General features: G+C 46.7%; 2 protein-coding genes across 3 annotated transcripts in view; both read left to right on the top strand.

Annotated features, from left to right (window-relative positions):
• The window catches only part of LOC116957492 (transmembrane protease serine 9-like), a 53,528-nt gene extending 52,683 nt beyond the window's left edge, over positions 1 to 845 (top strand). For both annotated transcript variants that reach the window (XM_032979671.2, XM_032979672.2), the window contains exon 11: positions 1 to 845. This exon is cut by the window's left edge and continues 1,952 nt beyond it. The gene's annotated coding sequence lies outside the window, so the exon portion shown is untranslated.
• Positions 846 to 19,139: 18,294 nt separating this feature from the next.
• LOC142907192 (uncharacterized) lies at positions 19,140 to 35,148 on the top strand. Its single transcript, XM_076056449.1, has 3 exons — positions 19,140 to 19,175; positions 28,120 to 29,145; positions 35,060 to 35,148. The coding sequence occupies exons 1-2, from the start codon at positions 19,140 to 19,142 to the stop codon at positions 29,089 to 29,091; spliced, it is 1,008 nt and encodes a 335-aa protein (XP_075912564.1). The 3' UTR covers positions 29,092 to 29,145; positions 35,060 to 35,148.
• Positions 35,149 to 72,089: the final 36,941 nt, after the last annotated feature.

The following is a 72,089-nucleotide window of genomic DNA, read 5'->3' as shown; positions in this document are numbered from 1 at the left end:
GTTCTTCACGTTCTGCAGATGTAGATGCCGCTGGTTCTTCACATTCTGCAGATGTAGATGCCACTGGTTCTTCACGTTCTGTAGATGTAGATGCAACTGATCCTTAATGTTTTGCAGATATAGATGACACTGTTTCTTCACGTTCTGCAGATGTAGATGCCACTGGTTCTTCATGTTTTGCAGATATAGATGACACTGTTTCTTAACGTTCTGCAGATGTAGATGACACTGTTTCTTCATGTTCTGCAGATGTAGATGCCACTGGTTCTTCACGTTCTGTAGATGTAGATGCCACTGGTTCTTCATGTTTTGCAGATGTAGATGCCACTGGTCTCTTCACGTTCTGCAGATGTAAATGACACTACCGCCATCTATTGCGTGGTGGTTGAACTTATGACTCTCGGTCCGAATGGGAAACTGGGTTGGTTCGTATCTCTGAAAGTTCATAAGTGGAATGTGCGTAAGTAGAAGAGTCCCTAGGCTGTGGCGTTAAACTGATCGAGTGGCGGGTTGTACCAAAAAAGCCTTTTGACAAAATTGCATGCAACGTGGGTTTTCACGGGCCACTTGCGTATATTTTTCCAATTCCCGTAGCCCGCATTGGGACCTCATCGGTGTCGGTTCTAGCTGCAACCGGAAACCCAGTGATCGGAATGCGTCGAGAGGAGTGAAGAAGTCTGAAATTTGAAAGTAAAATCGACCGTTTCTATTGTGTGTACTGATTACAGGTATATATATACTGTATGTGTGTGAGTTTACCGCATATAATGTGATTACAATATGATTGCACGGCAATGTGTATACGTATGTTGCAGATATTAAAAGTGTAAAGGTGTTTGGGGGAACGGTGGGTGTCCATGTGTGCGTTATGTTGGAGGCCTCTACGCAGTTGTGGTACTCAGTCGATCGTCGATTAGATTATCATCACGGTGGCTAGGAGATGTTATACTGTGGTGCCAGGGCTTCGGAGTCACTCTGCAAGCGCTGTGACCCCCCCCCCCCCGCTGCCCCCACACTGAATACTCACACGCAGCGCACACACGTGGTGTCCTGGAATGGGATTGCTTGGCACAACGGGTTTTAATCCGAAGGGTCCCTATAAGGAAAGTTCCACGGTTTCCCGGTGCAAGGGGATTGGCCGACCCTTGCAGGACAATTACATCGCGGTGCCCCTGAATTGGCTCAGTAGTGTATGGGCACAAAAAGGGTTACCGGGCCAGCCGCGATGAAGTCATTCGCGATCATGGGGAGAAGCCGGGGCGGAAAAAGCGAGAAAGACAGACGGTGAGATCAGGGGAGCACAGCAGCACGACCCACAACCCCCTGTATACCAGGCGAGGGAGTTAACACCTCCTCGAAAATCCACGACCTCCTGTACACCAGGAAAAAGAGTTAACATCATACATAATCCACGTCTTCCTGTTTACCAGGTGTGGTAGTTAACATCTATCCCCCCCCCCCCCCCGCCCGCTGGCTCGCCACACAACGGACACCTGGGGAGGTTCTAAATGTGATAAACAAAACAACAAAAAACCCGGTGAAAAAAGGGGGGGGCGGGGGGGGGGCTAATGAGATTCTGCGGTAAATTCCAAAAAATGACATCGAGGCAAATGCCATTAAGAGAACAACACGTACACCGGACAAACAGAAGGGGTCACGGATCTCACCGGACGGCGAGAACTAGCCAGGGGCAGTGAGTCGTTGCGGAACTGCCTGGGGTTTTAAAATACAACACAAGGTTCGAAGCTTAGCTATGTCTCAACATCAGAAAGTCAAAATATAACTAACTTGAGTGTAAGAAGCACAGATCCCTGCCGGCGACACAGATGGGGAACAGAGGGCAATAAGACCCTCGGAATACCCTCGGTAACAACTACGGTATACCACAAATCGTGGTTAAGCATACACCAAATAATTATCATCGAAGCATTAGACCGAGGGTCATTCAGAAGAGATACAATTGCGAAATATGTCAATCACACTTGACCAATATGTATTCCACGGGATCAGAGCCTCGCCAACCGCCTATCTCTTCCGGCAGCTAACACAGCACATGGTAGCAGTAGATAATTATGCAGGGGGGGGAGGGGGGGGGCTCTCCCCATAATATATCAAATACCACGCAAATATGTGAGTGCTGTAAACACTGCTCACAACGTCCTTCGAGTCACTTGCAGAGTCGAAACTGCGTAAGGTGGCGCGGTACCAAGCTATAAGAGGTGCAAAATAAGAATTTCCTTCTCTTAACTATTCCGTGACGAGTGAAAGGAAAAAAAACATGGCAACCGCAGGCACGCACGTGCACAAGCGGCCAACGAATTCAATGGCCACAGCGCTGGCGACAGCGCCGGGTGCCCGACACACACACACACACATCGACGCAGACAGAACCGAGGCAAGTGTGAGGAGTGGCGACCGGCGGACGAGCTGCGATCACAACAACCGCCATTCGCCACTAAGTGGCGGTGACGTCACCACGACGCTTGTGCCAGGCCATGTGCACCTTGAGGCCAAAGTGAAGTTGTCGAACGCCCGCTGGCAGGAGGTCACGGGGCAGACCCAGCAGGTGCCACGGGTCGATTGACTGAGATGACTGCTGGCTGATGCACCACCTGTGCCCCCTACTGTGCCAACCCGCTGTGCTTTAGCCACCCGCCATTCCGCTCGTTGTTGTGAGCGTCGCTCCTCCGCCCTCCGTTGTTGTTGCTGGGCGACTGCCTCCAACTGCCCAATAGCGTCCTTCACGAGCCTCCTCCACAGAGGCCGATCTTGACACCGCTGGTACCGGTCATCGGCAAGTCCACTCAGCTCCACGTCCTCCTGTACCACATCACTCCATCTCTTCTCTAGCCCCGTGCCGCGCCCGTTTAGCCCCCTCGATCCGGCCGAACAAAAGCTGTTTCGGCATGCGGTGGCTGGGCATGCAGGCTACATGACCAGCCATCGCAGCCTTAAAATGACCACGAAACTACGACTTAAATATGTGTTCAACACACACACACACACACGCCATCCCAGTGGCCCTGCTGGGAACCTGAGGCATTGTCGGTACAAGGAACGCTGTACCGCGTAAGCCGCTAATTCAACAAGTGCCAAGATTATTCTTGGTTCTCTCGGTAAAGTCACCACCACGTAGAAGGGAAACAATAAAATAATAAAAATATAAAACAATAAAATTATCACGACGTTTCGACTGCAACACAAGCAGTAATCATCATCAGGTGTGAAAACCACGGCAAGAAAATTTTAAAAAAGTGGCGTTTTTTTTAAACGTCAGCACCACGTGGTGCTAACGTTTAAAAATAAATAAATAAAACGCCACTTTTTTCAAATTTTCTTGCCGTGGTTTTCACACCTGATGATGATTGCTGCTTGTGTCGCAGTCGCAACGTCGTGAGAATTGTATTGTTTTATATTTGTATTATTTTATTGTTTCCCTTCTACGTGACTTTACCGAAAGAACCAAGAATATGAATCCCTGCAGTCACGAAAGCTTTAAATCAAAATTTCAGTGCCAAGATTGTTATTAGTCCCGAGGGTAGAGCCAGGCCACGCTGGGGGGCATGAAAGGGAAGTCCCGAGGCTGAATCAGGGCTGTCGTTTGGAATGGAACCCGTTGTGCTACTGTACGTCTTCGTCTTCATCTCCTCGGCATCGTGGGTCAGGCAGCGTGCCGGCTGTCCTGACCTGTTTTTAGTTATCCCGCGTGTGAACAGACGTGTCGAATGTAGAATAAACGAATGTGTCTCCTACTATTAGTGTGTCTCTGAAGTGAACTACTACGCTCGTAACTAATCGGGGCATTGTTGACACGACATACCTTACTGGCTGTGCCGGATGGTGGAGGGCTACGGCACAACATTTCAGTGACGCGCGGTGAGTTCAATGGCTGGGGAGGCACTGGCTAGTGTCAGAGCCAGATTCACACACTGAGGGGGGGGGGGGCGTGGCCTCACGGAGGGGGGGGGCGTGGCCTCGCCGAGGGGGGCGTGGCCTCACTGAGGTGGGCGTGTTAGACACGTCCCCCTCAGTGAGGCACGTGCGATAGCTGCCTCCCCTGGTGCTTTTTCATTGCAATTTCATGACAAGACCTGCGAGCCTGAATATTTTTATACACGTACTTGAAATAAGTTTACTGGCGTATAGAAGGCGAGGACATGAAATGAAGGGGTCTACAAACATCACATTGGTGACGTACTGAGATAGTAACAGGCACGTGCTTATTGCCGCGCTCCATCCAGTTACTGAGGGGTTGCGCAATCGGAGGGGAGGCTGAGCGCGTCGCTGCCTCACCTCTCGTCCCTTCCTGCAGTATTTGTAGCGGGGCTCCGCGAATTTGGCGACTTTGACTATAAAAATGATTGGAATCGTTACAGAAATGACATTCATGACACGGGCCAGTGGGAAAATGTTGAAATGTATCTTATTTTATTATTCTTTATTTTTGATTTTTCGTAACAGCTATTTTCATTGGGGCACGACAGGTGAGGCTCTGCTTGGCCCTGCCTCCCCTGACCGCACGTCCCTGCAACATTTATACTTTACGCGATCTAATCTGAAAAAAAAACACCTTTATTACGAGTCTTATTTAACTCGGCTCTTAAACGGTGGTTCGGTGTCGCAAGCCCCCGGTTTGGGATCTAATTTAATTTCTCGTTTGTCTGTGTGCGAGAAAATGCGCACGCGAGAGACACAACAACAACAACGACAACTACAAAAAACAGTGGAAATTATAAACCCGGCCTCGAAGATCAGTGCCCACTGCAGTTTTAAAGAACCAGAATTGAGATGCAGTCGATCGTCGGTTATCTGGCACGGGGCAATTCTTATTCTTGTCTAAGAATATGAATTACTGCAGTCACGAAAACTTTAAATCAAAATTTAGGGCAATTCTTGTTTCCGGCTGCTTTCCAACAACATTATCCGGCGGTTCCCGGTGGCGATGCGACAAAGCCGGCGACACCGGTGATCGGCGCCGTGCGTGCGTGAATGGCCTCTCCCTTGGCCGACTCAGCCTCAAATGAGTACCTGGTGCGGTTGTGTGTCGTGAACATCGCCACTTGGGAGACAAAGGCGGTCGGGCGTGGTGCTGGCCACCCACCGCCCCTGTGCGTGCCGCAGTTGCCGGCCTTCACAGGTGCTGCTGCTCGCTACTACTAACAGCACTTGCCCCTACAGCCCTGCTAGAGGCTACACGGGGGATCTTTGTCTGTGTGTAGGTGCTGCTACTCGCTACTACTGACAGCACTTGCCCCTACAGCCTGCTAGAGGCTACACGGGGGATCTTTGTCTGTGTGTAGGTGCTGCTACTCGCTACTACTAACAGCACTTGTCCCTACAGCCTGCTAGAGGCTACACGGGGGATCTTTGTCTGTGTATAGGCGCTGCTACTCGCTACTACTAACAGCACTTGCCCCTACAGCCTGCTAGAGGCTACACGGGGGATCTTTGTCTGTGTATAGGCGCTGCTACTCGCTACTACTAACAGCACTTGCCCCTACAGCCTGCTAGAGGCTACACGGGGATCTTTGTCTGTGTATAGGTGCTGCTACTCGCTACTACTAACAGCACTTGCCCCTACAGCCTGCTAGAGGCTACACGGGGGATCTTTGTCTGTGTATAGGTGCTGTTACTCGCTATTACTAACAGCACTTGCCCCTGCAGCCTGCTAGAGGCTACACGGGGGATCTTTGTCTGTGTATAGGGGCTGCTATTTGCTACTACTAATAGCACTTGCCCCAACAATCCATTGAGGCTATACTGGGGGGGGATTTTTGTCTTTGAAGACGTGCTTGATTCCAGATGTCATAATTTAAATGTTGCCACACATTATACACTGCGACATTGACAATAAAAAAAACTCCAAATATACAGCAGGCGTCAGTATCGGGATCGAAGCCACGACCTCCCGTATACCAGGCGTTGTAGTTAACATCTCATAGCCACTGTGGTGATGATGAGAGAGAGAGAGACACCGCAAACTCCAAATATACAGTATGTGTCAGGATTGGGAGTCTACGGGTCTCTGTGTAAATGAGTCTGTGTGAGTCTACGTCTCTCTGTGTGATGTGTGAGTCTGTGTGTGAGTCTACGTCTCTGTGTGTGTGTGAGTCTGTGTGAGTCTACGTCTCTCTGTGTGAGTCTGTGTGAGTCTAGGTCTCTGTGTGTGTGTGTGAGTCTACGTCTATCTGTGTGAGTCTACGTCTCTCTGTGTGTGTGTGAGTCTGTGTGAGTCTACGTCTCTCTGTGTGAGTCTACGTCTCTCTGTGTGAGTCTACGTCTGTGTGTGTGTGTCTACGTCTCTCTGTGAGAGTCTGTGTGAGTCTACGTCTCTCTGTGTGAGTCTGTGTGAGTCTAGGTCTCTGTGTGTGTGTGTGAGTCTACGTCTATCTGTGTGAGTCTACGTCTCTCTGTGTGTGTGTGAGTCTGTGTGAGTCTACGTCTCTCTGTGTGAGTCTACGTCTCTCTGTGTGAGTCTACGTCTGTGTGTGTGTGTCTACGTCTCTCTGTGAGAGTCTGTGTGAGTCTACGTCTCTCTGTGTGTGTGAGTCTGTGTGAGTCTACGTCTCTCTGTGTGAGTGAGTCTGTGTGAGTCTACGTCTCTCTGTGTGAGTCTACGTCTCTCTGTGTGAGTGTGAGTCTAACGTCTCTCTTCCCCCCCCCCCTCTTTCTCTCCCCGTTTATCAAACTCCATCAGATTCGCCAGGACACCCGCAGCTGAGAAGCGCTTCGAGTCCGGTTGGCAGGTGAGGGGGTGGAATTTTTTTTTAGTCAAGGATTTGAAAGGGAAATAAAGCAAACTGGTTTTCGCGACTCAGGCATAGCTGCCAACCCCTTATCAGTTCATAATCTTATCACAGACCAATTCAGACCTTTCTAGATTTGAAGCTTTTGCGACTGCAAGTATCCATACTCTTTGGTTCTATATTCGGTACAAGTCACGTAGGTAAAAAAATTAAATAAAACAATAAAATTATAAATCACGACGTTTCGGCCACAACACAAGTGGCCTTCATCAGGTGAAGGGACCGGACCTCTGGACAGTCCGGTCCGGTCCCTTCACCTGATGGAGGCCACTTGTGTTTTGGCCGAAACGTCGTGATTTTTTATTGTTTTTTTACCTACGTGACTTTACCGAATTCAGACCTTATTGGTCACTCCGGGCCCTTATAAATCTCAACGGTCATCCTACAAAGTCTTATCACAAGGGAGAAACCACAAGCAAATAGACACTCACCACTATTACGCTCACCACTATTAAACTCACCACTACACTCACCACTACACTCACCACTACACTCACCACTACACTCACCACTACACTCACCACGACATAGCTGCCAACCCCTTAACAGTGCCTACCTTATTACGGACCAATCCAAGCCTTATTGGTCATCCTACAAAGTCCCATCACAAGGGAGAAACCACAAGCAAATAGACACTCACCACTATTACACTCACCACTATTACACTCACCACTACACTCACAACTACACTCACCACTACACTCACCACGACATAGCTGCCAACCCCTTAACAGTGCCTACCTTATTACGGACCAATCCAAGCCTTATTGGTCATCCTACAAAGTCCCATCACAAGGGAGAAACCACAAGCAAATAGACACTCACCACTATTACACTCACCACTATTACACTCACCGCTACACTCACCACGACACTCACCACGACATAGCTGCCAACCCCTTATCAATGCCTACCTTATTACGGACCAATTAAAGCCTTATTGGTCATCCTACAAAGTCCCATCACAAGGGAGAAACCACAAGCAAATAGACAATTATTATTATAATAATTTTATTGCTTGCCATGTATTGCAGCGGCCGTGCCCCGCATTGACCTGCAAACTCAATTTCCCTGTACAAGAATGCGGGGTAAACCACATGGGTTGCGACAGGAATGGTCCTCACCGATGCGCCTCGCACGTGGCACGCAAGCCATCGAGCGACGTTAATTCACAAAGGGCCATCAAAACGCGCGCGTCCAATCGCGGATGGGGGTTAGCGGGAGGGGTCAGGTCTGTGAAGCTGCCACGAGTAGGGAGTTCGTAATAAAGCGCCCCGGGGTTTAGAAGCGACGGGGTTGGTGGGGTGGGGCGGGCAGATAATGCGGGCAGGCAAATCTCGCGTTCGCATTCTGCAAAGACGCTTGGCACCCGAGGCAGGTGAGTGAGCGAGTCTGTGAGTACGTGAGTGAGCGAATGTGAGTGAGTGCGTGTGAGTGTGTGTTTGCGTGCGTTAGTGATTTGTGTGAGTGTGTGTGTGTGAGTTAGTGAGTGAGTGAGTCTGTGAGTGAGTCTGTGAGTGTGTGTGTGTGAGTCTGTGTGTGAGTGAGTCTGTGAGTGAGTTAGTGATTGTGTGAGTCAGTGTGTGTGTGAGTGTGTGGCACCTGGGTCTGCCCCGTGACCTCCTGCCAGCGGGCGTTCGACACTTCACGTGGCCTCAGGGTGCACATAGCCTGGCACAAGCGTCGTGGTGACGTCACCGCCACTTAGTGGCGAATGGCGGTTGTTGTTGTTTGTGTGCGTTAGTGATTGTGTGAGTGAGTGTGTGAGTTAGTGAGTGAGTCTGTGAGTGAGTCTGTGAGTATGTGAGTGCGTGTGTGTAATTGTGTGAGTAAGTCTGTGAGTGTGTGAGTGTGTGAGCGAGTGTGTGAGTGTGTGTTTGAGTGAGTTAGTGATTGTGTGAGTGTGTGATTGTGTGAGTGAGTGTGTGAGTTAGTGATTGTGTGAGTGAGTGTGTGATTATGTGAGTGAGGGTGTGATTGTGTGAGTGTGTGTGTGAGTTAGTGATTGTGTGAGTGAGTGTGTGATTGTGTGAGTGTGTGATTGTGTGATTGAGTGTGTGAGTGCGTGTGTGTGAGAGTGTGTGATTGTGTGAGAGAGTGTGTGAGTGTGTGTTTGAGTGAGTGTTATTGAGTGAGTGAGTGTGAGTGTGTGAGTGTGTGTGTGTGAGTTAGTGAGTGTGTGAGTGAGTGTGTGATTGTGTGAGTGAGTGTGTGAGTGAGTGAGTGTGTGAGTTAGTGAGTGTGTGAGTGAGTGTGTGAGTGAGTGAGTGTGTGAGTGAGTGAGTGTGTGAGTGTGTGATTGTGTGAGTGAGTGTGTGATTATGTGAGTGTGTGAGTGTGTGAGTGTGTGAGTCAGTGTGTGAGTTAGTGATTGTGTGAGTGAGTCTTTGGGTGTGTGAGTATGTGAGTGAGTGTGTGAGTTAGTGATTGTGTGAGTGAGTGTGTGAGTGAGTGTGTGTGATTGTGTGAGTGAGTGTGTGAGTGAGTGTTTGAGTGTGTGTGAGTGAGTGTGTGATTGTGTGAGTGAGTGTGTGAGTTACTGATTGTGTGATTGTGTGAGTGAGTTAGTGATTGTGTGTGATTGTGTGATTGTGTGTGTGAGAGTGTGCGTTAGTGATTGTGTGCGATTGTGTGATTGTGTGAGTGTGTGTGATTGTGTGAGAGTGTGAGTTAGTGATTGAGTGTGATTGTGTGTTTGTGTGTGATTGTATGAGTGTGTGAGTTAATTATTATGAGTGAGTTAGTGATTGTGTGAGTAATTGTGAGTTAGTGATTGTGTGATTGTTGTGCTGGACGGGCAACGCTGTCGTGGGCAGTGCTGGGGGTGGGGGGGGCAATTCCGATTGGCCTTTCCCCTGATGACATTTGTATCCATCACAGCGGCCAAATGGGGGCTCTGGATGGGTGCGAGGGGCTGGTAACCCATCCACCTTAAATTAATTACCACTAAGCCACGACGAAAAAATTTAATGAATAAGCTTGTCCCGGAGGCCCTGGGGGGACAGGCGTCTATGACGTCTCCTGGCCAAACCCCATTTGGCGGAGCAAGGAGACTGAATCATTACCCTCGAGGATGGCCCTGGTGGTCCCCCTCTTTAAGAAGGGGGACCGCACAGACTGAAACAACGACAGGGGCATCTCACTCCTCAGTGTGCCGGGAAAGGTCCTGGCAAGGATTTGTTCAACATCGCCTTGCCAGGCACGCTGAGGAGAGGCTTGCGGAGCCCCAATGTAGTTTCAGGAAAGGGCGGTCCTGCACAGATGCCATATTTTCTGTCAGTCTGCTACAGCAGAGGTGTAGGGAATTCCAACAAGACTTACATCTCTGCTTTATTGACCTGGTCAAGGCCTATGATACCATCCGTAGGCCTGGGCTCTGGGTTGTTCTTCGTGCTTTCGGAGTCCCTAACCCTCTGCTCACGATCATTAAGAACCTTCATGATGGTAAAACGGCCCTGGTAAACTACGTGGCTGGGAGTCGGAGCCATTCCCTGTTCACCTTGGGGTGCAACAGGGATGTCCTCTGGCTCCCACATTATTTCACATCTTTTTCGACCACGTAGTTCGTGAAGCCTTCAATAGCTGTACCGGGGGAATCTCCATCTGGTACAGATATAATGGGAGGCTGATCGATGCCCGAGAGTGGTCACGGGATGGCTCCCTATTGCTCAACTACGTTATGTATGCTGATGATCTGTTAATTGCTGCTCACTCAGAGGAGGAGTTGGAGGCGCTGCTGCTGAACCTGGAGCTTGCCACTAAGAGGTGGGGACTTACCATCAGCCCCACCAAAACTAAGCACCTGCCTGGGTATTTTGTACCATTGGATACTCCACCCCCACAACTCCCAATTGGTGATAGGGCAGTTGTGGAGAGAGTGGAGAGTTTCCCATACCTGGGCAGTGTGCTCATGACCGGCTCCAGTTTAAAAGCAGAGGTCTCACTCCGAATGAGTCGAGCGGCAATATCTTTTCATCGGTTGCGTAACGCTGTGTGGAAGCTACCTTGTCTGTCGCTCCGCACTAAGCTTCAGGTCTTCTCGGCCACAGTCATTCCTTCCCTTCTCTACGCCTGCGAAACGTGGACCCCCCTAATGGAACATCTTCGCCGGTTAGAAATATTTAGGCTGGCCTGCCTATGAACCATCCTGGGTTTAACCAGAGTGGATTGTGTGAGGAGCTCAAAAATCCTTGAAAGATCTGGGCAAGGTCCCATCGGTGAGCTCCTCCTTCAGGCAAGGCTGCGTTGGCTGGGCCATGTAGCACGCATGCCCAGTCATTGAATGTCTAAACAGCTTTTGTTCAGCCGGATAAAGGGGGCTAAATGAGCACAGCACGGGCTAGAGAAGAGATGGAGTGATGCGATACAGGAGGATGTGGAGCTGAGTGGATTTGCCGATAACCAGCGGTGTCAAGATCGGCCTCTGTGGAAGAGGCTCGTGAAGAACGCTACTGGGCAGTTGGAGGCAGTCACCATCCAACAACAATGGAGGGCAGAGGAGCGACGCTCACAACAACGATCGGAGCGCCAGGCGGCTAAAGCACAACAGGTTGGCACAGTAGGGGGCACAGGTGGTGCATCAGCCAGTCATCTCAGTCAGTGGACCCATGGCACTTGGGTCTGCCCCGTGACCTCCTGCCAGCGGGCGTTCGACACTTCACGTGGCCTCAACGTGCACATGGCCTGGCACGAGCGCTGTTGGCGACGTCACCGCCACTTATTGGCGAATGGCGGTTGCTGTCGAGTGTATGAGTTAGTGAGTGCGTGCGTGAGTGCGTGCGTGCGTATGTGAGTGAGTGAGTGTGTGAGTGTGAGCTTCGTGCGTGTGTAGTGTAGTATGTAGCGGCGAGCGGTAGTGCAGCGGTTAGCGCTGCACTGCACTACAAAACCCTGCGACCCGGGTTCGATTCTCGCTCACGGCCAACACCAGTGGGGAACATCTGAACCGGTCTTGGGCCTCCACTAGGTCGACTCAGCCTCAAATGAGTACCTGGCGCGTGTGCGTAATAACATCGCCATTGGGGGAGACAAAGGCGGCCGGGTCGTAGTGGTGCTGGCCACCTACTCCCTCTGCGTGTGCCAGAGCGCCGGACTTCTTAGGTACTCGCTAACAGCACTTGCCCCAACAGTCTGTTACAGGCTACACGGGGGATCTTTGCCTTTGTAGCGTCGTGGTCAGCGACGCTGCGCTGGAAACCCGGTTTTACCCGAGTTCGATTCCCAACACCGTTGACAGCGATGCCTCCTCCCCCCTTAGGTCGACTCAGCCTCAAATGAGTGGCGGTGGTGTTGCAGTGAACATCGCCACTGGGGATACAAAGGCGGCCGGGCGGGCGCGGTTCTAAGCCACAGCCTTCTCGATGGCATTTGACTTCCTTTGGTGTAGGCCACTCAGTTGCATGCATTGCTATTGTCATTATCAGAGCCATCCGTGATATAGGTGTTAAACTATCGGAGATATGTTTGTGTGCACGTTTGTTTTTCTTGTTGTTTTGCCACGGGTCTCTACCGTGTATGCTGGTTAATGCGGGAACTTGACACTTTACAAAAAAGATGTGATCATCTTTGTGGTGTTTGACAGGCGTTAACAGCTATTCGTATAATTTGTCTGATACCGGCAGAGAGATTATCCCATAGGCAGCGTGCATCTTTTGAGAGTGCTTCAAAACATGTTAACACTTATATTCTTGGTTCTTTCGGTAAAGTCGCGTAGAAGGGAATCAATGAAATAATCAAAATATGAAACAATAAAATTATCACGACGTTTTGACTGCAACACAACAAGCAATCATCATCAGGTGTGAAAACCACAGCAATACAATTTTTTTTTCAAATTATCTTGCTGTGGTTTTCACACCTGATGATTATTGCTGCTTGTGTTGCAGTCGAAACGTCGTGAGAATTTTATTGTTTTATATTTTTATTCTATTATTGTTTCCCTTCTACGTGGCGGTGACTTTACCGAAAGAACCAGGAATATGAATCCCTGCAGTCACAAAAGCTTTAAATAAAAATGTACATGAACACTTCTGAGAATCTTGATTTGAAGCTTTCGTGACTGCAGGAATCGATACTCTTAGGTTATTTTTGGCAAATGCACGCTTTCCCACCTGATGATGGACGCTTGTGTTGCGCCCGAAACGTCGCGATTCATTTTAATTTATACCTACGTGACTTTACTTCTGAAAATGTGCAACAACACGGCGATAAATGTGCTGATGCCTCCAGCCTCTGGAGACCACCTGTAGACGACATCAGGCAACGCGTTGACATCGATGGCGAACAAGTGGGACACTCTTGACTTCTTGAAGCTATTAACATTACACTTGTTATCATTTTTTTTCGATTTTAAGCTTTTCGTGACTGCAGGGATTAATGACATTGGTGCTTTCGGTGAAGTCACCACCACCACGTAGAAGGGAAACATTAAAATAATAAAAATATAAAGCAATAAAATTATTGTAAAACAATAAAATTACTATTGTTGGTTCTTTCGGTAAAGTCACCACCACGTAGAAGGGAAACATTAAAATAATAAAAATATAAAACAATATAATTATTGTAAAACAATTAAATTATTGTTCTTGGTTCTTTCGGTAAAGTCACCACCACGTATAAGGGAAACATTAAAATAATAAAAATATAAAACAATAAAATTATTGTAAAACAATAAAATTCTTATTCTTGGTTCTTTCGCTAAAGTCACCACCACGTAGAAGGGAAACATTAAAATAATAAAAATATAAACAATAAAATTATTGTAAAACAATTAAATTATTGTTCTTGGTTCTTTCGGTAAAGTCACCGCCACGTAGAAGGGAAACAATAAAATAATAAAAATATAAAGCAATAAAATTATTGTTAAACAATAAAATTATTATTCTTGGTTCTTTCGGTAAAGTCACCACCACGTAGAAGGGAAACATTAAAATAATAAAAATAGAAAACAATAAAATTATTGTAAAACAATACTAATTTTTTTCTTGGTTCTTTCGGTAAAGTCACCACCACGTAGAAGGGAAACATTAAAATAATAAAAATAGAAAACAATAAAATTATTGTAAAACAATTAAATTATTATTCTTGGTTCTTTCGGTAAAGTCACCACCACGTATAAGGGAAACATTAAAATAATAAAAATATAAAGCAATAAAATTATTGTAAAACAATACAATTATTATTCTTGGTTATTTCGGTAAAGTCACCACCACGTAGAAGGGAAACATTAAAATAATAAAAAAATAAAAAAAAATTGTAAAACCATAAAATTATTATTCTTGGCTCTTTTGGTAAAGTCACCACCACGTAGAAGGGAAACATTAAAATAATAAAAATATAAAACAATAATTTTTTTGTAAAACAATAAAATTATTATTCTTGGTTCTTTCGGTAAAGTCACCACCACGTAGAAGGGAAACATTAAAATAATACAAAAATATAAAACAATAAAATTATTGTAAAAAATTAAATTATTATTCTTGGTTCTTTCGGTAAAGTCACGACCACGTAGAAGGGAAAAATTAAAATAAAAAAATATTAAACAATAAAATTATTGTATAACAATAAAATTATTATTCTTGGTTCTTTCGCTAAAGTCACAACCACGTAGAAGGGAAACATTAAAATAATAGTATAAAACAATAAAATTATTGTAAAACCATAAAATTATTATTCTTGGTTCTTTCGGTAAAGTCACCACCACGTAGAAGGGAAACATTAAAATAATAAAAATATAAAACAATAAAATTTTTGTAAAACAATAAAATTATTATTCTTGGTTCTTTCGGTAAAGTCACCACCACGTAGAAGGGAAACATTAAAATAATAAAAAAATATATAAAACAATAAAATTATTGTAAAACAATAAAATTATTATTCTTGGTTCTTTCGGTAAAGTCACCACCACGTAGAAGGGAAACATTAAAATAATAAAACAATATAAAACAATAAAATTATTGTAAAACAATAAAATTATTATTCTTGGTTCTTTCGGTAAAGTCACCACCACGTAGAAGGGAAACATTAAAATAATAAAAATATAAAACAATAAAATTATTGTAAAGCAATAAAATTATTGTAAAACAATTAAATTATTATTCTTGGTTCTTTCGGTAAAGTCACCACCACGTAGAAGGGAAACATTAAAATAATACAAATATAAAACAATAAAATTATTTAAAACAATAAAATTATTATTCTTGGTTCTTTCGGTAAAGTCACCACCACGTAGAAGGGAAACATTAAAATAATAAAAGTATAAAACAATAAAATTATTGTAAAACAATAAAATTATTATTCTTGGTTCTTTCGGTAAAGTCACCACCACGTAGAAGGGAAACATTAAAATAATAAAAGTATAAAACAATACAATTATTGTAAAACAATAAAATTATTATTCTTGGTTCTTTCGGTAAAGTCACCACCACGTAGAAGGGAAACAATAAAATAATAAATATATAAAACAATAAAATTTTTGTAAAACAATAAAATTCATATTCTTGGTTCTTTCGGTAAAGTCACCACCACGTAGAAGGGAAACATTAAAATAATAAAAATATAAAACAATTAAATTATTGTAAAACAATAAAATTCATATTCTTGGTTCTTTCGGTAAAGTCACCACCACGTAGAAGGGAAACATTAAAATAATAAAAATATAAAACAATTAAATTATTGTAAAACAATAAAATTCATATTCTTGGTTCTTTCGGAAAAGTCACCACCACGTAGAAGGGAAATAATAAAATGATAAAAAAAATTGAATATCGTGAGAATTTTATTGTTTTTTATATATTTTTTATTATTCTATTATTTCCCTTCTTACGTGGTGGCTTTATCGAAAGAACCAAGAATGTTTGTTATCGTGTTTCGGTGTATTATCCGTCCTTATTTCGCTGTGTTAGTTTGCTACGCCACTCCCCCGCACCGCACCTCCGATCGGCAACACGCTTGGGCTACGTACGGTGGTGCGAAAAAAGTTCAACCACAAACAACGACAAAGATCCCCCGTGTAGCCTCAACAGACTGTTGGGGGCAAGTGCTGTTAGCGAGTAGCAGCACCTTTGAAGGCCGGCACTGTGACACACGCAGAGGGGGTGGGTGGCCAGCAACCACGCCCGGTCGCCTTTGTCTTCCCCCCCCCCCCGCCCCAGTGGCGATGTTCACACACCGCACCAGGTACTCATTTGAGGCTGAGTCGACCTAGGGGAGGAGGCCCAGGACCGGTTCAGGTAATCGTCAATGTTGGTGTTGGTGGCCGGGAGTGGGGAATCCAACTCGGGTCGCCGGGTTCGTGGTGCAGTGCGCTAACCGCTGTGCCACCACTCCCCACACTCACACACAAAGTCTCCCCTGTAGCAGACTGTTGGGGTCTATGGGTCTATGTGTGAGTCTATGGGTCTATGTGTGAGTCTATGGGTCTCTGTGTGTCTCTGTGTGAGTCTATGGGTCTCTGTGTGTCTATGGGTCTTCGTGTGAGTCTATGGGTCTCTGTGTGAGTCTATGGGTCTGTGTGTGAGTCTATGGGTCTCTGTGTGAGTCTATGGGTCTCTGTGCGAGTCTATGGGTCTTTGTGTGAGTCTATGGGTCTCTGTGTGAGTCTATGGGACTCTATGTGATTATATGGGTCTCTGTGTGAGTCTATGGGACTCTGTGTGAGTCCATGGGTCTCTGTGTGAGTCTATGGGTCTCTGTGTGAGTCTATGTGTCTCTGTGTGAGTCTACTGGTCTCCGTGTGAGTCTATGGGTCTCTGTGTGAGTCTATGGGTCTCTGTGCGAGTCTATGGGTCTCTGTGTAAGTCTATGGGTCTCTGTGTGCGTCTATGGGTCTCTTTGTGAATCTATAGGTTTCTGTATGAATCTATGGGTCTCTGTGTGAGTCTATGGGTCTCTGTGTGAGTCTATGGGTCTCTGTGTGTCTATGGGTCTTCGTGTGAGTCTATGGGTCTATGTGTGAGTTTATGGGTCCCTGTGTGAGTCTATGGGTCTCTGGGTGAGTCTATGGGTATCTGTGTGTCTATGGGGTTTCCTGTGCGTCGATGGGTCTCTTTGCGAGTCTATGGGTCTTCGTGTGAGTCTATGGGTGTCTCTGTGTAAGTATATGGGTCTTCGTGTGAGTCTATAGGTCTATGTGTGAGTCTATAGGTCCCTGTGTGTCTATGGGTCTTCGTGTGAGTCTATGGGTCTCTGTGTGAGTATATGGGTCTTCGTGTGAGTCTATGGGTCTATGTGTGAGTCTATAGGTGTCTGTGTGTCTATGGGTCTTCGTGTGAGTCAATGGTCTATGAATGAGTCTAAGGGTCTCTGTGTGAGTCTATGGGTCTCTGTGTGAGTCTATGGGTCTCCGTGTGAATCTATGGGTCTCTGTGTATCTATGGGTCTTCGTGTGAGTCTATGGGTCTATGTGTGAGTCTATGGGTCTCTATGTGAGTCTATGGGTCTCTGTGTGAATCTATAGGTCTCTGTGTGAATCTATAGGTCTCTGCATGAGTCTATGGGTCTCTGTGTGAGTCTATGGGTCTCTGTGTGAGTCCATGGGTCTCTGTGTGAGTCTATGGGTCTTCGTGTGAGTCTATGGGTCTCTGTGAGTTTACGGTCTCTGTGTGAGTCCATGGGTCTCTGTGTTAGTCTGTGGGTGAGTCTATGGGTCTCTGTGAGTCTATGGGTATCTGTGTGAGTCTATGGGTCTCTGTGCGAGTCTATGGGTCTATGTGTGAGTCTATGGGTCTCTGTGTGAGTCTATGCGTTTTTGTGTGAGTCTATGGGTCTCTGTGTGAGTCTATGGGTCTCTGTGTGTCTATGGTCTTCGTGTGAGTCTATGGGTCTATGGGTCTATGTATGAGTCTATGGGTCTCTGTGTGAGTCTATGGGTCTCTGTGTGAGTCTATGGGTCTCCGTGTGAGTCTATGGGTCTCTGTGAGTCTATGGGTCTCTGTGTGAGTCCATGGGTCTCTGTGTGAGTCTATGGGTCTCTGTGTGAGTCTATGGGTCTTCGTGTGAGTCTATGGGTCTCTGTGAGTCTATGGGTCTCTGTGTGAGTCCATGGGTCTCTGTGTGAGTCTATGGGTCTCTGTGTGAGTCTATGGGTCTCTGTGTGAGTGTATGTGTGAGTCTATGGGTCTGTGTGTGAGACTATGGGTTTTTGTGGGTCTATGGGTCTCTGTGTGTCTATGGGTCTTCGTTTGAGTCTATGGGTCTCTGTGTGAGTCTATGGGTCTCTGTGTGAGTCTATGGGTCTCTGTGTGAGTTTATGAGTTTCTGTGTGAGTCTATGGGTCTCTGTGTGAGTCTATAGGTCTCTGTGTGAGTGTATGGGTCTCTGTGTGAGTCTATGGGTCTCTGTGTGAGTTTATGAGTTTCTGTGTGAGTCTATGGGTCTCTGTGTGAGTCTATAGTTCTCTGTGTGAGTGTATGGGTCTCTGTGTGATTCTATGGGTCTCTGTGTGAGTCTATGGGTTTCTGTGTGAGTCTATGTATCTGTGTGTAACTTCTTTCGCACCGTACGTAGCCAACGGTGCTTATCACTGGGTGTTGGTGGCCGTCAGCGGGAATCGATCCCGGATCGACGGCTTCGTAGCGAAGCGTATTGCTACCCGCTGCACCACCGCTCCCCACACAAAGACAAAGATCCCTCTTGTAGCCTCTTGGGGCAAGTGCTGTTAGCGATTAGCAGCACCATTGACGGCCGGTGCTGTGGCAGGCGGTGTTTGTGGGTGGCCATCAACCACGCTAGGCCGCCTTTGTCTCTCTCAAACAAACATTTATAAATCATTTCAGGTCTCAATTGATTGTTCACGCTTACAGTGGCTTTCAGACAGCATACATTAAATTTTTCGTCTCCCCCCTCCTCTTTTCAGAACATAGATGGACTAGTCCTTCTAAATAAACTGCCAAATTGCTGCGCGTGGCGCTAACGTTTTATAAATAAATAAATACACCGTTTAAAAATAAATACATTTATGCAAACCGACACACCTGATGACGACCGTTTGTGTTATGGTCGAAACGTCGTGAGAATTTTTATTGTTTTATATATATTTTATTATTTTATTGTTTCCCTTCAACGTGACTTTACCGAAAGAACTAAGGATATGAATTACTGCAGTCACGAAAGCTTTAAATCAAAATTTAAACACACACAGGTTACGTAAATCTGACGACGTCGGGCACATTGTAGTCCGATCTGCTCATCGGCTCGACTAAACACGGCGATGCGAACTCCGATCCTCCTGTCATTCTCGTCGTCGTCGATGGCACACGCCGATGATGGCACTCCCCACGTCTCATTCTCTCTCTCGTCGCGTGCGCCAAAGGTCAGCCGAGTCGCTGGAGGACGATGGAGGTCGCGTGGATCCTCCTGCTCTCGCTCCTCGTGCCATACGCCTCGTGTCAAACGCGTGAGTAGAAAAGTTCTTGACTGAAAGTCGAACAAGCTAAAATATAATAACAGGGTTTTTACCATATTCTTTGGTTCTTTCGGTAAAGTCACGTAGAATGAGAATAAAATAATAAATTGATAAAATAAAATAACACAATAATATTCTCACGACGTTTCGGCCACAACACAAGCGGCCTTCATCAGGTGAAGGGAGCGAGACTGTCTGGTAGGACAGCGCTGGAGTGAGAGAGCCACGTTCAGATCACGGCTTTTAAGCTGTGTGAGAGGAACAAAGAGCCTTGACGAAGGAATTAGCATAAAATGTAGCATTGAAAAGGCTGAATGATTAGCTTGTGACTGGTCACAGAAATAGCTATGTTAAAAGTTAAAGCATACACATCCGCAGAGGCAACAAAAATGAAACCTTTTTACAAGGATTCATGTTTACTGCATTCACCACAATACTTGCAGTCAAAATGCGAACAAAAAACATACTATGATAATATATGATGCATTGTCCTTGAAACTGATTGGTCCACACCAAGGGACGGCTTTCTTTTGAGCCTCGACCCAATTGCTCGACCAGATGACGCTCATTCAATTTTTGGTTCTTTCGGAAAAGTCTCGTAGAAGGGAAATAATAAAATAATAAAAATATAAAACAATAAAATTCTCACGACGCTTCGACTGCAACACAAGCAATCATCATCAGGTGTGAAAACCTACAGCAAGAAAATTAGAAAAAAGTGGCGGTTTTTTTAACCCTGTGATTTTCGCACCTGAGGATGATTGCTTGTGTTGCAATCGAAACGTCGTGAGAATTTTATTGTTTTATATTTTATTATTTTATTATTTCCCTTCTACGTGGTGGTGACTTTACCGAAAGAACTAAGAATATGAATCCCTGCAGTCACCAAAGCTTTAAATCGAAATTTAAGATCTAATTTTTAGTTTATTTTACCGGGGGTGTGTGTAAGGCAACCCTCGTCATCAACATCGTCATCATCGTCGTCATTATCATCGTCCTCATAATAATCGTCATCGTCATCATCGTCATCATCGTCATCGTTATCATCATCATCGTCATCATCGTCGTCATCATCGTCGTCATCATCGTCATTGTCATCATCATCATCATCACGTGGGAATTGATAGCAGCAGCCAAATACTCTGATCGAAGTAATAGGTTTTTACCCTTTTATCTGGCACCAAAACTGACACTTTTATACAAGGGATCATGTTTGCAATAACCACAAGGCAAGCAGTCAAAATGCCAACAAAAGAGACAACTCTGATAATGATGATGGCACTGTCCTTGAATTTGATTGGTCCACACACGAGACGGCTTTTCTTAGAGCCTAGTCTCCACTGGTGTTGGACCAGAAGACGCCGTCTCGAGTGTGGACCAATCAATTTCAAGGACAGTGCATATCATCGTCTTGGTTCTTTCGGTAAAGTCACCACCACGTAGAATGGAAATAAAATAATAAAAAATAAAATAATAAAATTCTCACGACGTTTCGGCCACAACACAAGTGGCCTTCTTCAGGTGAAGAAACGGGTCTATCCAGAAGACAGAGCTTGAACGAACGCTGTCAAGCAAGGACCGAGTCTTTTTAAAGCTGTGTGGGCGGGGTTGAATTATCATGTTACCAGCCCCACCTCTGGAGCGGAGGAGGGAGGGGGGGCTGGGAACAACGACAGAAAAGGGGGAAAATAAATAAAAAACACCAAAATAAAAATAAGAGAAACAGCCAAGGTGCGCTGCTGTGTCCTGAGTTGCATTATAACCATGCTATAAACTGGACTACTATATAATGCAATAATATACCCTCCAATCTAAACTACATGGTATAACATAGACAAATTCCACCTTTGAATTATACAATGCGTTACTTTACACTACCCTATACTTAAGACTATAAAATATTAGACTTGTAACATTACACTATGTCTTATTCTATGAACCCAACCATATACCACACTACTGTATATTCACTATGCAATTACGATGCTATATATTGCCTTAAGAGTTATGTTAAACATTACAATGTTATACTATTAATTATTATACTACATGTTATAAACCATATCATTAACCGTGGTGTGAGAGGTATTAAGAGGCAGTGCCAGCGAAAGGGCTGTGGTCTGAAGGTCACCGTAAAATACAATTAAGAACCGAAATGGTTTAAAACATCTTTCCAATGGTTACTAAGCAAGAATCCATCTTCTAGATTGAAATTGTCTCTGTGCTTGTATATGTAGATGGCCTCATGAACGAACCTCTCATGGTAGCCGGTTTGCTTGCAAAGATCCTCCGCCTTGGAGAAGTCAATGTCATGTGAGCCCACTGAATTATAACAGTGATCTGCCACGGCTGAGGAGTTCGTCCTACCGTGTTTCAAGTCTGCTTTATGTTCACGAATGCGGTCCGAGACATGTCGTTTGGTTTCTCCAATTTAACTACTACCACAGAGGCAACTTAGTTTGTAGACACCAGGGTACTGTATGTCTGGAACCACATCTTTTACAGATGGAACCAGATCACGGATTTTATGCACTGTGTTGAATCGGACCTGGATCTTGTGTTTATTAAGGATTTTGGAGATTTTTTTGTGACCCCCGCAATGTAGGGTAAGGTGATGGTGTTGAATGGCTCCTCAAGAGGATCCTTCTTTATGACTGGAGTGATGGCTTTGCAGATTGTGTAGTCGGAGTAACCATTAGCCTTCAGAGCTTGGTGTACGCGTTTTAGTTCACTGGCAATGTGATCCTGGTCGGAAATGCATTGGGCTCTATGGTATAGAGTCTTGATGAGGGAGTTCTTCTGGGATGGATGGTGGTGGGAATCCGGTTTTAAGTAAGAATCCGTATGGGTAGCTTTCCTGTAGACAGAGTGGCTCATTGAACCATCAGGTCTCCTTTTAATTAAGACATCCAAAAAGGGTAGCTTGCCTTCTTTTTCGACCTCCATGGTAAATCTGATGGCTGGGTGCATGTAATTGATGTGGTCGAGGAATTGCTCCAGAGCAGGTCGGCCATGTGGCCAGATGACAAAGGTGTCATCCACGTACCTCTTCCATAAGGTCGGGCATAGAGTGGCAGTCTGGATGGCGTCAGTTTCAATTTTTCCATGAACACGTTGGCTACAACCGGAGACAGGGGGGAGCCCATTGGGGTGCCCTCAGTCTGTTTGTAGAAAGTTCCATTCCAGGTGAAGTGTGTGTTGGTTAAGCAATGTCTCACCAGGGGGGGTACATCAGTATGCAGTCCTTGATGAAACAAGTCTTCAATTATTGCGATGGTGTCAGGTACCGGAACTTTGGTGAATAAGGACACCCCATTAAAACTGACAAGCAGGTCGTCTGGGGACAGGGAAATAATCTTGATTGTCGATACCAGTTGAGTTGAGTTTAGTACCGCAGAGGTGGTTTTTTCCAGTGAAAGGTCGTAGGATATCAGACAGAAAATGAGCCAGTTTGTAGGTGGGGGAGTTGATAGTGGAGACGATGGGACGAAGGGGTGTATCTTCTTTGTGTATCTTTGGAAGGCCATATAATCTTGGTGGTCTGGCAGCAGAAGGTTTCAACGAGAACTGTTTGGTCTGATCAATTAATGCTGTTGAATCAGAGATGATTTTGTTGGTTTTGGTAACCAGGCTGTTGGTGGGGTCTCTTCTTATTTTTGTATAGCTGCCATCGTTGAGTACTTCCTGAATTTTGTTGTTATATTATATTTTGTCCATGATGGCAGTGGCATTGCCCTTGTCGGCTGAAAAGATGACAATGTCATCTCTCTTTTTCAATTGAGATAATTCAAAGCGCTCATTTTGATGATGTTGCTAGGTGGCATCTTAGCGTGTTTGAGGGTTGCAGCGACTTCAGATCTTGCTACGTCTGCAGCGATGTGACCCAGGTTAATGATATGGTTTATAACATGTAGTATAATAATCAATAGTATAACATTGTAATGTTAAACATAACTCATAAGGCAATATATAGCATCGTAATTGCATAGTGAATATACAGTAGTGTGGTATATAGTTGGGTTCATAGAATAAGACATAGTGTAACGTTACAAGTCTAATATTTTATAGTCTAAAGTATGGGGTCGTGTAAAGTAAGGCATTGTATAATTCAAAGGTGGAATTTGTCTATGTTATACCGTGTAGTTTAGATTGGAGGGTATAATATTGCATTATATAGTAGTCCAGTTTATGGCATAGTCATAATGCAACTCAGGACACAGCAGCACACCTTGGCTGTTTCTCTTGTTTGTCTTTTGTGTTTTTTATTTATTTTTTCCCATTTTCTGTCGTTGTTCCCAGTCCCCTCCCTCCTCCACTCCGGAAGGTGGGGCTGGTAACATGATAGTTCAACCCCGCCCACACAGCTTTAAAAAGACTCGGTCCTTGCTTGACAGCGTTCATTCAAGCTCTGTCTTCTGGATAGACCCGTTTCTTCACCTGAAGAAGGCCACTTGTGTTGTGACCGAAACGTCGTGAGAATTTTATTATTTTATTTTTTTATTGTTTTATTTCCATTCTACGTGGTGGTGACTTTACCGAAAGAACCAAGAAGATGAATCCCTGCAGTCACGAAAGCTTTAAATCGAAATTTAGTGCATATATTATCAGAATTGTCTCTTTTGTTTGCATTTTGACTGCTTGCGTTGTGGTTATTGCAAACATGATGCCTTGTATAAAGGTGTCAGTACTAGTGCCAGATGAAAGGGTAAAAACCTATTACTATATCTTGCTATTGACAAAGGGAGGTCTCATAATGTACTCTAATCGTGTGTAGCCGTCGATTATAAATGTGGAGGGAAAAACCGGAGGACCCGGAGAAAAATCTAAGGACAGAGAGAGAGAGACAGAAACAGAGAGACAGAGACACAGAGAGAGAGAGAGACGCAGAGTCCAAACAATCTCGTTTTATTTTACCAAATTGAAGGCCCCACTGAGCTATGTAGCTCTTTTACAGAAGCAACCACCTGGCCATCACAAACGATAGTGTAGTGTATAGTAGTGTAGTGTATAGTAGTGTAGTGTATAGTGTGTAGTGGTGTATAGTAGTGTGTAGTGTATTGTAGTGTATTGTAGTGTATAGTAGTGTAGTGTATAGTGTGTAGTGTATAGTGTGTAGTGTATAGTGTATAGTAGTGTAGTGTATAGTGTGTAGTGTATAGTGTAGTGTATAGTAGTGTAGTGTATAGTGTGCAGTGTATAGTAGTGTAGTGTATAGTGGTGTATAGTAGTGTGTAGTGTATTGTAGTGTATTGTAGTGTATAGTAGTGTATAGTGTAGTGTATAGTAGTGTATAGTGAAGTGTTCAGTAGTGTAGTGTATAGTTGTGTATAATAGTGTATAGTGTGTAGTGTATAGTAGTGTATAGTAGTGTATAGTGTAGTGCATAGTAGTGTATAGTGTAGTGTATAGTAGTGTAGTGTATAGTAGTGTAGTGTATAGTAGTGTAGTGTATAGTGTTGTGTATAGTAGTGTATTATATAGTGTAGTATATAGTAGTGTATTATATAGTGTAGTGTATAGTAGTGTATAGTGTAGTGTATGGTAGTGCATTGCAGTGTATAGTGTAGTGTGTAGGCGTGTATTGTAGTGTATAGTGTTGTGTATAGTAGTGTAGTGTATAGTGTGTAGTGTATAGTAGTGTAGTGTATAGTGTGTAGTGTATAGTGTTGTGTATAGTAGTGTATTGTGTGACTAGTAGTGTATAGTACAATATGTAAGTGCGTTAAACTTCTTTTGCGCCGTGCGTAGCCAACAGTGGATAATCACAAACGCGGGGGGTGAAGGACAACAAACTTAACACAACAACAACAACAACGACGAGCGGCAGTTCTAAACAAACGAGTTTCGTCAACCTAGGCGACTATTTAAGAGTCACAGCGTCGCCTCCCAGTCGGCTTTAATAACATCTAGGAGGAGGAAGCAGATCTCAGAATGCTAAGCAGAGGGGGGTTGGTGACCCAAGTGGTTCCGTGCGGCGATGTTGACAGCCCTGTCTCTACGGTAGCGATCGTTACCTACCGACGTAAAGTTACAAGTCGTGTTAGGGGCCGTCCATAAATGACGTCACGGACCTAGCGGGGGAGGGGGGGGGAAGGGGGGGGTCAGACATTTGTGATGGGGGGGGGGGGGTTTGAGGAATGTGACGGCACATCAACTTTAAATAAATATAGACAACACGTTCAACGTAATAAAATAGACGTTTTAATGAACGTTTCCTCCTACAACATCAGAGTTGCAGCGCCACGTTAAATACGCACTACAATGACAATAGTTTAAAGCGATTTGAAGCGTGTTTTATATAATTTTTTGGGGGGGGGGGGAGGCAGATCTTCGTGACGTCATATTTTAATTGGGGGGGGTCTGACTTTTTGTGACGCCGTGTGACGACGGGGTGGGGAGGGGGGTAAAAAAAATCGTCCAAAATCGAGTGACGTCATTAATGGACGGCCCCTTAAGAGGCGCGACTAGGATGTCTACTCAGCCCCAAAAGTCAGAAAACAACTCAAGTAAACTATTTGTATTTTGTCCAGTGGGTAAGGCCCAACACTGAGCCGCTGTGTAGTGGCTCTTTAATCAGAAGTCACCTGGCCATTGCAAATGATAGCAGCTCAGACAAAGTGGGCTCATCATCATCATCGTCGTCGTCGTCGTCGTCGTCATCGCCGTGTGAACATTTATATCGGCACTCAAATGACTGTAAGGCGGTGGTTCGTCTCGTTCTTAACCTGGGGTGCATCTCGCCACCCCCAACAACCACACCGATCACAACCAACACAGCCACCACACCGACCGCAACCAACACAGCCACCACACCGATCACAACCAACACAGCCACCACACCGACCGCAACCAACACAGCCACCACACCGACCGCAACCAACACAGCCACCACACCGACCGCAACCAATACAACAACTACACCGAGCACAGCCAACACAGCCACCACACCGAGCACAGCCAACACAGCCACCACACCGAGCACAGCCAACACAGCCACCACACCGAGCACAGCCAACACAGCCACCACACCGAGCACAGCTAACACAGCCACCACACCGAGCACAGCTAACACAGCCACCACACCGAGCACAGCCAACACAGCCACCACACTGAACACAGCCAACATAGCAACCACACCGAGCACAGCCAACACAGCCACCACACCGAGCACAGCCAACACAGCCACCACACCGAGCACAGCCAACACAGCCACCACACCGAGCACAGCCAACACAGCCACCACACCGAGCACAGCCAACACAGCCACCACACCGAACACAGCCAACACAGCCACCACACCGAGCACAGCCAACACAGCTACCACACCGAACACAGCCAACACAGCCACCACACTGAACACAGCCAACACAGCCACCACACCGAACACAGCCAACACAGCCACCACACCGAGCACAGCCAACACAGCCACCACACTGAGCACAGCCAACACAGCCACCACACCGAGCACAGCCAACACAGCCACCACACCGAACACAGCCAACACAGCCACCACACCGAGCACAGCCAACACAGCCACCACACCGAACACAGCCAACACAGCCACCACACCGAGCACAGCCAACACAGCCACCACACTGAGCACAGCCAACACAGCCACCACACCGAGCACAGCCAACACAGCCACCACACCGAACACAGCCAACACAGCCACCACACCGAGCACAGCCAACACAGCCACCCCACCGAGCACAGCCAACACAACAACCACACCGAGCACAGCCAACACAGCCACCACACCGAGCACAGCCAACACAGCCACCACACTGAACACAGCCAACACAGCCACCACACCGAACACAGCCAACACAGCCACCACACCGAGCACAGCCAACACAGCCACCACACCGAGCACAGCCAACACAGCCACCACACCGAGCACAGCCAACACAGCCACCACACCGAGCACAGCCAACACAGCCACCACACCGAGCACAGCCAACACAGCCACCACACCGAGCACAGCCAACACAGCCACCACACCGAGCACAGCTAACACAGCCACCACACCGAGCACAGCTAACACAGCCACCACACCGAGCACAGCCAACACAGCCACCACACTGAACACAGCCAACATAGCAACCACACCGAGCACAGCCAACACAGCCACCACACCGAGCACAGCCAACACAGCCACCACACCGAGCACAGCCAACACAGCCACCACACCGAGCACAGCCAACACAGCCACCACACCGAGCACAGCCAACACAGCCACCACACCGAACACAGCCAACACAGCCACCACACCGAGCACAGCCAACACAGCTACCACACCGAACACAGCCAACACAGCCACCACACTGAACACAGCCAACACAGCCACCACACCGAACACAGCCAACACAGCCACCACACCGAGCACAGCCAACACAGCCACCACACTGAGCACAGCCAACACAGCCACCACACCGAGCACAGCCAACACAGCCACCACACCGAACACAGCCAACACAGCCACCACACCGAGCACAGCCAACACAGCCACCACACCGAACACAGCCAACACAGCCACCACACCGAGCACAGCCAACACAGCCACCACACTGAGCACAGCCAACACAGCCACCACACCGAGCACAGCCAACACAGCCACCACACCGAACACAGCCAACACAGCCACCACACCGAGCACAGCCAACACAGCCACCCCACCGAGCACAGCCAACACAACAACCACACCGAGCACAGCCAACACAGCCACCACACCGAGCACAGCCAACACAGCCACCACACTGAACACAGCCAACACAGCCACCACACCGAACACAGCCAACACAGCCACCACACCGAGCACAGCCAACACAGCCACCACACCGAGCACAGCCAACACAGCCACCACACCGAGCACAGCCAACACAGCCACCACACCGAACACAGCCAACATAGCAACCACACCGAGCACAGCCAACACAGCCACCACACCGAGCACAGCAAACACAGCCACCACACCGAGCACAGCCAACCCAGCCACCACACCGAGCACAGCCAACCCAGCCACCACACCGAACACAGCCAACACAGCCACCACACCGAGCACAGCCAACCCAGCCACCACACCGAACACAGCCAACACAGCCACCACACCGAGCACAGCCAACACAGCCACCACACCGAGCACAGCCAACACAGCCACCACACCGAGCACAGCCAACACAGCCACCACACCGAGCACAGCCAACACAGCCACCACACCGAGCACAGCCAACACAGCCACCACACCGAGCACAGCCAACACAGCCACCACACCGAGCACAGCCAACACAGCCACCACACCGAGCACAGCCAACACAGCCACGACACCGAGCACAGCCAACACAGCCACCACACCGAGCACAGCCAACACAGCCACCACACCGAGCACAGCCAACACAGCCACCACACCGAACACAGCCAACACGGCCACCACACCGAACACAGCCAACACAACAACCACACCGAGCACAGCCAACACAGCCACCACACCGAGCACAGCCAACACAGCCACCACACCGAGCACAGCCAACACAGCCACCACACCGAGCACAGCCAACACAGCCACCACACCGAGCACAGCCAACACAGCCACCACACCGAGCACAGCCAACACAGCCACCACGCCGAGCACAGCCAACACAGCCACCACACCGAGCACAGCCAACACAGCCACCACACCGAGCACAGCCAACACAGCCACCACACCGAGCACAGCCAACACAGCCACCACACCGAGCACAGCCAACACAGCCACCACACCGAGCACAGCCAACACAGCCACCACACCGACCACAACCACCACACCGCCAACAGTGGAAACGACAACATGGCCGGCGACAGATTCAACGCCGCCGCCACCGCCGCCAGCGACGACGATGCCGATAGCCACAACGACCTCGGCGGCAGCGCCAGCAACCACAGCATCCCCACTGGGGCCAGGTGAGGGCGTTCTGTCAGCATGCATGTGTTACGGGCTCAATTGAGGCGCGCATCTTCTCTCGGGGGCAACACGTTTATTCAACACCGGTGGCTCAAACGTTAACAATGATGACGCGCTAGGGTGGTGACCACCTCGGCTAACGATACACACACATTATTGTTGACGCTACATCACCCCCCCCCCCCCCCCGCCCTTGTAAAAATTCAGCCGTCCCAGCTGTCAACAGCCCGTACCCCAATAGTGTGCCCCACAACAAAATGTAACAACAATATATAACCGGTGACTGAATAATAAATACCGCATATACAGATTCCGACGGGGGATCTGTACCGCTGGCGACGTCCGAATGTGTTAGGTGCTGGGATCCCGCGGGCGCAATCACGGAACTCTCCTGAGGACGGTGCATGACACAGTAGCGCTGCTCGGCCGAGGGCAACACTCTGCTGCCATATGCCACGACACACTCCACCACATCCACAACTTGGGACAACACGGCGCCAATCCCGGTGTTGCTGTCGTCCGTTGCCAAGAACGAAGGGCAGCAAAAAATCGGGGTATTGGAGGGGAGGGGCATCCACCAGGCCGGTCCAGAGCGCATCAAATGCGGCCTCCTCCTCCTCCTCCCCCCATCGAAATTTTTGCCTTTGGCCGTCAGGGCTTGGAGCGGCTTTGCAACCGTGGCGAACCCGGGCATGAAGCGCCGGTAATAGGATGCAACCCCGATAAAGCTGCGTACTTCGCCGACCGACTTGGGGGGAGTTGGCCAAGTGTGCACGCACGCAGTTTTATCCGGGTCGGTGGCTATTCCCGCCTCGCTGACGATGTGCCCCCAAGTATCGAACGGACTTCTGCAGCAGCTGGCATTTCTGTGGCTTAAATTTCAGGTTCGCCGCTCGCACCTTGAGAAAAAACGTGCGTAATTGTGCCAAATGCTCAACAAACGTGCGGCTAAACACAATGACGTCGTCCAGATATATCAGGCAGGAAGTCCCACTGCAGTCCTGCCAAAAACCATCTCCATAAGCCTCTGAAACGTCACCAGCGCCGAGTGAAGACCCACCAGAAGCCGATTAAACTCAAGTAACCCTTGCGGCGTGCGATAGGCGATCTTAGACCTACAGCATTCATCCAGAGGCAATTGCCAGAATCCCGATAGTAGGTCCAGTGTAAAAAAAAAAAACGCCCCTGCCAGAGCATCAAACGAATCATCCATATGCGGGAGGGAGTACGGGTTCGCCACGGAGATTTGATTAAGCTTGCAGAAGTCAACACAAAAGCACAAGCTTCCATCATGTTTTTTTTTTAACGAGCACTATAAGTGCTCCCCACGGACTGGTGGATGGAGAAATCATATTCGCGGCCATTATTTCGTCGACCGTCTGCCGCACATGGTCTTTTTCTGTGGGGATCAACCAATAGGGGTTCTGACGAATGTGAGCGGCATTACCCGTGTTGGCTTAAGAGGGTGTGTGCGGCCAAAGTAAAATTTACTTTTACCGAAAACATCAGAAAATTCTCGTAAAAGCACACGCAACTGCATCCTCTGAGCATCTGACAAATCAGGGTTTTTCAGAGCAGAGCGCATCCATCCACCTGTCATCACCGCTCTGCTTTTGCTCCGTAGCCGATGCGACCACCATGCCACCGACAGTGTTTCCTTCGTAACTCGCAGCCAACGCGTGGGCCGATACAGTGCCCGCTTGCATAACCAACGCATTCGGTCAAGCGTTAAGTATTTGAATAAAGGGCTCTTGGTTGCTGGAAGCCAACGTCTGAGCCCCAACCAGCGTCAAGCCCTGACCTAGTTTATTCGAGGGTTCCAACAGGATTCCTCCCACGGTCGCTTCCCAGTCAAGCTGTTTACGCAGCCGCAAGGGAACAAGTATTTGCGTACCGGGCGGGGGGGAGGGGGGGGGGGATTTTAACCGTTCTGCTCACCAATGCCTGGACCGTGGCGTTAGCCGAGCACAATCGAGTGGGGGATGAAAGAAATGCGATACGACAGCCCAACAGCATCTCAAGACATCCCTGGTCAACAAGGATCCTTAGGGGCATCTTCCCCAGAAAATCGGTCCCCAGCAAACAGGGCACAGCCAGGGATGTCGAAACCAGAACCGGCCCCTTTAATTTAATGTCAGCAATAGACACCTCCGCCGAGATCTGGCCAATAATGCCCAACGAACCGCCATTAGCGGCGAAACACGGGACCACGACAGGGCCAAGGGAGCGACACTTCTGAGGCAAAATATTGTGAACCAATTCCGAAATAATGGAAGCGGATGCTCCGTTGTCCACGAGCACCAATACCTCCACCCCCCCCCCCCCCCCATTGTTCCAACAACAGCTGACGATCCCGCCACCGCGGTGACCACCCTGTGGGCCAACTCCGACCACTGACCAAGACGGTGTGACCAGCCATCTCCCGGCAGAATTGAAACTACCCACCCCGCGCCCCAGCGAGGGCACCCGACGCCCAAACGTGAATCGACGCATAAACGCGGCGATGAAAAAGGCGATTGCACAGGTCGAGCATGAGGTGTACCATGACTCGCCTTAGGACCAGACGGAGTTTAGGGGGTCCGTTATGATGTCGACGATGGCCCGGAGAGTCCTCCCCTTGTGGCGCGGAATCCTGATGCGACGTGTCCCGGCAAGACCGCAGTTGTAGCAGCGGATGGGGCCACCCGCAGGATGACAGAAGGTCCCCCGCCGCCGGTCGTGTCCCCCTCGTCACTCCAAGTCTCCCCTCCGCCAACCGCCGCCGTCGATTGAAGCGCAGGCCTCGGTGGACTCAGCCTCTTCGGGTGCACCAAACCACCTCAGATGGCGCGGTGCACACCACCGCTTGCGCGTGTCATCGTAGAAGACAGTGTGCATGAATGCACTGTGCGATTTTGAGTGACGTTAAATCGTCGTCTTCTGTAGCTAGCAGGACGACGTTGAGTTCCTTCGCTAAGGCCAGCATACGTTCTAATACTAACGAGTCAATCCCATCACGCTCCGTTTTGGGAAAAGCCACCTGCGGCAGTGCCAACAGAGCGCTGTGGAAGGCAAGAGGCATCTTGGCCTCCCCCCGCCTCCGCGCGGCAAACTTTTGGCGAACGTTTGATGGCGGAACACCCTCTGCGCGAAGGCCAGCGGCAGGGTGGCCCTCTCCGATGGCCAAGGCGCCTCGTCGTCCTGGGTGGCGGGAAGCGCCCTCAGGGGCCTCTGCCTCCGTCCAGCCCTCCAAATCGCAGGTCACTGTGAAGCGGTGCTGGAAAGCATCCCAATAACCCCCCGCTGCCGTGAACTCCTTGACGAACGGTAGCCGGCGCTTGGGTGACTGGAGCTCGACAGGCAGCTTCGGCGGGGAGTTCCATTTTGGCTGGCTCCTCACCCCTGCCCGAGCGCCAAAATGGCGGCCGCCCGCGAGGGCTGCGCGGCCAAAGATTCCATCGCGCGGGAAGCAGGAAGCAGCCGGCTCGACTTCCCCAGGCTCCGTCGCTCCAACTTGCACCGCCGGCTCTTCCTCGTCTGAGCCCCGGTGAGCAGCGCTGCCGCAAGCCTCCAGAAGCTCGGCGATGCGGGCGCGGCACGACCGGCACTCTCTCGCCGATGGTGGCGACGCGGCGTTCGTCCTGCTGCTCCGCCGGTAGCGGGATAAATCCCTCGCCGTCCTCATCCTCTGACGACAACTTGGAGCGTGGTCTTCGACGCGTGGACATTTTAGCTAACCTAGGTCTATGAAAAAAGAAGAAAAAAATCTATACCCCTACTTCTGTCACCAAATGTAACGAGGCCACACGTTTATTCAACACCAGTAGCTCAAACGTCAACAATAATAATGACCGAGGCTGGTGACCACCCCGGCTAACTATACGCACGCTCTCTACTGATAACTACGATCGGACCAGACAGCCACGTGCTGCCTGGCCGACGTGTTTGAAGACCGGAGGCGAGCACCCAGGCTTGAAGACCCGACGATTCGCAGCGACGAACAACCCCGATCCCTTCCCAGACTTCCTTTATATCCGCCCCTAGCGTGGCCCGGCTCCCCCCTTGGCCACGCCCCCCCCTTCCAGACCCCTCTCGGGGGTTTGGGGCCCATATCACCTGCTCTCCCTCGAGCACTCCCATGGCACACTCCCCCTAGTGCTAGAAAGAGGCTCTGCACATACGGTACCACCCTGAACCTGGTACTGACTCTATCCCATAGCGATATCTTTCATTATGCTACACATGTACAGCGGCTCGTGTGCATCACGTGATTGCGATGAGGCCTCACCACGTGTCCACACTGAGGCTTCACCACGTGCTCACAATGAGGCCTCACCACGTGCCCACAATGAGGCCTCACCACGTGCCCACAATGAGGCCTCACCACGTGCCCACAATGAGGCTTCACCACGTGTCTACAATGAGGCTTCACCACGTGTCCACAATGAGGCCTCACCACGTGCCCACAATGAGGCCTCACCGCGTGCCCACAATGAGGCTTCACCACGTGCCTACGATGAGGCTTCACCACGTGCCCACGATGAGGCCTCACCACGTGTCCACAATAGGGCCTCACCGCGTGCCCACAATGAGGCTTCACCACGTGTCCACAATGAGGCTTCACCACGTGTCCACAATGAGGCTTCACCACGTGTCCACAATGAGGCTTCACCACGTGTCCACAATGAGGCTTCACCACGTGCTCACAATAAGGCCTCACCACGTGCCCACAATGAGGCCTCACCACGTGCCCACGATGAGGCTTCACCACGTGTCCACAATGGGGCCTCACCGCGTGCCCACAATGAGGCCTCACCACGTGTCCACAATGAGGCCTCACCACGTGTCCACAATGAGGCCTCACCACGTGCCCACAATGAGGCCTCACCACGTGTCCACAATGAGGCTTCACCACGTGTCCACAATGAGGCTTCACCACGTGTCCACAATGAGGCTTCACCACGTGCTCACAATAAGGCCTCACCACGTGCCCACAATGAGGCCTCACCACGTGCTCACAATGAGGCCTCACCACGTGCCCACAATGAGGCCTCACCACGTGTCCACAATGAGGCCTCACCACGTGCCCACGATGAGGCCTCACCACGTGTCCACGATGAGGCCTCACCACGTGCTCACAATGAGGCCTCACTACGTGCCCGTGATGATGCTTCAACAGCTCCTGCTGTTGTGGAGTGACTCATGCACCCAGCTATGGCTACAGGGTTAGGTGGTACATCTTGTTCATGTCGTTTATTGTGAAATTTCGGTCAAAGTTCCTATGATCACTGTTACATTGCTTTTATGGCTTTATTTTGGTGATTTAGAAAAGTTTTTGGTTTGGCCATGTTTGTTTGTTGTAGTACAGAGTTAAACTGATGGCTTTAATCTAAGTTGTCTTGTGGTTGCTGTTGTTGTTTGACTTGCATCCCACTGGGATTTTTGCACACAGCGTTGGTGTACTGTGCTTTTTCTGGAAGATTTTTCAGTTTTTTCCTGGATTTTTCTGTTTGCGCATCGTCACTGTAAGATGTTTTCTTGTTCATGTTTTGTGTTTTGTTTGTTGCGGTTGCACCCATTCAAGAGCCGAATGGCTCACAGAGCTATACCAAATAGATTAAACTGAAAACTGAAACGTGACCACAACAGACTTCATGTGCCCACTATGAGGCCTCACCACGTGCCCACAATGCCCATGATGAGGCTTCACCACGTGCTCACAATGAGGCCTCACCACGTGCCCAGGATGACGCCTCACCACGTGCTCACAATGAGGCCTCATCACTTGCCCACGATGAGGCCTCCGAGTTATAAAACCACTCGCATTCCACGAAATGACGTTGCGCGTTGCGACCATCACCAAAAAGGTGGTGTCTGCGGTGCCAAAAAAACTCGACGTCATTCCCCTCCCTCCCCCCCCCCCCTCCCTGGAAGGTCGGAGCGACTTCTCCAATGGCAGCGGCACCGTCGCGTCAGCCGAGTACGTGCCGGTCGAAAGCGCCGTGGGCCACGTGTTCGTGATCCACACCACGGCGCCGCACGTCGTCAGGGTCAAGGTCGAGTGGCTCAGGTATTCGGTCGACTCAGGCGGGGGTGGAGGGGGTGGGGGTGGCGGTGGTGGTAGCGGTCGTGGTGGCGTTGGTGGGGGAGGTGGAGGAGGTGTTGGTGGTGGTGGCGGTGGTGGTGGTGGCAGCAATTGTGGTGGTTGTGGTGGCGGTGGAGATGACATTTTCTCACAGCGCCAGCAACGGGGCGATCACAACAAGTGCATGAACGTTCAGGGAGTAAACGCAGCCACCCACCGGTTTATCCTCCTCCCCCACCTTCCTCTCTGACTCCCCCCGGACACCCCTCAGTAATCGAACTCGGGTCGCCGGGTTCAGTAGTGCAGCACGGCGCTGCCATAGCGGCTACACTACAGTTGTAATTTTGTGACTTGTAGTGACCGTACAATCTTTCCTCCTCCTTCTCCTTCTCCTCCACTCCTCCGACTCCCCTCCGACAGCCTCATCAACCACTCGTCGTGCCTGAACGAGAGCCTCAGGGTGCTGGACGGTGACCCTGGCAGTGGCGGTGACCCAGAGACCCTGGCTGTGCTGTGCGGCACGGGGCGCGGCTCCGTGCCACCCCACAGCCTCAAGTCGACGGGACAGAGCCTCACCCTAGTGCTAAACTCCACGGGGCCCCTGGAAGGTAACTCAGCGGCGGTGGTGGTGGTGATGGTGGCGGTGGTGGCAGTGACGGTGGTGATGGTGGTGATGGTGGTGGCGGTGTCGGTGGCGGTTGTGGTGGTGGTAGCGGTGGTGTGGTGATGGTGGTGATGGTGGCGATGGTGGTGGTGATGGTGGCGGTGGTGGCAGTGACGGTGGTGATGGTGGTGATGGTGGTGGCGGTGGTGGTGGCGGTGGTGGCGGTGGTGGTGGTGATGGTGGTGATGGTGGCGATGGTGGTGGTGATGGTGGTGGCAGTGTCGGTGGTGGTGACGGTGGCAGTGGTGGTGGTGGTGATGGTGGTGGCGGTGGTGGTGGTGATGGTGGCGGTGGTGGCATTGTCGGTGGTGATGGTGGTGGTGGCGGTGGTGGTGTCAGGCCGCATTAAGGTTCTTGTAGGCCCGAGGCACTGCTCAATGCTCTGATACGTGTGGCATTGTTCTAGTACTGTTCATCTTTTGGCGTTAGTCTTTGCTCTGACACTGGTAGTGAGGCTAGGCCATAAAGAAGGCTGCTGCTTCTTTGGTTCTTTCGGTAAAGTCACCACGTAGAATGAGAATAAAATAATAAAAATAATAAAATAAAATAACACATTAAAATTCTCACGACGTTTCGGCCACAACACAAGTGGCCTTCTTCAGGTGAAAGGAACAAACCTGTCGGGACGACAGAGCTTCATTATTATTTTATTCTCATTCTACGTGACTTTACCGAAAGAACCAAAGAAGATTAATCCTTGCAATCACGAAAGCTTTAAATCGAAATTTAAGGCTGCTGCTGTCTCTGGTGTAGGACAATCAGATTAAAAGACAATGACACGTGACATTATTATCATCAGAGCATGTGTTGTTTGCATGTTCACCACAAGTGTGTGGTTAATGCCGTAACTTGATTCCTTAGAAAGGTGTCATCTCTTTAGTGTTTGAACATTTGAACACACAACTCCTGTTTCAATACCGCCAGAAAGGGTAAAACTTATTCTTATTTTCCATGTATGGGGACTCCTCCATTTACTACAGAGTTAAGTTCCAGAGGTCTGTTCGTAAGTCGATTTGTTTGTAAATGCAAATTCACCCCTGTCGATTCCAACCATGTTGTACGACATGTACAGTAAAGCTTTCATAACTGCAGGAATCTATACTCTTTGGTTCTTTCGGTAAAGTCACGTAGGTATAAAATAAAATACATTTATACCCACGTGACTTTACCGAAGGAACCAAAGAGTTTGTACAGTAAACACGAGGAATGGCTTTAAAAGTTGTATAATCTCCTGCAGATGTAGATGCCACTGGTTCTTCATGTTCTGTAGATGTAGATGCCACTGGTTCTTCACGTTCTGTAGATGTAGATGCCACCACCGCCATCTATTGGTGGCGGTTGAACTTACAACTCTCGGTCCGAACGGGCAATTGGACACACGGACCGGGGTTTGTTCATATCTCTGAAAGTTCTGAAGTCGAATGTTCGTAAGCAGAGGGCGTTTCTGTTTTAACGGAGTTGAACTCCAATTGCTTCTTAACGCCCTGCGTTTGTCTCTCTCCCTGCATTCCCTCCAGGACGGGGCTTCAGGATCAGCTACCTGTACCTTAGCAGAACGCAAACCTCAAAAGGTTAGACACCGGTTTTGTTATTGCTATTATTAATTTATTCAATGGAATTAATGATGAGGGCCATATTGGTAATCGTGAAATACAAGACAGCATTGTTTAAATGTTTTATAATTTACATTTTCTTTTACTATACAAATGTTTAAGCGACAGGATATTTACATTTTAACACTCTGTAGTAAGAGGCTTTGGCGACAAATATCATCCATAATGGAGGTTTTTGGGTTAAATCGTATGAAGATTAATGCTGTGCCGTTAAACCACTACCCGACACAGCCAACTCAGTAAGGGGTTTGTCACGTAAACAAAACGTGACGATTAGTTACTTAGTCCAGCACTAGCGGGTGTGTGTGTGTGTTGGAGAGTAAACCCACTACGACATTTACAATTCGAGTAACCGTGACGTTCAGCCAGTAACAACAACCGATAACTCCGGGCTGTCGTCTGATGATGCTGGTTGTTGTTGCAATTACTAGCGAAAGATTACCAGGGTTACTCGGATTCTAATTGTTGTAGTGGGTTTACTCTCCAAAACACACACACACACACCGGTGAGTGCTGAACTAAGTAACTAATTGACCACGTTTTATGTGACCAACCCTTACTGATTGTAAATGTTGTAGTGGGTTTACTCTCCAAAACACACACACACACCGGTTAGTGCTGAACTAAGTAACTAATTGACCACGTTTTATGTGACCAACCCTTACTGATTGTAAATGTTGTAGTGGGTTTACTCTCCAACACACACACACACACCGGTGAGTGCTGAACTAAGTAACTAATTGACCACGTTTTATGTGACCAACCCTTCCTGATTGTAAATGTTGTAGTGGGTTTACTCTCCAACACACACACACACACCGGTGAGTGCTGAACTAAGTAATTAATTGACCACGTTTTATGTGACCAACCCTTACTGATTGTAAATGTTGTAGTGGGTTTACTCTCCAACACACACACACACACCGGTTAGTGCTGAACTAAGTAACTAATTGACCACGTTTTATGTGACCAACCCTTACTGATTGTAAATGTTGTAGTGGGTTTACTCTCCAACACACACACACACACACCGGTTAGTGCTGAACTAAGTAACTAATTGATCATGTTTTGCTTATGTGACAAGCCCTTCCTGATTGTAAATGTTGTAGTGGGTTTACTCTCAAACAGACACACACTCACGGGTGAGTGCTGAACTAAGTAACAAATTGGCACATTTTGTTTACGTTCCAAACCCTTACTGATTGGGCTGTGTCGGGTGTAGGGGGGTTTAACAACGCATTCATATTTGCACGATCTGACACAAAACACCTCTATTAAGGATTTTTTAAAACTTTTCTTGAGTTCATCATCGCATATCCAAAGCTCTCTCTGAGTACCGAAGTATCAGTGAATCTATGAAATGCTCATACGAATGAACATCGTGCGCACACAGCTTACTGGACAAACAATATAAACTATCGTGAACACATTGTTCCATAGACTCACACAGAGACCCACAAACTCACACAAAGACTAATAGACTCACACAGAAACCCCTCTATCCGGCTGAACAAAAGCTGTTTCGGCATGCGGTGGCTGGGCATGCGGGCTACATGACCCAGCCAACGCTACCTTGCCTGCCGGAGGAGCTCACCGATGGGATCTTGCCCAGATCTTTCAAGGATTTGTGAGCTCCTCACACAATCCTGCCTGGTTAAACCCAGGATGGATCGTAGGCAGGCCAGCCTAAATATTTCTATCCGGAGAGGATGTTCCATTAGGGGGGGTCCACGTTTCGCAAGCGTAGAGAAGGGAGGGAATGACTGTGGTCGAGAAGACCTGAAGCTTCGTGCGGAGCGACAGATCAGGTAGCTTCCACACAGTGTTACACAACCGATGAAAAGATAATGCCACTCACTGATTCGGAGTGAGACCTCTGCTGTCAAACCGGAGCTGCTCATGAGCACACTGCCCAGGTATGGGAAACTCTCCACTCTCTCCACAACTGCCCCATCACCAATTGGGAGTGAGTGGTGGGGGTGGAGTGTCCGATGGCACAAAATAACCAGGCTGGTTCTTAGTTTTGGTGGGGCTTCTGGTAAGGCCCCACTTCTTAGTGGCAAGTTCCAGGTTGAGCAGCAGTGCCTCCAACGCCTTATTTGAGTAAGCAGCAATTACCAGATTTGCATACGTAACATTGGTTGACCAATAGGAAGCCATCCCTTGACCGATCCCCTTTTACCACTGTGGTGGCTACAGACGCCATGAGGGGAATGGCCAATCAAAATTTGCCCTCCCCCCCCATGGCACTGCTCACCCCAACGTTGCCGTCCGGCACCAATGAGGAGGTAGGGGGTTGTTTTGCCAGACTCACACACAGACACAAAGACACCGACACACAGATCTCTCTCTCTTATACGCCGGTCGCTATCGCCCCCTCCCCCTTACCCGGCACAGATTGTGGAGTGGAAACGGCGGGGCAGACGCAACCGTGGCTTGCTCAGCTGCACCTCAATGGCAGGAACGGTCCTCCGTGCGATGCGGCGCTTCTCAATGCGCAGTGGCTCCTCACCAGCGCGTCTTGTTTCAGTGGCACGTGAGTCGTGACTTTTATCATTTTCTATTAAAATGTTTACTTAACATTTGATCAAATAAAAAGGAATTCATAATTTTTACATACATTTTTTAGATATTCATGTTTTTTATAATTTGTATTATTATTTTTACTATACATTTATATATATAAATTAGTATCACTTTGTTAGTGTACATTGTTATCATTATTTTACGTAATTTTATTATAATTTTTATTAGCATTTTAATATTGGAAATTTTTGCTTCGTGTTTTTAAACGTACCCAATTAGTTACTTTTTTCAGCACTAACCGGTGTGTGTGTGTGTGTTGGAGAGGAAACCCGCTGCAACATTTACAATTCTAGTTAACATATCGTTTCGCCGCTAATTACAACAACAATCAGCAGCAGCCTCGTCATGGTGGTGGTGGATTTAGCGACACACATTTATGCAATCTAACCCAACAAAAACCCCTATTTTGAATAACATTGGTCGCGAAAGCGACGACTACTACTAAGTGTTAAACTATTAAAGAAAGATACTTCTTGGTTTATATTCTTAGTTTTTTTGGTAAAGTCACGTTGAAGAGAAACAACAAAATAACAAAACATATATAAAACAATAAAAAATTCTCACGACGTTTCGACCATAACTCAAACGGTCATCATCAGGTGTGTCGGTTTGCATAAATTTATTTTTAAAACGGCACATTTATTTATTTATAAAAAACGTTGGCGTCACGCGCAGCGATTGGCAGTTTGCCCAGGACTAGTCCATCTATTTTTTTTTAAAGAGGAGGGGGGAGACGAAATTTAAAAAAATAAATGTATGCAAACCGACACACCTGATGATGACCGTTTGAGTTATGGTCGAAACGTCGTGAGAATTTTTTATTGTTTTATATATGTTTTGTTATTTTGTTGTTTCTCTTCAACGTGACTTTACCGAAAAAACTAAGAATATGAATTACTGCAGTCACGAAAGCTTTAAATCAAAATTTATACTCCTTGGTTCTTTCGGTAAAGTCGCGTAGGTAGAAAAATAAATCACGACGTTTCGATCGCAACACAAGCAATCGTCATCAGGTGAAACGACACAGCAGTGGAACTGCTGAACAGGAAAGAGCTGCTGCAACAAGAGGTTATACGTAGAGGTTTGAGGTGGGTGTCACCCAAGGGTAAGTGGGCGGGGTCAGAGATGGAAATGAGCCCCGTCGTCGCACACGAGCAACGTCGCCGCACGCACGCGCAACAGCTGAGTTAAAGGGAGCGATTGGCATGCTAATGTGAACGAGTCTAAAAAAAATAATGTCTGCAGAAGAAAAAAAATCTGCGTTTTACATTGTGCTAATCAAAGTCCAGGCCTAAACCCCCATTTAAATGTTGTGGCAGGATCTGAAGCGAGCTGTCCCTGTGAGACAACCCCTCAAATGTCACCGATATTAAGGCGTTATGTAAGGAGGAGTGGACCAAAATTCTACAAATGCGATGCTAGAGAGACTGACCAACGGGTTACAGGCAACGCTTAGCTGCAGTAAATTGCTACTCAAGGAGGTGTCACCAGTTACTGAATCTAAAGGGTTCATATACTTTTTCATACATCGTGCTTATTGAATGTATAATAATTTGAGGATGACTGAAACTTGAAAGAGTATCATGTTTTTGTGTCATTTGTTTAACTGGGTTATCTTTATCCATTATTACGACTCAGATTAATATCTAATACAATTTTTGCTTTGAAATGTGTAAAATATGTGAAACATCCTGAGGGTTTCACAAACTTGCACTGTATATATATACACCTATGTCTACGGTCATGACAAAGCAAATTGATGGCTCACAAGTGACGCCATCACATCTACCCCCTCTATTTAAGGAACGAAACAGGAGGATTTCTCCAAAAATCTGGCTGTCACCTGATGAAGCTAGTCGTAATTACTGGCGAAGCGTCGTATTCAGATTGTAAATGTTGTGGGTTTGCTCTCCAACACACTGGCGTGCTGTATTAGTAATGAAGTGGCAAGTTCTGTTTACGTGACAAACCTTACTAATTGGCTGTGGTGGTGGGTTTAACAATGGATTTATATATTTACACGTTCTTACCCAGCAAAAACCTGTATAATAAATAGATGGGTTTATTTTGCACACTCGTCAAAAACTGTGAACGCACCGCAGGTCCGCCATGCCTGGCGACTGGCGGGCAACCTTCAACAACAGCGACTTCCGACCCCTCGCCGCCATCCACCTGCATCCTAAGTTCAACGCCACGACCTCCGACTATGACGCTGCGCTGGTGCAGCTGAGCGACGCCATTCCCCTTTCGGATGCCGTCAGGCCGGCTTGCCTCCCGGACAGGCGCGAGCCAAATCCACTGCCTGGGAAGTCCTGCTCCGTCGCGTCCATCCAAGACGGTAAAACTATTCATCGTGGGCGGAGGTTGGTTGTTGCTCGAGTCGATTTGACCTAACCGGTGCGCTGATCCTCAATGTTAAATTTCTTTTGAAAGGGAAAAATATTTTAAACTTGTTTTCTTATTTCACCCATCACTTGAGCTGCTTTCTATGCAGCTCTTTTCCAGAAGGCGTCCTGGCTATCAGCAAATGATGGCGGCTCAAACAAAGCAGTGCATCATCATCATCATCGCAGCCAAATTGCTATTGAACGTGTAGAGACGTCGATTCTAAACGGAAAGGTGGGGGGAATACGGAGAACGTGGAGAAAAAATTTCATGCAACCTCCACGGGAGATCTCAACCCTGACGCCTGTTGTATATTTGGAGTTTGCATTGTTCTCCACAAGGTCCCCTGACAGACCAGACCTTAATATCTTGAGGTTCATAGAGTTTGGGTCATTGAGAATCAGAATATTTATGCTACAGCATTAATGCAATGAGGATTGGCGCTCTTTATTCACAGATGTCCAGGAGGGGCAAGGGGTCAGAACATTACAACAACAAACAATATTACAGTCGTGACCTCCTATAGTTGTATCGTTCCTGAAGAACACCGCTTTATGGACAGAATCGCGTTTTAATAATAACTTATAAAAAAAATATAGAAGGTAGGGCACAGTCCGCGATAGCGCGTGAGATGATGCGTGACGCATGGCCTGAACAAAGACCGAGGTGCGTGGTGGTGAGTAGCATCTTGAAGCATCCAGCAGCATCCCAGTCTCTCTCGCGATGATAGCGACGATGACGACAATGATGACGATTATGATGATGACGATGATCATAAGGACGATGATGACAATGATGACGTTGATGATGACAACCATGATGATGACAACAATGATAATGACACGCTGCGACATCGTTCTGTTCGCTCATTCCCGTTACACTGCTTATATCCAGGTGGCTTCCGCACCATAAAAAAACGCATTCCATACCATACATCCATCACCGTGTTTTGTATCCAATTCACATTATGGAAACACGCAACATCATAAGACTGTGATCAGGCTCTACGTACACGTGCACGGTTGAACTTCTTCCACGCCGTGCGTAGCCAATCACGGCGAATCAGAGGTTTGGGTGAAAAAGGCAACAAACTCTCAATGCAACATCATTTTCATTCAGTTTAGCACGTAGGCTTTCGCGACCAATAAAATTCATAATAAAGGTTTTTGGGTTAGATCGCGTTATTTATAAATGTGTTGCAACCCTCCACCACCCGACACGGCCAATCAGCAAAAAAGTGTCACGTTTACAAAAGACAATTAGTTCACTACTTTAGCCCACCGGTGTGTTGAAGAGTGAATCCACAACATTTACAGTTTGAATACGACGTTTCGCTGGTAATTACATCCAGCATCATAGGGCAATTCGCCAGAATGGTAAAGCCCTCACTTGCTCCCGGTCTTAAATAGAGCAGCAGGGTGACATAATCATTTAGCTCATTCAGGTGCAGCAATTATATAATCGATTGGTAATCAGTCAATGGTTATGATTAGTAATGAGTTGTAGATTAGTAATTAGTTGTAATGTGTTATTGTGATTATATGCTACGTTAGTAATCTGTTAATTACTATGTGTTTCCCCTATAAGGAATTGTAATATGTATTATTTAATAATATGCTTCCAAGCCGCACTAAGCCTATAACTATCAGAGCGATTAAAGTTATTTTTATTCCTCTCAATTTCAATAGATTCTCTAATTAGTCTTTGCCAGTAATAATTATTTTTACACAACACTTCAACGTTATCAAAATCAATTGAGTGTCCTTGTTGACAAGCATGTTCTGCCACAGCTGACAGTTGTGTTTGAGATAATTTAATATTTCTTTGGTGTTCTTTTAGTCATATGCTGATGTTACGTCCCGTCTGCCCAATATAGCATCTACCACATAAACAATTAATCCGATATACACCTTCTGTTGATAATTTAGGTAATTCATCTTTAGTGCAAGATACTAGTTTTTGAATTTTGTGTACTGTACCAAATCTAACTGTAATGTTTTGCTTTTGTAAAACAAGGGCGAATTTGTCAGTTACTCTTGAGATAAATGGAATTTTAATTGTTTTAACAATCCGATCGCTTTCAGCAGTGTTGCTTTGCGATCGTGATTTGGCATTCAGTGCTCTGTTAATTTGAGTATTATTGTAGCCATTCTGTCGTAAGGCTTCTTTAACGTGTTTGATCTCTCTCACTAGACTTTCACCATCTGACACTGTTTTAGCCCAATGTATGAGCGTCTTGATAAAAGAGGATTTCTGAGCTGGATGATGATGCGAATCTGCATTCAGATAGGCATCAGTGTGCGTTTGCTTTCTGTAAACGCTGTGTGTTATTTTACCGTGTAGGCCATGTCCAAGCAAACTATCTAGGAATGGGAGTGTGTTATTCACCTCCATTTCCATGGTGAACTGGATGGCCGGGTTTTGTGCATTGAGATGATTTAGAAAATCATTAAGTGTATCTTTACCATGTGGCCAGACAACCAAAGTGTCATATGTGGATGACACAAGATATTTTGCTTGAACATGCCCTAAACGGCAAAATAACACACAGCGTTTACAGAAAGCAAACGCACACTGATGCCTATCTGAATGCAGATTCGCATCATTATCCAGCTCAGAGATCCTCTTTTATCAAGATGCTCATATATCGGGCTAAAACAGTGTCAGATGGTGAAAGTCTAGTGAGAGAGATCAAACACGTTAAAGAAGCATTACGACAGAATGGCTACAATAATACTCAAATTAACAGAGCACTGAATGCCAAATCACGATCGCAAAGCAACACTGCTGAAAGCGATCAGATTGTTACAAGAATTACAATTCCATATCTCAGGAGTAACTGACAAATTAGCCCGTGTTTTGCAAAAGCAAAACATTACAGTTAGATTTGGTACAGTACACAAAATTCAAAAACTAGTATCTTGCACTGTGTGTTATTTTACCGTGTAGGCCATGTCCAAGCAAACTATCTAGGAACGGGAGTGTGTTATTCACCTCCATTTCCATGGTGAACTGGATGGCCGGGTTTTGTGCATTGAGATGATTTAGAAAATCATTAAGTGTATCTTTACCATGTGGCCAGACAACCAAAGTGTCATATGTGGATGACACAAGATATTTTGCTTGGACATGCCCTAAATGTCAAAATAACACACAGCGTTTACAGAAAGCAAACGCACACTGATGCCTATCTGAATGCAGATTCGCATCATCATCCAGCTCAGAGATCCTCTTTTATCAAGACGCTCATACATCGGGCTAAAACAGTGTCAGATGGTGAAAGTCTAGTGAGAGAGATCAAACACGTTAAAGAAGCATTACGACAGAATGGCTACAATAATACTCAAATTAACAGAGCACTGAATGCCAAATTACGATCGTAAAGCAACACTGCTGAAAGCGATCAGATTGTTACAACAATTACAATTCCATATCTCAGGAGTAACTGACAAATTAGCCCGTGTTTTGCAAAAGCAAAACATTACAGTTAGATTTGGTACAGTACACAAAATTCAAAAACTAGTATCTTGCACTAAAGACGAATTACCTAAATTATCAACAGAAGGTGTATATTGGATTAATTCTTTATGTGGTAGATGGTATATTGGACAGACGGGACGTAACATCAGCATACGACTAAAAGAACACCAAAGAAATATTAAATTATCTCAAACACAACTGTCAGCAGTGGCAGAACATGCTTGTCAACAAGGACACTCAATTGATTTTGATAACGTTGAAGTGTTGTGTAAAACTAATTATTACTGGCAAAGACTAATTAGAGAATCCATTGAAATTGAGAGGAATAGAAATAACTTTAATCGCTCTGAGAGTTATAGGCATAGTGCGGCTTGGAAGCGTATTATTAAATAATACATATTACAATTTCTTATAGGGGAAACACTAATTAACAGATTACTAACGTAGAATATAATCACAATAATACACATTACAACTAATTACTAATCTACAACTCATTACTAATCATAACCATTGACTGATTACCAATCAATTATATAATTACTGCACCTGAATGAGTTAAATGATGCTCTATTTAAGACCGGGAGCAAGTGAGGGCTTTACCATTCTGGCGAATTGCCCGATGATGCTAGATGTAATTACTAGCGAAACGTCGTACTCAAACTGTAAATGTTGTGGATTCACTCTTCAACACACCGGTGGGCTAAAGTAGTGAACTATTTGTCTTTTGTCAACGTGACACTTTTTTGCTGATTGGCCGTGTCGGGTGGTGGAGGGTTATGACGCATTTATAAATAATGCGATCTAACCCAAAAACCTTTATTATGAATTTTCATTCATTGTTCGCCGTACCATCCTCTGCCGTCAATCAGTAGCTCCCCCCCGCACCCGACGACATCGGTCGCCCTCCACCTGTTTTGGCTTTCGTAGCCCGACGGCATCGCGTGAACTCACGGAGGGGGGGGGGGGTGGCAATCTTTCACCCGCGGGGAAGTCCGCGCCTCGCGGGGAAAAAAACGTGAGCGGGCGCATCGCACGGTCTGTAGGACGCGTTCCTTTCGTCTTTCCCTCCGTCGCGTTCCAGGTTCGAAGGTCGTGCGACGCGTGAGCATCGTGGACCAGGAGGAATGCCGAGTCGCCCACAGCTCCAGCGCCGTCACCAGCAGGATGATCTGTGCCTCCGATCAATTTTGCGTGGTGAGCGGAAAGGATGGGTCTGTACGTACTGCACATTAGTACGTGGGGCTGAACTTCTCTTCCTAACGTGCGTGCGTAGCCAACCATGGCTAATCGGAGGCACGGGAGGAGGGAAAGGACAACAAACTATGGGTCTTTGTGTGAATCTGTGGGTCTCTGTGCGAATCTATGGGTTTCCGCGTGAATCTACGTACGTACGTTGAACTTCTCTTCGCACCACGGTAAGTAGCAAACCGTGGTTAATCGGAGGTGCAGGGGGGAAGGAGAACAATCTATGTGTCTCTGTGTGAGTCTGTCAGTCTCTGTGTGAGTCTGTCGGTCTCTGTGTGAGTCTTTGGGTCTCTGTGTGAGTCTATGGGTCTGTGACTGAATCTATGTATGTATGTTCAACTTTTTTCTCACCGTATGAGCGGCGGTGTAGCCGTTATCACTGCGCTACGAATCTGGCGGCCTGAGTTTGATTGTTTGAACCGGTCCTGGGCCTGCCTTAGGTTGACTCAGCCTCAAATGAGTACCTGGTTTAGTGTGTAGTAAACATCGCCACTGGGGATACAAATACGGCCGGGCATGGTGCTGGCCAACTTACCGCCTCTGTGTGTGCCACAGTGCCGGCCTTCATAGGTGCTCGCTAATAGCACTTGCCCCCAACAGTCTGTTACAGTATCAAAATAAAAAAATAGGTTTGACCCTTTCCGGCAATAAACCAGGCAGTGTTAAGATGTTAAAACACCAAACAGATTTCTAGCACAAGGTTTCTGTTTGGTATTCTAACATTTTAAGGGCCGTTCATAAATGACGTCACGCGATTTTGGACGATTTTTGACCCCCCCCGCCCCCAAAATAAAACATGCTTCAAATCGCTTTAAGCTGTTGTCATTGTAGCGCGTATTTAATGTGGCGCTGCACACTGATGTTGTTGGAGAAAACATTCATCAAAAAGTCTACTTAATTAAGTAGAACGTGTTGTCTATGTTTATTTAAAGTTGCGCATTTTGATGTGATGTCACATTTCTCAAACCACCCCCCACCCCCTCGTCACACATCGTCACAACTATCTGACCCCCCCCCCCCCCAGGTGTGTGACGTCATTTATGGACGGCCCCTTAACACAACAGTTTTGTTTGCCAGAAAGAGTTATCACCTACTCTTATAGTCTGTCACAGGCTACACGGGGTGGATTCTATTATGATCTTTGTCTTTGCTGTTCTCTGTGTGTGTGCCGTAGAACCAGGCGAGCCCGCTGCTGTGCAGGGAGGTGGACGGACGCTGGTACCTGACGGGCGTGGGCAGCTGGGGTCTGTGCAGCTCGCCGGCGGTGTTCACCAGGCTCTCGAGGATCCTGGAGTTCGTCGAGCGGACGGCCGTCTGAGACGACAAAACTTGCGCGGATTAGTCGCCACCTCCCTACCCCTCGGGTTATAACCGGTCGTCTATGTCTTCTTTTCTTGCGTATCCGGTATGGGCTTAATGGAATGAATCACACGGAGAATTTTTGTCAATGGAGTTAACGGTGGGCGTGGATTGGACCCCCAATAGACCCACGTGACTGCACAGCAGGCCACGCCCACGAGTGGAGTAATCAATTCAGGGTACAGGGCGCGCCTATTGAGATTCGTATTTTGCTGTGCCGGGATTGAGCAGTGAGGTGCTGTGTAACAACTTGCGGAGTCGATTGGTGTGCATCTGATCATAATAACAGGTGCACGAATGCACCTCAGAAGACTTTGAAATGAAGAGTTTGCCGTTTCACAACCCTCTGGTGTACTTCGGTGGTGGAGTCGCTCGATCCTCAAGATGAAGGCAGAACACAACGCGGAGGATTCATTCACAGATTCCGAAATTGTCTATTATTGTTGTTGTTGTTTTTATTAGCCGGCCTAACACCCTCTTTACGATCACGGGAGGGGAGGGATAGGGCGAGCCAGTAACACTTGCATCTGTTTCTGCGAAGAAAAAAAAAACGAAATATAACTCCACGATAGAGGGGTTTTTTGTTCGTTGTCAAAGACAATGCCGTATATTATTATTATAAATTTCGATGTAAAGCTTTCGTGACTGCAGGGATTCATATTCTTGTTTTTTTCGGTAAAGTCACATAGAAGGGAAATACTAAAATAATAAAAAATAAAACGTAATTTTATTATTTTTTTACTTAATAAAAATAAAACAATAAAATTATGTTTTTTTTGTATCAAATAAGAGGTCAGTCCATCAGGCCCGCCGACGGTACTTGAATTTGGTTGATAAAAACGTACGGAGCACGAGACGTTGTGATACAATTTAAATTTAAATATTATGTTTAGAATACTAGGAGATCTTCACGCGTGCGGAGACCTCCTGACTGCTTGCTATGTTCCTTAAATTAACTATTTAAAATTTTAAATTATTGTATCTAGATTTTCTTGTTTATTGTAATGTTTGCTTATTTCGCGCCATTCCCAAGTACTTCCCCGGCTCGTGGTAGCTCCGCCTACGCTCTGACGTCACCATGGCAACGTCATGGCAACACGTTTACCATGGTTGCCGTGGCAACACACACAAACACGCATCTTTCCCGCCCCCAAGATTTTCCAGCTGTCAACACAGGTCCCGACGCTCCAGAAATATGTATTTATTATGCGGCCCGCGCTCATCATTCTTTCAGTTATCCGGCCCACTGTGAGCAAAAGTTTGGTGACCCCTGGGTTTGATTAACAACTTCGTTTAACTCGCGGTCGAGAAGTACTTCAATGGCGTCTGAGCCACGCGGCGCCTGCTTTTCTGCGCGAGCCGATTCCACAGTTTAGGCACCATGGCGTTTTTTTTAACCTACACAAATATATATAAATAATAAGACGTCCATACAAAATGTGAATTGCTTTAAAGTAGCGAATTAATGGATTAATTTATGACGATTTTGATACCGGGTCTGAGTACGTGTGCAAAATGTGGAATTCATTGGACAACGGAAAGTGGACGAAATTTTTATTACAAGATTTGACCACGACAAACAGAGGAATCAAATTTTGATTTAAAGCTTTCGTGACTGCAGGGATTCATATTCTTGGTTCTTTCGTTAAAGTCACGTTGAAGGGAAACAATAAAATAACAGAATATAAAACAATAACAGTCTCACGACGTTTCGACTGCAACACAAGCAATCATCATCAGTTGTGAAAACCACAACATGAAAATTTGAAAAAAGTGGCGGTTATTTTTAACGTTAGCACCACGGAGGGCGATTTGACAGTTTGTTCAGATGGAAGAGTCCATCTATCTTCGGAAAAGGGGAGGGGGGAGACGAAAAATAATGGATGCGGTCTGAAAGACACCTTAAGCGTGATCAATCAATTAAGACCCGAAATGGTTTATCAAATCCTTCCAATGATTTCTAAGCCAGAATCCATCTTCTCGGTTGAAATTGTCTCTGTGTTTGTATATGTGGATAGCCTCATGAACGAATCTCTCATGGTAGCCAGATGGCTTGCAAAGAACCTCTGTCTTGTGAACACAAAGCAGACCTGAAACACGGTAGGACCAACACCTCTGCGGTGGTAGATCACTGTTATAATTCAGTAGGTTCACATGACATTGACTTCTCCAAGACAGAGGTTCTTTGCAAGCCATCTGGCTACCATGAGAGATTCGTTCATGAGGCTATCCACAAGTAAAACCGTTGAAAAAGCATTAACCCGATTTCACCGTTAACCGGGGGACTGACTCTGTACACAGGCAAACTCTCAATTTATCCACATGCGGTTTATCTGATTTGCGGATTAACCGTGCGCACACACCTGAGATTTTGACGTGAATTAATAACCCCGTGGGTTTTCCCTTAGGCCCAAATGAATAACCTAAAAATAATGAGTGATGCAACATTCATAATAATTCATAATAAAGGTTTTTGGGTTAGATCGCGTTATTTATGAATGTGTCGTAACCCTCCACCACCTGACACGGCCAATCAGCAAAAAAGTGTCACGTTGACAAAGGACAAATAGCTCACTACTTTAGCCCACCGGTGTGTTGAAGAGTGAATCCACAACATTTACAGTTTGAGTATGACGTTTCACTGGTAATTACATCCAGCATCATCGGGCAATTCGCCAGAATGGTAAAGCCCTCACTTGCTCCCGGTCTTAAATAGAGCAGCAGCAGAGTGACGTCATCATTTAACTCATTCAGGTGCAGTGATTTGAGACAGAGGGGGGGGGGGTTGTAATTATATAATCGATTGGTAATCAGTCAATGGTTGTGATTAGTAATGAGTTGTAGATTAGTAATTAGTTGTAATGTGTGTTATTGTGATTAAATGCTACGTTAGTAATCCGTTAATGAATATGTGTTTCCCCTATAAGGAATTGTAATAAGTATTATTTAATAATACGCTTCCAAGCCGCACTAAACCTGTAGCTTTCAGAGCGATTAAACATTGTCATTCCTGGAAATATTAATTTACAAGTCACGTGCTGCGTGTGCTAAAAATTGAACAAATTTGTTGCTGCTCCAGTTAATCTGAAATAAAACGTGATTGCCTGCCCTACACTACAGTAGTTGCAATATCTGTACACAACAGTGGGGTGGAGTTTGATGGCTGTCTGATTGACCGTGGCTCTGCTGTCATCCACTCAGTGGGAAGAGTTTGATTGATGTTCATTCGCTGTGGCTCTGTTATCCACGCCACAAGGTCAATACATTATTGGCAACAAATACTTGTTTACTCCATTAACAAATACAATTTTCTCTAACTTAAAAAATCATTTTTACAAACATATCAATGGGTTTTTTTTTTTATTTGGCATCGAGATCCGCGAAAAGTGGTGATATATTTTTGGATTCATCCGAACATTTTGAATTATCTGCGGCCTTCCTCCCACGTCATTGGCGTGGATAACCAAGGGACTAAAGTAGAACCCCCACCTCCTCTTAACTGAGGGTAATTGGTATCTAATAAACCGGTGGCTGAGTGATTTTTGTCGTTAAGCGAGTCTAGGGAAATACTCGTTAAAGGGCTTAATTTGCTTCGACGGCATCTGAAGGTCATACCCCATTTGTAACCCAAACAGCTTAATCTTGATTTGAAGCTTTCGTGACTGCAGGAATCCATACTCTTTGGTTCTTTTGGTAAAGTCACTTAGATATAAAATTAATAGATCACGACGTTTCGATCGCAACACAAACGACCGTCTTCAGGTGAGAGAGAGAAAGCGACTGAAACAGGGTCTTATATAGGCCTGAGATGGGTGCAGCTTCAGGGTAAGAGGGCAGGGCTAGAGATGGTCTCCCTGAGGCTGTGCAAGTGGCTATTGTATTGTGAGAGATCAGCATGTCAATGCACGACCTTAGTATGCGCAGCATCGGTGACTTAGCGAAAAGGACATCCAGCCTGTCAATACAAAGACATCCAACCTAATAATGCAACTCAGAGGTTCAGCTAAAATCTCTGCCGTTGCTGAACATTATTCTAACTCTGTGGGCACACACGAAATTGATTTTTCCAAGACGAAGGTACTCTGCAAACCCACTGGCTATCATCAGAGATTTGTTCATGAAGCCATCCAGATACATAAACACAGGCACAACTTCAATCGAGAAGATGGGTACAAACTGAGTAATTATTTGAAGGACGTTATTAACCAGGTTAAGTCTTAACCTGCTGTGATGTTTCCTTCCTTCCTGCGATTTTAGCTGACTCTCTGAGTTGCATTATTAGGTTGGATGTCTTTGTATTGACGGGCTGGATGTCCTTCTCTCTCAGTCACTGATGCTGCGACATACTAAGCTCGTGCATTTACATGCTAATCTCTCACAATACAATAGCCACTTCCACAGCCTCAGGGAAACCATCTCTAGCCCCGTCCTTTTACCCTGAGGCTGCACCCATCTCAGGCCTATATAATATACACTACTATACACTACTATACTATAAACTACTATACACTACACGATACACTACACTATACACTACACCACTATACACTACACTACTATACACTACACTACTATACGCTACACACTACCTACACTACTATAAACTACACCACTATATTTTGATTAAAAAAAACGCCACTTTTTTTTCAAATTTTCTTGCTGTGTTTTACACACCTGATGATGATTGCTTGTGTTGCAGTCGAAACGTCGGGAGAATTTTATTGTTTTATATTTTTATTCTTTTATTGTTTCCCTTCTACGTGGTGACTTTACCGAAAGAACCAAGATTACACACCACTATACACAACACTACTGTATACTACTCTACTAAACACGTTAAAGCGATGGGATGGGTCGCGGAATTCAACCGGCTACACATTCGGTGGCCGTGGTGGAGGGGTTGGGTGTTGAATTATCGGTCTGGGACCGCTGCAAGCGGTGTTCAGTTATGATTTAGGTGTGAAAAAAATGTTTTTCGTGATCATATTCGGTCCCAAAAAGGTGATGATGGGAGGGTTGGGGGGATGAATACCCCAACCCCAGCTCTACCAGTTTGAATTTTCGGCCACAAGGAATGTGTATTTTCCAAAATAGAGGGAGGATTTTTTTGCGTTGGGTTTGATCGTGTGAACTTATTTGCTGTGTCGTTAAACCCGCCATCACCTGACGCAGCCCAATCAGTAAAGGGTTGTGTCAAATAAACAAAACGTGGACAATTCGTTACTTAGTTCAGCACTAACCGGTATGCGTGCGTATGATGGAGAGTAAACCCACGACAAAATTTACAATTTGAGTTAACATTTACGGGTTAATTCTCCAACACACACACACTGGTTAGTGCTGAACTAAGTAACTAATTGGCCACGTTTTGTTTAAGTGACGAACCATAACTAATTGGGCTGTGCTGGGTTGTGGCAGGTTTAACGACAGCATTTATAGTTTCACGATCTAAGCCACCAAAAAAAACATGAATTATGGATAATATCGGTGGCGACAGGCTCCTACTACTACTTGATGTTAAACAAATGGGTTCATAATAAAGGTTTTTGGGTTAGATCGCGTTATTTATAAATGTGTCATAACCCTCCACCACCCGACACGGCCAATCAGCAAAAAAGTGTCACGTTGACAAAGGACAAATAGCTCACTACTTTAGCCCACCGGTGTGTTGAAGAGTGCATCCACAACATTTACAGTTTGAGTTGTACTGTGACGTTTCGCTGGTAATTACATCTAGCATCATCGGGCAATTCGCCAGAATGGTAAAGCCCTCACTTGCTCCCGGTCTTAAATAGAGCATCATTTAACTCATTCAAGTGCAGTAATTATATAATTGATTGGTAATCAGTCAATGGTTGTGATTAGTAATGAGTTGTAGATTAGTAATTAGTTGTAATGTGTGTTATTGTGATTAAATGCTACGTTAGTAATCCGTTAATTAATATGTGTTTCCCCTATAAGGAATTGTAATATGTATTATTTAATAATACGCTTCCAAGCCGCACTAAACCTGTAGCTGTCAGAGTGATTAAACATTGTCATTCCTGGAAATGTTAATTTACAAGTGACGTGCTGCGTGTGCTAAAAATTGAACAAATTTGTTGCTGCTCCAGTTAATCTGAAATAAAACGTGATTGCCTGCCCTACACTACAGTAGTTGCAATATCTGTACACAACAGTGGGGTGGAGTTTGATGGCTGTCTGATTGACCGTGGCTCTGCTGTCATCCACTCAGTGGGAAGAGTTTGATTGATGTTCATTCGCTGTGACACTGTTATCCACGCCACAAGGTCAATACATTATTGGCAACAAATACTTGTTTACTCCATTAACAAATACAATTTTCTCTAACTTAAAAAATCATTTTTACAAACATATCAATGTTTTTTTTTATTTGGCATAGAGATCCGCGGAAAGTGGTGATATATTTTTGGATTCATCCGAACATTTTGAATTATCTGCGGCCTTCCTCCCACGTCATTGGCGTGGATAACCAAGGGACTAAAGTAGAACCCCCACCTCCTCTTAACTGAGGGTAATTGGTATCCACTAAACCGGGCGTTAAGTGAATGTTGTGGATGTTAAGCGAGTCTAGGGAAATACTCGTTAAAGGGCTTAATTTGCTTCGACGGCATCTGAAGGTTATACCCCATTTGTAACCCAAACAGCTTAATCTTGATTTGAAGCTTTCATGACTGCAGGAATCCATACTCTTTGGTTCTTTTGGTAAAGTCACTTAGATATAAAATTAATAGATCACGACGTTTCGATCGCAACACAAACGACCGTCTTCAGGTGAGAGAGAGAAAGCGACTGAAACAGGGTCTTATATAGGCCTGAGATGGGTGCAGCTTCAGGGTAAGAGGGCAGGGCTAGAGATGGTCTCCCTGAGGCTGTGCAAGTGGCTATTGTATTGTGAGAGATCAGAATGTCAATGCACGACCTTAGTATGCGCAGCATCGGTGACTTAGCGAAAAGGACATCCAGCCCATCAACACAAAGACATCCAACCTAATAATGCAACTCAGAGGTTCAGCTAAAATCTCTGCCATTGCTGAACATTATTCTAACTCTGTGGGCACACACGAAATAGATTTTTCCAAGACGAAGGTACTCTGCAAACCCATTGGCTATCATCAGAGATTTGTTCATGAAGCCATCCAGATACATAAACACAGGCACAACTTCAACCGAGAAGATGGGTACAAACTGAGTAATTATTTGAAGGACGTGATTAACCAGGTCAAGTTTTAACCTGCTGTCATGTTTCCATCCTTCCTGCGATTTTAGCTGACTCTCTGAGTTGCATTATTAGGTTGGATGTCTTTGTATTGACGGGCTGGATGTCCTTCTCTCTCAGTCACTGATGCTGCGACATACTAAGCTCGTGCATTGACATGCGAATCTCTCACAATACAATAGCCACTTCCACAGCCTCAGGGAAACCATCTCTAGCCCCGTCCTTTTACCCTGAGGCTGCACCCATCTCAGGCCTATATAATAAACACTACTATACACTACTATACTATAAACTACTATACACTACACTATACACTACACCACTATACACTACACTACTATACACTACAGTACTATACGCTACACACTACCTACACTACTATAAATTACACCACTATATTTTGATTTAAAAAAACGCCACTTTTTTTTCAAATTTTCTTGCTGTGTTTTTCACACCTGATGATGATTGCTTGTGTTGCATTCGAAACGTCGTGATAATTTTATTGTTTTATATTTTTATTATTTTATTGTTTCCCTTCTACGTGGTAACTTTACCGAAAGAACCAAGAATACACACCACTATACACAACACTACTATATACTGCTCTACTAAACACGTTAAAGCGATGGGATGGGTCGCGGAATTCAACCAGCTACACATTCGGTGGCCGTGGTGGAGGGGTTGGGTGTTGCATTATCGGTCTGGGACCGCTGCAAGTGGTGTTCAGTTATGATTTAGGTGTGAAAAAAATGTTTTTCGTGGTCATATTCGGTCCCAAAAAGGTGATGATGGGAGGGTTGGGGGGATAAATACCCCAACCCCAGCTCTACCAGTTTGAATTTTCGGCCACAAGGAATGGGTATTTTCCAAAATAGAGGGAGGATTTTTTGCGTTGGGTTTGATCGTGTGAACTTATTTGCTGTGTCGTTAAACCCGCCATCACCTGACGCAGCCCAATCAGTAAAGGGTTGTGTCAAATAAACAAAACGTGGACAATTCGTTACTTAGTTCAGCACTAACCGGTATGCGTGCGTATGATGGAGAGTAAACCCACGACAAAATTTACAATTTGAGTTAACATTTACGGGTTAATTCTCCAACACACACACACTGGTTAGTGCTGAACTAAGTAACTAATTGGCCACGTTTTGTTTAAGTGACGAACCATAACTAATTGGGCTGTGCTGGGTTGTGGCAGGTTTAACGACAGCATTTATAGTTTCACGATCTAAGCCACCAAAAAAAACATGAATTATGGATAATATCGGTGGCGACAGGCTCCTACTACTACTTGATGTTAAACAAATGGGTTCATAATAAAGGTTTTTGGGTTAGATCGCGTTATTTATAAATGTGTCATAACCCTCCACCACCCGACACGGCCAATCAGCAAAAAAGCGTCACGTTGACAAAAGACAAATAGCTCACTACTTTAGCCCACCGGTGTGTTGAAGAGTGAATCCACAACATTTACAGTTTTTGAGTACGACGTTTCGCTGGTAATTACATCCAGCCTCATCGGGCAATTCGCCAGAATGGTAAAGTCCTCACTTGCTCCCGGTCTTAAATAGAGCAGCAGCAGAGTGACGTCATCATTTAACTCATTCAGGTGCAGTGATTTGAGGCGGAGGGGGGTATTGTAATTCTATAATCGATTGGTAATCAGTCAATGGTGTTTGTCGTTATTAATATTATGAGGTGTTTTTTGGAATACACTTTAAATACGCGTGCAGTAATTTTACGGTTGGTATGGTTGTTGTTGTTATTGTTGTTATTTTTTACTGTTATTGTTGTTATGGTAGTTGTTGTTATCGTCGTCTTTTGTTTATTGCTATCATTTTTGTTATTGTTGCTATTGTTGATATTGTTGCTAGTGTTGTCATTGCTGTTATTGCTGTTATTGTTGTTATTGTAGTTTTTTTCTTATTTTGATTGTTGCTATTGTTGTTATGATTGTTATGTTGTTATTAATGTCTTGAATGTTGCTATTGTTTTGTTTGATGTTATTGTTGTTATTTTTGCTGTTATTGTTGTTATTTATTGTTGCTAGTGTCATTGTTGTTTTTATGATTGTTATTGTTGTTGCCATCGTTCTTATTATGATTGATATGAACCGGGAGCTGGTAATGGTGGTGGTTGTGAAGAACCCGGCTTTACAGACAGAATCGCGTAGTAATAATGAATGATCGCACGTGAGATGATGCCTAACGCAGGGCCTGAACAATGACAAAGTAGCGTCGAGAAGCTTCCAGCAGCATCCCAGTGCCTTGCGATGATGATCATGACGATGATGATGATGATGACGATGATAACGATAACGTTGATGATGATGATGACGATGATGCACGCGTTACAACCATCGCTTATTATACCTACTCGCGATGTGATGTAGTTCCGATCGCTCCATCGCGTTAAGCTGCTTATATCCAATTCGCAATCCTCGCTATACAAAAACGCGTTCCCTATCGTACGTCCATCAATGCGTTACGTATATCCAAATCGCGTCATGAAAACTACGATACGCAGCGTTAAAGGGGAACCGCACTGTGCTTGGTAACCGTTTTCTCAACATGTGCACAAGGCCATACCGATTGTAGTTTATACGAATTACACTAAGTACGCGTGCCATTTAATTTATCAGCTGATTGCATCATCATTGCTTTACACATTAAATTATGATAGATGGGTGCGTCTAATAAAATCGTAGCCAACCGTGCTCATTCGGAGGCGCGGTGGAAATACAACAAACTATGGGTCTCTATGTGAGTCTATGGGGCTCTGCGTGAGTCTATGAGTCTCTGCGTGAGTCTATGAGTCTCTGCGTGAGTCTATGGGTCTCTGAATGAGTCTATGGGTCTCTGCGTGAGTCTATGGGTCTCTGCGGGAGTCTATGGGCCTCTATGTGAGTCTATGGGTCTCTGCGTGAGTCTATGGGTCTCTGCGTGAGTCTATGGGTCTCTGCGGGAGTCTATGGGTCTTTGTGTGAGTCTATGAGTCTCTGCGTGAATCTATGAGTCACTGCGTGAGTCTATGGGTCTTTGTGTGAGTCTATGGGTCTCTGCGTGAATCTATGAGTCTCTGCGTGAGTCTATGGGTCTCTGTTTGAGTCTATGGGTCATTGTGTGAGTCTATGGGTCTCTGCATGAGTCTATGGGTCTTTGTGTGAGCCTATGGGTCTTTGTGTGAATCTATGGGTCTCTGTGTGAGTCTATGGGTCTTTGCGTGAGTCCATGGGCCTCTGTGAGAGTGTATGGTTATCTGCTGTGTAAGTCTATGGGTTTCTTTGTGAGTCTTTGCGTCTCTGTGTGAATCAACGGGTCTCTGTGTGAGTCTATGGGTTTCTGCTGTGTGAGTCTATTGGTTTATGTGTGAGTCTATCGGTCTCTGTGTGAATCTACGCCTCTATGTGTGAGTCTATGGGTCTCTGTGTGAGTCTATGCCTCTCTGGTATAAGTCTATGGTTATTTGAGTCAGTCTATCGTTCTCTGTATGAGTCTATGAGTCCCTGTGTGATTATATGAGTCTCTGTATGAGTGCATGGGTCTCTGTGTGAGTGTATGGGTCTCTGTGTGAAGACCTGACCAGTGAACTCAAACACGTACACCAGGCTCTCAATACAAATGGATATTCTGACTACACAATCCGCAAATCCATCACCCCAACCACGAGGAAGGAGCCATCTGAAGATGCAATCAGAACCATCACCTTACCTTATGTAGCAGGAATAACCAAAAATATTTCCAAAATCTTGAACAAACACAAGATCCAGGTCTGATTTAACACAGTGCATAAAATTCGTGACTTGATCTTATCTGTGAAGGACAAGATCCCTGACATGCAATATCCCGGCGTCTACAAACTAAGCTGTACCTGCAGCAGCAGCTACATTGGGGAAACCAAACGACATGTCTCGGACCGTGTTCGTGAACACAAGGCAGATCTAAAACACGGCAGGACCAATACTTCTGCCGTGGCTGATCATTATTTTAACGCGGCTGGCTCATCTTTGTGGATAGCCAACTGGCTATCCACAAAGATTCGTTCACGAAGCCATCCATATATACAGACACAGACACAATTCCAACCGAGACGACGGTTTTAAACTCAGCAATCATTGGAAAGATGTCATCAGCCACTTTGGGTCATGAGTTGATTTGTTTTTTTCTTGTCAATCAACCTCTACCGTCAGCAGTGTGGGTGTGTGGAGCAAGGTGCAATTCTTTGATTGGTGTAGACCTCCTGCCAGTGTTGGTGCCCTCTTCTACATTAACATGAGCTGCCCCGCCCATCTCTAAACTTTAATAAACAGCTCTCTGATTGGTGTAGACCTACTGCAGGTTACAGAGCCCTCTCCAACATTAACATTAGCTGCCCCGCCCATCTCTAAACCTTTATAAACAGCTCTTTGATTGGTGTAGACCTACTGCCTGTGTCGCAGCGCTCTCCTACATTAACATAAGCTGCCCCGCCCATCTCTAAACCTTTATAAACAGCTCTTTGATTGGTGTATATCTCCATTCACCATTAGACGTGTGATTCATCACATTAAGCCCATACTGGCTACATACACCCCCCCCCCCCGAACCACACTGTAATTGCAGCACTCCTGTTTAAAAAAAACTAAAATTAGAACCCCATCAGCATCTCTGACGACAGAGGCCAAAAGACCTCTCTGCATGAGACGACCCAGCATCCGGACCCGAGTTAACATACCTGCCAACCCCTTATCAGTTCCTACCTTATTACAGACCAATTCAGACCCTATTGGTCATCCCGTGTCCCTTATAAATCGCAACGTTCATCCTACTAAATCCCATCGCAAGGGAGAAACACAAACAAATAGACACTTTGTGTGCATTCGGACGGGGGGCGGAGATAGAGGGTTCAAAGAGGGCTGTGAAACGTGTGTTCGGGGTTGGTTTGATGAACGAGTGTGGCTATGCTTTGGAAGTACTAAAGAAGTCCTTTTCATCTTCTGGCAGCGGTGGGATGTCTCACCTTAGCCGACGCAAGATCCCAAGGAGTGAGACTCAGCCAGAAGACGCTCTAGGCACTCGGGACGATGATTGCTCGGAAACAGAACCGCCGAGTCTGGATTCGTCCCCTGGCTCATCGGCGGGATCCGAGGCAGCTGCTCTCCCCAATGTGGGCACCTTCCTCCACCAACCCGGCGGTGCAGACTAAGCACCGCCGCCACCGCGGATCCATCCTCCAGGGATCGGAGGATGGATCAGCTGCTGGAGGCAGTAAACCGCGCTGCTTCGCCAGCTCAGCCCTGAGGTTGAAGAGCGGGGGGGGGGAAACTTCAGCCGCGTTGCCTCCCCAGTGACGGGACACGGTCAGCCTTCCCGACCCGTCACTCCGCAGCAGCTATCAGGGGATGGAGCGGCAACCAGCGACGGTGCCGACCGTGTGTCCCACGCGGGTCCCGGGAGAAAGCCCCTGTCCTGTCCTCCCGATATCCGCCGATAGCAACAGCAGCAGCAGCAACCGGGGGACGTGAACTACCAGAGCGCAGCGGAGAGCTGCTGAGCTGACCAAGTGGCAACGGCACAGGGCGGGCTCGAGATTCAGCCTGAGACTCGGCCCGAAACTCAGCCGAGGCAGCCCGCGGAGGGAGGACCAGGATGGAGCCGCCAGCTGGGCACAATACAGAGGCAACTGGACGTAGGGATCAGGTTTGTTCATATCTCTGAAAGTTCGTAAGTCAAATGTTCGTAAATGGAGGTAGTCCCTCTAAACTCTGTTTAAGTTGAGAAAATTGAGAACGAATACTAACGATCGGAGCCATCGATGATGTGCATGCTCAGTGATAACGACACTTTCCTGGCTCCTGCCCAGCAGAAAACTCGGTCCACTAGGTGGATGACAGCAGAGCCACAGCCAATTAACTTCTATCAAAACTCCACCCCACCCACCATGTGTAAAAATATTGCAACCACTGTAATGTAGAGGGCGATCACATTTTATTTCGAATTAACCAGAGAAACATATTTGGTCGGTTTAAACACACCGTGTGACTTTAAAATACTAATTTCCAAGTATAACAATGTATCACTATTTTTGTATGATTAATTTTGGCTTAAGGGAAAATCCATGAGTGATTCGATTTACGTCAAAAGCTCAGCTGTGCGTGGTTATTCCGCAAATCGGCTGAACCGCACGCAGCTAAATAGAGAGTCGACTGGAAGTGGAATGTAGCATTACGTGCTTGCATGTGCATGTGGCAGGAAAACTCTGATGGCAGGACAAGAAAAAAAGTCTCCATCGAACCCACGACCAGCTGTATAACAGGCGAGGTAGTTAACATCTCCTAGCGAGCCCACAAACTTCTGTAGACCAGGCGAGGGAGTTAAAATATCCTAGAAAACCCACGGCCTCCTGTATACCAGGCAAGGGAGTTAACATCTCCTCGCGAACCCACGACCTCGGGTACACTTGGTGAGGTAGTTAACATCCCCTATAGAACCTACGACCTCCTGTATACCAGGCGAGGTTGCTAACATCTGCAAAGCCACCGCTGTTTTTTGCGGTCTTACACTGAACGAATAATTTGCCAACGCGGCAAACTAATTGTCCCGCAGTGTGTAAATTTGCACGGATTATCGCAGGTTAGATCGCCTGAATGTAAATTGCTGTTTCGTTAAACCAGCCACCTCCGCCCAACGCGAGTCCACAGCCCAGTGAGCAAATGGGGTTGTCACGTCAACAAAATGTGGCAAATTAATTCTAGATTTGAAGCTTTCGTGACTGCAAGGATTCATACTCTTTGGTTTCATTCGGTAAAGTCACGTAGGTAAAATAAAACAAAATGAAACAATTAAATCACGAAGTTTCGGAGGCAACACAAGCTTCCGTCTTCAGGTGGAAAAGTCAACGCAGAATATCTGTGTTAGGAGCACAGTTCAGAGACGACCTTGGATTATATACAGGTTAAGGGAGGGGAGAAGAGTCAGTTGTCACGTAAACAAAACGTGTAAATGAGTTACTTAGTTCAGCACTAACCGGTGTGTGTGTGTGTGTTGCGTTGGAGAGTAAACCCTCTACGGCAATTCGAGTTAACGCAACGTTTCGCCGGTAATTACAACAACAGCAACACTCATCGGGCGAGTAGCCCAGATGAGGCTGCTTGTAACGCCCAAAAGTAAACCCTCTACATAATGGATGACATTGGTCCCGAAAGCCCAATACCACCGCCACTACTGCTACTGCTGTGGCTGCGGTGGCGTGTTTATTCTCAGAGGTGACAGCTTAGGCGAAGGAACATAACCCCGAGAGACCGGTGTGTGCGTAAAGCAAGGCCGTGATTATAATATATATTAATATGCTCAAAATGTCCCCCCTAATATATTGCTATAAAAATATTTTTAGAAATAATAATTGCGATGCTATTTAAATAAAAACGAAGAATTTGCTAAACCTTGGCCACAATATCTGTACTTGTCTTCATATAAATCAATGCATAGATTTATGTTCATATGATTGTGGTTATGGTTGTACTTTATGAATCCCTAATCTCTTCCATTATGTGCAATGAAACAAGAAATGGTAAAAAAAAAGTTAAAATAGAGCAATGTAATACAGTACACTATTAGACATTATTGTAAAAAAATAAAAATCCATCTCATGTGTCAGTGAATTTTTTTTTAATATATTTTAGGTAGGAAATTAGTTTTCAAATTTATAAAAAAAAAATTCCTGGAAGATTTGGTCCTCCCCAATGTTGACTCCGTGGCCACGGCCTTGGCCGTCGAGAGACAAACGGAACGAAACTGGCTCACTGGACGAAATGCACGACAACCGAGCGAGAGGGCTGCCCAACTTCCTTCCCGCAAAGTGAACGCGACGCCGGTGAGGAGGCTCGAGACCGCACAGGACGGAGGGAGTTTGAGCCTGACCCCGTCAGGCGTGGGGTCGGGACAGAACGTCCTCGTCTGGCCCGGCTATCAGATTCGCCTGGCCGTGTCTGAACGAGTCTTTTGGGGTTTGGAAGCGCGTTCCAGTTGCTGCCAGAATATTGATGCCTTCACGATTCTGCGCAATCGCCCGATGATGCTGGATGTAATTACGGGCAAAAACAGCCGCTGTGCTCAAATTGTAAATGCTGCGGATTTACCCTCCAACGCACCGGTGGGCTGAAGTAGTATATGACACTATACACTACACTATACACAACACTATACGCTACACTATACACTACACTACACACCACACTACACACTACACTATACACTACTATACACTACACTATACACTACACTACACACCACACTACACACTACACTATACACTACTATACACTACACTATACACTCCATTATAGACTACACTATACACTACACTATACACTACACTATACACTACACTATACACTACTATACACTACACTATACACTACTATACACTACACTATACACTCCATTATAGACTACACTATACACTAATATACACTATTCTAAACACTACTATACACTACACTATACACTACTATACACTACTCTATACACTACACTATACACTACTATACACTACACTATACACTACTATACAGTACATTATACACTACACTATCCTAATGACTATTTGGGGCGTTGTCTACGTGACGCACCTTGCTGGCTGTGTCACGTGGTGGAGGGTTAGGACACAACATTAATAATTTACGTAATTCCAACCCCAAACGCCTTTAGCATGAGTCTTATTTAACTCAGCTGTTAAACGGCAGTTCGGCGTAGCATTCCCGGTTGGGATTTACTTTTCATTTCTCGTGTGTCTGTGTGCTTAGGAGAAAAGGCGCACGCGAGAGACACAGCAACAAAAACTAGTGGAATCTGTAATCGCGGCCTGGAAGATCAGTGCACATCAGAGGTTTAAAGAACCAGAATGGAGATGCAGTCGCTCGTCGGTTAACCGGCACCGGGCGAATCTTGTTTATCGGCACCGTGCGTGCAGTGATTTGCCTCCCCCTAGGTCGACTCAGCCTCAAATGAGTACCTGGTGCGGTTGTGTGTCGTGAACATCGCCACTTGGGAGACAAAGGCGGTCGGGCGTGGTGCTGGCCACCCACCGCCTCTGTGCGTGCCGCAGTTGCCGGCCTTCACAGGTGCTGCTGTCCGCTACTACTGACAGCACTTGCCCCCACAGCCCTGCTAGAGGCTACACGGGGGATCTTTGTCTGTGTATAGGTGATGCTGCTACTCGCTACTACTAACAGCACTTGCCCCTACAGCCTGCTAGAGGCTACACGGGGGATCTTTGTCCGTGTGTAGGTGCTGCTACTGCCTACTAACAGCACTTGCCCCTACAGCCTGCTAGAGGCTACACGGGGGATCTTTGTCTGTGTATAGGTGCTGCTGTTCGCTACTACTGACAGCACTTGCCCCTACAGCCCTGCTAGAGGCTACACGGGGGATCTTTGTCTGTGTATAGGTGCTGCTGTTCGCTACTACTGACAGCACTTGCCCCTACAGCCCTGCTAGAGGCTACACGGGGGATCTTTGTCTGTGTGTAGGTGCTGCTGCTCGCTACAACTAACAGCACTTGCCCCTACAGCCTGCTAGAGGCTACACGGGGGATCTTTGTCTGTGTGTAGGTGCTGCTACTCGCTACTACTGACAGCACTTGCCCCTACAGCCCTGCTAGAGGCTACACGGGGGATCTTTGTCTGTGTAGAGGTGCTGCTGCTCGCTACTACTAACAGCACTTGCCCCTACAGCCCTGCTAGAGGCTACACGGGGGATCTTTGTCTGTGTGTAGGTGCTGCTGTTCGCTACTACTAACAGCACTTGCCCCCACAATCCATTGGGGCTATAGGTGGGGATCTTCGTCTTCATAGCCGCGCTTGATTCAAGATGTCAAATATTAGTTGTGGCGTCACATTATACACTGCGACTTTGGCAATGAAAGTACTGCACGTGTGGTTCAAGACGATCCACGCCGGTAATAATACGCACAACAACAAAAAACACTCGCGCAGACAATGCACACACGTAGGCTTTCGCGACCAATATTAGTCATGATAAAGGTTTTTGGGTTAGATCGCGTTATTTATGAATGTGTCCAAACCCTCCACCACCCGACACGGCCAATCAGCAAAAAAAAGTGACAAATTTTAGCCCACCGGTGTGTTGTAGATTCACTCTTCAACACACCGGTGGGCTAAAGTAGTGAACTATTTGTCTTTTGTCAACGTGACACTTTTTTTTGCTGATTGGCCGTGTCGGGTGGTGGAGGGTTTCGACACATTTATAAATAACGCGATCTAACCCACAAAAAAAACTTTATTATGAATGCACACACGCTCTCCGGCGAAAAGTTAACTGATGTGAACTACTTCGAGGTAGTTATCACGACCTTCTGTATACCAGGCGAGGTAGTTAACATCTCATAGCCACCGTGATGATGATGATGATGAGAGAGACATACACACCGCAAACTCCAAATATACAGCAGGCGTCAGGATCAGGATCGAACCTACGACCTCCTGCATACCAGGCGAGGTAGTTAACATCTCATAGCCACCGTGATGATGATGATGATGAGAGAGACATACACACCGCAAACTCCAAATATACAGCAGGCGTCATGATCAGGATCGAACCTACGACCTCCTGCATACCAGGCGAGGTAGTTAACATCTCATAGCCATCATGGCACCCCTATAGATAGAGATATCAATGAGGAAGTTCAAGATCCGTTTGGGGGGGGGGGGGACATAGCAGACTAATTGTAGCGATCCAGAAAAGGCCAAACTGCGTGGGTTTCGTGCCCATTATCAGTGGTGAATAGCTTTCACGTTCCTACAATACTTGACGAATTGTAGGAACGGGGGAGAGACTTAGAGTGAAATGTACATACGTATGTATGTTGAATTTATTTTGCATCGTGTGTGGCAAACCGCGCTAATCAGAGGCGCAGTTGAAGGACAACTAACTATGGGTCTCTGTTTGAGGCAAATGGGTCTCTGTGTGAGTCTATGGGCCTCTGTGTGAGTGTATGGGTGTCTGTGGGTCTCTGCTGTGTGAGTCTATGGGGTTCTGCTGTGTGAATCTATGGGTCTCTGTGTGTGTCTATGGGTCTTTTTGTGAGTGAATCATGGGACTCTGCGTCAGTCTACGGGTCTCTGCGTGAGTCTATGTGAGTCTACGTCTCTCTGTGTGAATCTACGTCTCGCTGTGTGAGTCTACATCTCTCTATGTGTGTGAGTCTACGTCTCTCTGTGTGAGTCTACGTCCCTCTGTGTGAGTGAGTCTGTGTGAATCTACGTCTCTCTGTGTGAATCTACGTCTCTCTGTGTGAATCCACGTCTCGCTGTGTGAGTCTGTGTGAATCTACGTCTCTCTGTGTGAGTGAGTCTGTGTGAGTCTACGTCTCTCTGTGTGTGAGTGAGTCTGTGTGAATCTACGTCTCTCTGTGTGAGTGTGTGTGAGTCTACGTCTCTCTGTGTGTGTGAGTGAGTCTGTGTGAGTCTACGTCTCTCTGTGTGAGTGAGTCTGTGTGAATCTACGTCTCTCTGTGTGAGTCTACGTCTCTCTGTGTGAGTGAGTCTGTGTGAGTCTACGTCTCTCTGTGTGAGTGAGTCTACGTCTCTCTGTGTGAGTGAGTCTGTGCGAGTCTACGTCTCTCTGTGTGAGTGAATCTACGTCTCTCTGTGCGAGTGAGTCTACGTCTCTCTGTGTGAGTCTACGCCTCACTGTGTGAGTGAATCTCACTCCCCGTTGATCAAACTCCATCAGATTCGCCTCGACAACCGCAGCTGAAAAGCGAATCGCGTCCAGTTTGGAGGCGAGGCGGTGGGGAAACAAAAGTTCAAGGAACCTAAAAGGGATGCAAAGGAAACCGGTTTTCGCGACTCAGACATAGCTGCCAACCCCTTATCAGCGCCAATCTTATCACAAACCAATTGAGACCTTATTGGTCACCCCGTGCCACTGCAAATTCTCAACGCTCATCCTGCAAAGTTCTATCACAAGGGAGAAATATAAACAAAATAAGACACTCACCACTAGTACACTCATCACTCCACTCATCACTACATATCTGTCAACCCATTATCAGTTCCCTACCTTATCACAGACCAATTCAGACCTCATTCGTCACCCTGTGCCCCACATAAATCTCAACGTTCATCCCACAAAGCCCCATTACAAGGGAGAAACACACCAAAAAAATGGACACATTTTTATTTAGTTGCCCGTAGTGAAACGGCTGTACGCCGTATGGACCTGAAAACTCAAGTTCCCTGTACAAGAACACGGGGCAAACTGCATGGGTTGACAGGAATGGTCCAACTGTCGCGCGTCGCACGGCACGCAAGCGATCGAGCGATGTTATTCACGCATGCCCTCAACGCGCGCGTCCAATCGTGGATGGGGGTAGCGGGTGGGGTCAGGTCTGTGAAGCTGGTACGAGTGGGGAGTTCGTAATAAAGCGCCCGGGTTTAGGAGTGATGGGGGTGGAGGGGTGGGCGGACGCGCGGGCAGGTAGGCAAAACTTCGCGTTCGCATTCTGCAAAGACGCTTTGCTCCCGAAGCAGGTGAGTGAGTGCATGATTGTGTGAGTGAGTCTGTGAGTGAGTATGTAAGTGTGTGATTGAGTGAGTCTGTGAGTGAGATGCCCGCTGCAGTTGTTACGCCCAGACTGTAACAAACAACTACAGGGGCATCTCACTCCTCAGTGTGCCGGGAAAGGTCCTGGCAAGGATTATTCAAAATCGCCTTGCTAGGCACGCTGAGGAGAGGCTTGCGGAGCCCCAATGCGGTTTCAGGAAAGGGCGGTCCTGCACAGATGCCATTTTTTTCTGTCCGTCTGCTACAGCAGAGGTGTAGGGAATTCCAACAAGACCTACATCTCTGCTTTATTGACCTGGTCAAGGCCTATGATACCATCAGTAGGCCTGGGCTCTGGGTTGTTCTTCGTGCTTTTGGAGTCCCTGACCCTCTGCTCACGATCATTAAGGATTTTTGTTGTTTTATTTTTTACCTACGTGACTTTATCGAATAGAACCAAAGAGTATGGATCATTAAGAACCTTCATGATGGTGAGCAGCCCCGGGTAAAACTACGTGGCCGGGAGTCAGAGCCATTCCCTGCACACCTTGGGGTGCGACAGGGAAGTCCTCTGGCTCCCACATTATTTAACATCTATTTTGACCACGTAGCTCATGAAGCCTTCAATAGCTGTACCGGAGGAATTTTCATCTGGTACAGATACAATGTGAGGCTGATCGATGCCCGGTTGTGGTCAAGGGATGGATCAAGATTGATCAACCATGTTATGTATGCCGATGATCTGGTAATTTCTGCTCACTGAGAGGAGGAGTAGGACTTGCTGCTGAACCTGGAACATGACCACTAAGAGGTGGGGCCTTACCATCAGCACCACCAAAACTATGCACCTGCCTGGGTATTTGTACCATCAGACACTACATCCCCACAACTCCCAATTGGTAATGGGGCAGTTGGGGAGATAGTGGAGAGTTTCCCATACCTGGGCAATGTGCTCATGACTGGCTCCAGTTTGACAGCAGAAGTCTCACTCCGAATCAGTCGAGTGGCATTATCTTTTCATCGGTTGCGTAACGCTGTATGGAAGCTACCTGGTCTGTCGCTCCACACAAAGCTTCAGTGTCTTCTTGGCCAGAGTCATGCCCTCCCTTCTATACACTTGCGAAACGTGGACCCCCCGAATGTAATAGTTAGAAACATTTAGGCTGCCCTGCCTATGATCCATCCTGGGTTTAACCCGGCTGGATTGTGTGAGGAGCTCACAAATCCTTGAAAGATCTGGACAAAGTCCCATCAGTGAGCTCCTCCGGTAGGCAAGGTTGCGTTGGCTGGGTTACATAGCCCGCATGCCCAGCCAGCGCATGCCTAAACAGCTTTTGTTCAGCCGGATAGAGGGAGCTAAAACGGGGGCAGCATGGGCTAGAGAAGAGATGGAGTGATGTGGCACAGGAGGATGTGGAGCTGAGTTGACTTGCCGATAACTGGTACCAGTGGTGTCAAGATTGGCCTTTGTGGAGGAGGCTCGTGAAGGATGCTACTAGGCAGTTGGAAGCAGTCACCCTCTAACAACAACGGAGGGCGGAGGAGCGACGCTCACAACAACGAACGGAACGCCGGGCGGCTAAAACACAGCAGGTTGGCACAGTAGGGGGCACAGGTGGTCATCTCAGTCAGTCGACCCATGACACTTGGGTCTTCCCCGTGACGTCCTGCCAGCGGGCGTTTGAAACTTCACGTGGCATCAACGTGCACATAGCCTGGTACAAGCTCTGTGGTGATATCACCACCAATTATTGGCGAATGGCGGTTGTTGTCGAGTGTGTGAGTGTGAGTGTATGAGTGAGTGTGTGAGTGTGTGAGCTTCGTGCGTGTGTAGTGTAGTATATAGCGGGGAGCGGTAGTGCAGCAGTTCGCGCTGCACTGCACTACGAACCCTGCGACCCGGGTTCGATTCTCGCTCACGGCCAACACCAGTGGGGAACATCTGAACCTGTCTTGGACCTCCTCTAGGTCGACTCAGTACCTGGCGTGGGTGCGTAATAATATCGCCATTGGGGGAGACAAAGGCGGCCGGGTCGTAGTGGTGCTGGCCACCTACTCCCTCTGCGTGTGCCAGAGCGCCGGACTTCTTAGGTACTCGCTAACAGCACTTGCCCCAACAGTCTGTTACAGGCTACACGGGGGATCTTTGCCTTTGTAGCGTCGTGGTCAGCGACGCTGCGCTGCAAACCCGGTTTTACCCGAGTTCGATTCCCAACACCGGTGACAGCGATTAACTGAACCCCGGTGCGGGGCCTCCTCCCCTAGGTCGACTCGGCCTCAAATGAGTGGCGGTGGTGTGCAGTGAACATCGCCACTGGGGAGACAAAGGCGGCCGGGCGGGCGCGGTTATAAGCCACAGCCTACCCGATGGCCTTTGACTTCCTTTGGTGTAGGCCACTCAGTTGCGTGCATTACTATTCTCATTACACTGTGTAACACAATTTTTATTCCTGGGTAGTAAGTGTTGTTTCGTAATTGCTTATGCCTAAAAAGTATAGAAAATGGCTATTATTCCCCACAAAACTTTGCTTTTGTGACCGGGACAGTGATATTTTGAAATGTACCTATTTTCGATTTAAAGCTTTCGTGACTGCAAGGATTCATCTTCTTTGGTTCTTTCGGTGAAGTCACCACGTAGAATGAGAATAAAATAATAAATTGATAAAATAAAATAACGCAATAAAATTCTCACGACGTTTCGGCCACAACACACAAGCGGCCTTCATTCTACGTGACTTTACCGAAAGAACCAAAGAAGATGTACCTATTTTCAATGAGAAAACGGGCGAATTTGTGTCTTTTTCGTTCACATAAAGTAAAAAAAAAATACAACATGAATCAAAATGTACATGTATTTATACTAAAGTAATACAAAAATGACTACAAAAGCTTTAGAAGCGAGTAGTTGTTCGAGATTTACGATTATACTGTAAAACATTTTCACGAATCAGCCCCCAAATGTAGTCTCCCATCATGTTCTCGTTAAACTGTCCTTGGTCGCGGCATTCAAAGTCCAGTATATCCTGGTGGAAGCGCTCGCCTTGCTCCTCCGAGTACGTTCCCATGTTCTCCTTGAATTTATCAAGATGAGCATCAAAGATATGGACTTTGAGGGACATCCTACAGCCCATTGTGCCGTAGTTCTTCACCAGTCTCAACCAGCTCCACGTAGTTTTCGACCTTGTGATTGCCCAGGAATCCACGAACCACTGCGACAAAGCTGTCCCAAGCCGCTTTCTCCTTCCTAGCGAGCTTCCTGAGGAATTCATTGCACTTCGGGATCTTCTTTATCTGTGGTCCGACGAAGACACCGGCTTTGACCTTTGCCTCAGACAGCTTAGGGAAGAAGTCTTGAAGGTACTTGAAGGCTGCCGACTCCTTATCTAAAGCTCTGACAAATTGTTTCACAAGGCCCAATTTGATGTGCAGTGGTGGCATCAGCACCTTCTGGGGGTCCACCAGTGGCTCCCACTCGACGTTGTTCCTCCCCACAGAGAACTCGGTCCGCTGTGGCCAGTCCCGCCTGCTAAACCGCTAAACGCTGAAGATGCAATTAATCGATAAAACAGACTAATACCGAGTAGTTGCATCCTCAGCGTTTAGCGGTGCGGATATTTTGCTTTGGATGTCATCATCTATCTTGGCAGAAATCATGTTGCCTTTTTTACTCTCAACGTCTCTGCTGTACTTGGAGTGTTCGCACTCCTCGCAACATTAACCCCCCCCTACCCTCCCCTCTCTCTGACTTATTTAACTGCC

Source organism: Petromyzon marinus, chromosome 75 (assembly GCF_048934315.1).
Source record: "Petromyzon marinus isolate PM22_M1 ecotype Great Lakes invasive population chromosome 75, UKy_Petmar_22M1.pri1.0, whole genome shotgun sequence".
Lineage (NCBI taxonomy): Eukaryota > Metazoa > Chordata > Hyperoartia > Petromyzontiformes > Petromyzontidae > Petromyzon > Petromyzon marinus.
This window is presented reverse-complemented; position numbering and strand designations above follow the sequence as displayed.

What these genes read in the sequence shown, in the direction of transcription:
- LOC142907192 (XM_076056449.1), top strand. Translation starts at nt 19,140, where the DNA reads ATGGAGGTCGCGTGGATCCTCCTGCTCTCGCTCCTC. An exon ending in TCCTCCTGCTCTCGCTCCTC is followed by an intron (nt 19,176 to 28,119) that starts GTGCCATACGCC and finishes CAGCCAACATAG; the next exon opens with CAACCACACCGAGCACAGCC.